Source organism: Antechinus flavipes, chromosome 5 (assembly GCF_016432865.1).
Source record: "Antechinus flavipes isolate AdamAnt ecotype Samford, QLD, Australia chromosome 5, AdamAnt_v2, whole genome shotgun sequence".
NCBI classification, from domain to species: Eukaryota; Metazoa; Chordata; class Mammalia; order Dasyuromorphia; family Dasyuridae; genus Antechinus; species Antechinus flavipes.
In genome coordinates, this window is record NC_067402.1 from 276,984,645 (window position 1) to 277,056,733 (window position 72,089).

Below are 72,089 nucleotides of genomic sequence, written 5' to 3' on the forward strand. Positions count from 1 at the left end.
TATGAGGGCATCCAGAGAAAAGGCCTGGGGCTGGGAATGAGATGATAAGGTTAAAAAAAGAAATCTTGAAAAACCAAAGCATTAAGCTTTAAGATGAAATTAAAATTTCAATAGGAATAAATATAAAGTCATACAATTGGGTTCAAAATATAAACTTCACAAATACAGGTACAGTTAGATAGTAGTTCATTTGAAATGTGTACATTGATAGATACATCCACATATAGATATGCAAATAATATATCTATGATGACATAAAAATATAAACACAATCAGAACAAAATGATATAATCAGAACACCTGACTGAAATGGAGAAGTTTTCTGTATTAGGACACATTCTCCAAGCAATTCCTTGTTGTTTGCCCTTCATTTTGAAGAAGACTAATGATATCACAATATTAGAGATGAACAATTGTGACTGATCAGTCCCATATGAGTTTGGAAGGCACATACTCCTATATTGAGGGAAGGTACTATTAGGACATTTAAATGGAAGTGGTTCTGGATTTGCACAGCTCACATTTCTCTTATGCTTCTACAGTTTTGCTTTGTTCGTTGAGTCCAGTGCCTTCTTTGTTGCTGGATGGCCTTTTGCCAACCTTTTTCATGTTTCATCATCAATATTTCACTTCTTCAGAGAGACATTAAGAGTATTCTTAAATCACATCTTCTGACCACCTTGGAGCACAAACCTTATGAGTAGGCAAACATTTGACATTCGAACTTAGTGGCTAACCCATCGGAGTTAAGTTCTCTGCAGTAGAGTTTGAAAGCTTGGCAGTTCAGCTCTAGAGGTCTTCCATGTCTGGTACTTTATCTTGACAGATAATCTTTAAGATCTTGCTGAGACTGAAATTCAAGCAGAAGAAGTTCAATATTTTGGCAGGGCTCTAATAGGCGATCCAGGTTTCATAGGCATACAACAGTGGAGTCAGCATAACAGTTCTGTAGAAATTTAGTTTGCATGTAGCCTGATAAAGTCTGACTCATCTCATTGTTGAAGAGAGCCCCTGATGCACAACTTTTTGTTTGAGATGATTGTGTACAAAATACAGCTTCTGAGGCTGAGATGCAAGAGAGTACAGATTGATTCACTGCCACCTGTGCTAATTTTGTTCTGACAATCAACACTAAGAAAACAGAGGTTCTCCACCTGCCAGGATTGCACCATCCATACATGAAATCTTTGGTCATAATAAATGGAGAAAGTTTCAATGTTATGGATAAGTTCACTTCCCTTGGCAGTACACTTTCCAGGAAGGTGCACATAGATGTTATGGGTGACACATGCGTAGCCAGAGCTATCTCAGCATTTGGGGGACTCCCAAGGCTGTGTAGAAATCACACCATGATCTTCCTCAGGCTCTCATGACTGACAGTATCAAATCTGTGATCAGGTTCACAAACATTGTATATAGACCTCTGTTTCTCTTGGAGTTGTTGGGCAGCAAATATTATGTTGACTGTTCTACAACTCTTTCTATACCCACATTGACTCTCACGCTGATGATTAATCAGCCAATTAAGGAGGACTCTGACAGGGATCTTGCTAGCAGTGAGTAGGAGAAAGATTCCTGTATGGTTGTCATAGGAAAACCTATTTCTTTTTTTCTTCATATAGATTGACAATGGAGGCATCCTTACGCTCTTGGGGGATGACTTCCTCTTCCCATATAATATGGAAGATTTCAGTCAACTTCTATATATACAATGCAATGCCTTGTAGATCTCTGCTGGGACAGAATCAGCACTAGGTACTTTGTCACTTTAGAGGAGCTTGAACCATCACTAGCTCTTCCAATGGAGGTTCACTTAGAGAGGAACTGATTACAATCTGAGGCATATGATTAGTGGCTTTAGGATTGGTTGGTGATGGTTGATTAAGAACACTATGAAAGTAGTCAGCTCATCTTTCTAGGAAAGCTCATCTCTCATGTCCTTGTCTTGATTGGTGTGGTTTCATCAGTGATGAGTAGCTGAAATGCACCAGAAGTCTTTAGCCCATAAATAGTATTTAGGGCATCACAGAAGGGTTGGGATTATTGCTGTCATTGTAGAATTAAATCTCATTAGTCTTTTTGCTGAGCCAAGGATCCTGCATCTCTAAACTTCATTTGCATTTTGTATAATGTATAATTTTGATTACATCTAATTAAAAAGAGTTTGCACAAACAAAACCAATGCAGCCAAGATTAGAACGGACCAAGATACTGAGATGAAAATTTAAAACAAGTTGCTCCAATAGAGATGCCATTTCTCAACTACATAGAAAACTGATTGAAATTTATAAAAAGATGTCATTTCTCAATTGATAAATGGTAAAAAGGATATGAATTGACAGTTATCAGAAGAAGAAATCAAAGCTATCTACAATCATATAAAATGTTTTAAATCACTATTGGTTATAGAAATGCAAAGTAAAACAACTCTGAGGTCTCATACCTACCAAATCAACCAATATGACAGAAAAGGAAATTATAAATGTTGCAAGAAATGTAGAAAATAGGGGCACTAACACACTGTTGATGTTGTGAACCAATCCAACAACTCTTGAGAGCAACTTGAAACTATGTCCAAAGAGTGCATAGCCTTTGACCCAGAAATGCTGCTATTAAGCAAGTATCCTAAAGAGATACAAAAAAAGGAAAAGTTTATACAAAATAAAACAAAACTATTAATAGCAGCTCTTTTTTGAGGAAGCAAAGAATTGAAAACTGAGGAGATACCCATCAAATGGGGAATGGCTGAGTAAGTTCTGGTATATGATTGTGATGAAATTCTATTGTGTTTTAGTTACCTTTCATAAAATCACATACTCTGAAAAAGGTCATTTGGTCCATTTTCATTTTATTAAGAAAGAAACTGATACCCAGGAAGATGAAATGATTTGCCCAAGTTACTACAGACTTTCACATTGAAGGTAGGATTTGAATATATTCTCTCTGACTCCAAAGTCACAGTACAAAAATCTATACTTAGTATGTCACATCAAGACTGTTACATGGTGTTCCATGGATTATAATGAACTCATTTGGCCAATTGTCCACTACTCCTGAGCTCAAAAAGCAGTCCATGACATAATAATTTAAGAAAACTGAGACACTGCTGTTGATCCTATTTTCTCCTGCCCCCATTGACAGAAAGGGTACACGTGTCAAAGGATTTATGAAACTCACCAATTGACTCCACCTATGAGAGCCTATTGATAGTAAGTTTAATCTTTGCCATGAGGCTGTGAAAGATTTGATTCTATTAACAATGCTTCTCATCTTGGGTATCATAAATCTTCAGGGAAGGGATGCATATGTTGAGAATAATGCATAAAAAGTTGTCCCTTTTATCCTGGGTAACTCAGCATTGTGCAGTTCCTGGGCTGATCAGCTTCTCCATTATCTGAATAAATATCTGATGTCTTGTTTTCTTTCAAGGAGGCAGGTGCAGGATGGAGTAGGAAGCCTGCCAAGAAAGATGATAAATTACCACTTGGTGCTGGCCGCCAGGCACCTCCTCCTGAATGTGGGGCTGTCGGGAATTAAGAGAGAAAGTAATAAGAAACTGGGGGAGGGGGATGATGACTTCTGACTGCAACTTTAGAAGTACAGACTTTGTGCCCAATCGTCCCTGTGGCCTTGGAGGTGTGGACTTTACTCTTGTTTCCAATAGAGGCACTGACTCATCCGGGACTAACTCAAATGATTTCATCCACATTGAGAGGTCAACTGGGAAAATTAAAATTGATCAAAATCAAATCCCATGGAAAAAATGTAGTACCTGGGAGGAAAAGAAGTGTTGGTGAGTGGTAAAGAAAAGACAGGACCTGCCCATGACTCTGGAGTAGACATCTATGATTTCTAGGGTCATAGAATTATAGAAATTGAGGCAGGCTCAATGATTAATCGATGAATATTTTTAAAAGTTTCTACTCTATGCCAGGCACTGGGGTTACAAAGATAAATATTTTTTAAATTGTGCTCTTAGGATGGTTACATTTTTTTAAGGTAGATAAGCGTAATTAAGTAAATATATTCCAAATTTAGACAAATTAATACAGGGTTTTAGATTTTTTGGGGGGACCTCAAAGAGAAAAAGGAATGGACATGAAGTAGTAAAAGGCATGGAATTTGGGAAAAGGGGAGTGCACATGGGTAGTACTATCTGTAGCACAGACAGTTTGATTATCACTGAGCCCTGGAGAATCTATATGTTATTCATTCAATGAGCATTTATTAAATGCCTGCTATGTGTCAGGAACCATACTAAATGTTGGAGATAGAAAGAAAGGTAAAATTAATTCTTGCTCACAGTCTAAAAGGGGACATAACATGCAAACAATTATCTTCAAAAAAGATAGGTTTGGGATAAATTGAGAGAATCTATATATCTGCTAGCATTAACAAGGAGCCTGTGGAAAGGCTTCCTGTAGAAGGTGGATATTTTTTCCTAAGACTTAAAAGAAGCTAGGCAATCCAGGAGATAGAAATGAGGGTAGCAACAATTCCAAACATGAGAGAAAATTGAAAAAAATGTACCAAGTGCAGAGATCGAGGAAATCAATGCCGTTAAACTGATGAATATACAAGCTTGATTAAAATATAATACTGGAAAAGTAGAAAGGGGTCAGACTATGAAGGGCTTTGAATGCCAAACAGAAGATTTTATAATTGATACTAGGGGATGGAACTTTTGTTGTTTATTGAATAAGGGGATGATATGATCAGAACTACACTTTAAGAAAATCAATGGGCAGCTGAGTGAAGGATGGTAATGGTAGGGAAAGACTGGTGACAGAAAGTACAACCAACAAATTATTGTAATAACCCAAGAGTGAGATGATGAGGACCTGCAATATGGCAGTTTCAGGAGAAATAAGAATTTATGAGAAAGGTTAATAAAGTTAAAATCTACAGGACGTTGTAAAATTGAATGTGGGGAATAAGAATGAAAGAGAGTGACAAATAGAGGATGACATTTAGGTAGCAAGCCTGGCAGTATAGTAGTACCTTCAATTATGATTGGAAAATTTGGAAAAAAGGAGAGTTGGGGGGGGCGGAATAATAAGTTTAGTTTTATATACACAGAATTTAAGATGTCTATGGGAATATCCAGCTTGAGATTATAGTGGTACCCTCAATTGTGGTAGAGAAATTTGAAAGAGAGGAAGGCTTGGGGTAAAATAATAAGTTTAGTTTTATATGTGCAGAATTTAAGTTGTTTCTGAGATATCCAATTTGAGATGTCCAGTAGGTAGTTGGACAAGAGGTTAGTTTAGCATAGTATCTAAAATATAGTAGATATTTAATAAAGGTTTATTGAACTGAATTAAATAGAAGAGAAATTAGGGTTGGATAAATAGAATTGAAAATCATTGGCATAGAAATTATAATCGAATCCATGGGAATTGATGAGAATATGGAGTGAAGCAGGATAGAGGAGATAAGAAAAGAACCCAGGACAGAGCCCTGAGTGAAAATCATCAATAGCAGGAGTGAGCTGGGAGGAGGTCCAGCAAAGAAAACTGAAAAGGAGGCATCCAAGACAAAGTAGTGCCTTGGAAACTTAGAAGAGAAAATCAAAGAGAAGATGATAATCAGCAGTTTCAAAGGCTGAAGAAAGATCAAGAAGAATGAAGACTGAGAACAATCCATTACATATTCTGCAGAGATCACTAATAACTTTAGAAAGAGAAGTTTGGGTTTAATGATGAGAAGCCAAATTTTAGAAAGTTAAGAAGAGGATAGAAGGAAAGGAAGTGGAGACTTTGGTTGTAACTAGCCTTCTCGAGGATTTAGGAAAGAGAGATATGGGGCAATAGCTAGAAAGGATGGATGGATCAAGTAAGGATATTTTTATTTTGTTAAATGAGGATATTTTTGAGGATGGGAGTACATAGACACAGCTCTAATCCCTTGGGAAGTAGCAGAGTGGAGAGACTGCAGATAAGTGAGAGAGTTGGGATGATTTGTGACTTGGGTGGGGAGAGGGGGAAATCTTCCAGAAAAGAAGATAGACTATAATGGTATCACTTACACATGAAGAGTAGCTTACTTTGGTAAGGGAAGGGATCATCTCTTCATGCAAGATCAGAGAGAAGCAAAAGATAATGGCGGGAGGCATCTAACCAGCTAAGTAGTATGGAATGAGGAGGAGGAGACAAGAAGGATCTCTCAGAAAATGGCCTTGATTTTTCAGTAAAATATTCGACAAGATCCTCAGCCAAGAAGGTGGGGAAAAGGAAGCTATGACCTAAGGAGGTATAACAGATAAAAAGGGTGGAGTTCATCAGGCCAAAGTGTGAACCCTTTTCCCTAACTCTATTCTTCCTGATCTTCCCCCTGATCCCAACTTTAGGATATGGAGCTAATTAGTAGTGAGGGAGCTGTTTTCCAATACCCATTCATAGCTCCTGCTCATATCCTACTAAAATCTTCCCTTCATTAGTTTGGTCTTTCCTGAGCAAGGAATGACCAACTATACTCCTGGCAAGAAGAAGAACCATTCCTATTAAGCTCTAACGATCTTAATAGCCTTAGCATCTGTTTCATATCTGAATTCTCCACTGTGTTAGTTTTAACATTTAGAATGTGAGCTCCTTGAACTCAAGGTCTGCCTCAATTGTCTGTATCATCAAGATTTAGTGCAGTGCTTTTTCATCCTATTTATTACCCTTCAAGGGGCTTTAGGACTTAAGCTTAGGAATAACTGCCCCAAAAATCTCTGTCCTTGACATTACAAAGGCTGTGTGAGGAAGGATCTAAGATGAACAAACAAGACTCAGGGGAGGAGAGACCTTTTGATCTTTCTAGGTAATGAGGAGAATAGTAGTGTTGAAATCAGAAGAGCTTGATATACTGAAATCTGTCACTGCCAATGGAGCTGAAGTGAATGCCATCAGACATTGTTGCTACCTAAATTCAGGCAGAGTCCCAGTGACTACTAGTTATTATAGTGTAGATTAAGATTGTTGGGGAGACCACTGTAGACTTCTTCCTCTGTGCTTTTCTGGGGGATGAGTTCCCTTCTTCAATTATCCCTGTCATTTATTCTCTTTATCTATTCTATAATGGAGAGGTGGATAGGAGGGAAGCCATTCGCTCTTCTCTTGCTTACTCTTTCCAGTCCTGGATGAGCAAACTATGGTCACTTTTAACACCTCTATACTTACAAATGGTATTGTTTTAAGTATTTCTCAGTATCTATATTAAAATCCAGATGACCATGTGAATCTGTGCCATCTTCTTGAATATTGGTAAGGCAATTGGGAGTAGAGGCAGGAATGCATAAAAGGAACAGATTGAAAGTATTGAGGTTTTATAAATCTAATTTGGATGTCACTAGTGCAAACTGGCTGGGGGCTGGAGCATAATGTATTTGAGAAGGAGTCCATAAGAAAACTCAAACTTCAAAGAATAAAGTATGGATCACTTTGAATCTCCTGGCCATCATTACTTGAAAGTAGAAAGTAGAAAGTAGAAAGTAGAAAGCTAAAATGAAGCTTTACCTTCAAAGAAAAAATTTAAAAAGTCACATTTCTTCATGAAGGGAGAAGCAAGGGGCAGGGAGAGTCCTTTCTCTATTCCCTCCCCGTAAGTAGCAAGTCATCCTTCTTTGTTTGTCATGCCACCTGGTGGTTGTAATAGAGTTCATCTACTCCAAACCACTCATTTTACAGATGAGTAAACTGAGTTCTAGAGAAGTTAGAGTGACTAAAGATCATTGATCTAGAGACAGAAAGGAATTCAGAAGCCATCTGATCCCTCATTTGTCTATGAGTAAACTAAGGTTCAGAAAAGTGAAGTCATATTTCCAAATACATAGGTAGGAAGCAAGAGAAGCAGAATTGGAACCCAAGCCCTCTGATTCCAAAGTCAGCAGTTTTCCTATGGCATAATGATGTGTCTTCTTTCCATGGGAAAACGGCATTCCAAGTAGTATTTATTGCATAGAGCTTTAAGGAATTCCATTTGGTTCTACCCGAACTACTCCAAAGGGTCAGTCACAAACTTAAAGAAGTAGAGCTGGAAAGAACCTCTGAGATTTACTTGTACAAATATTATATTTTAGAGAGAAAGAAAATCAATTCCATAAATAGGCAACAGGAGCCATTGGGAGGGAGTGTGATACATATATAGTTCAGGATTCAAACAACTTGGACTCAAATTCTGCTATTTAAGTACCTGTTTAGTCCCGGACTAATAATTTATTTAACATCAGATTTCTTACCTGTGAAATTATTTAAGGCCTTTGAGATTCTTTTTAATTTGAAATTATTGATCCTAAGATTCTATGACATGTTCCTCCTTAAGTCCTTATGGGTTGGACTAAATATCTTCTGCGGTCCCTTTCAGCTCTAAATCTATGATCTTAGGAGGTTTAGTCATGTTCTCTCCCAGGAGTTTAGTTTCTTCATCTATAAAATGAATACAGTTGGACTAGATGGTCCTTAAGATCCATTTCTGCTCCAGATTAATGATCATATATTTCTATGTGGATTTCACTCCCCCTTTATTTTCCCCTTTCAGAATCCCACTCTTCTTTCCAAATTCAATTTAGGCATCCTCCTCCATGAAGCCTTCTGCAATCTCAAATATTCCCAGAGCTCTCTCACCTTTCTTTGGCCTTTTAATTCCCTGCCTTGTATTAAAAAATAGTTAGAGTTTTCTGTGTTAATAATCCCAAATAGCAGGAAAAGACAGGACTCAGTGCCTGTAAGAAATCAATCTTTGAATCAAGGTAAGCTTTTCCCTAAAAGAAAGGCCAACCACATTATTCTGCTAGTGATGTTGTAAGGACCAAAAGTCATAAAATAACAAGGTCTCAGAGGAATTAAAATAGAAGGTCACCCTCAGGGTAATGAAGAGGGGGACAGTGGGACTGAGTAGACTTCAAATCCATTATAAAGCAAGATTTGCACAATAGAAGCAGCAGAAAGGATGTCAGAAGAGAAATGAATGAATGACCAGAGCAGAAAAATGGGACTAGTCACGTGGTGATGAGGAATCGCTGATGGATAGCCCCTGTGCTTTTATTGTAGCTGTTGCCCAGTCATTTTCAATCATGTCTGACTCTTCCTGACCCCATTTGGGTAAAGATCCTGGAGCAGTTTGTTATTTCCTTCTCCAACTCATTTTACAAATGAGGCAACTGAGGCAAACAGGGTTATGTGACTCACCCAGGATCACACAGCTAGTAAGTGTCTCAAGTCAGATTTGAACTCGGGAAGTTGAGTCTTCTTGACCACGGTCCTAACACTCTGCACACTATGGCGCCACCTAGCTGCCCTCCAAAGAACATCAAGATTGGCTGGACAGAATGAACATGTTTGACTGAGGTTTGGGGTATATCCATATAGATGAGATCAGGTCCATTGACATATTGAGATACTAGACTCTTCATATTGTATCTTATCAGAACAATGTAAATTCTCTGAGAACAAGGACTTTTCTTTTGTCCTTGTATCCCTTATCTAGTGTCTAGTATAGTGTCTGGAACACAGGTGCTGCATTGAATTAAACTGATGTTATTTGAATTGGATTGAATTGAATTGTGAGACACTGTACCAGGAAATGGAAAATATACAAATAAATAAAATCTGACTAGTTTCTGTTACTGTAGAGCATACCGTTTAGAAAGAAATACAAAATAATTTTTCCACAGAAAAATTAGGTTATAAAAAGTGTTTTTCTTAAAACAATCTTATGACTTTCTGCTTTAGAATTTATTTTAAAAAATAAGTAAATTTTGCACACACATACCCTTTATGGAACAGTAATGGAAAAAAGCCTAAAAAATTAGAATTCTTTAATATTATTCTGATTCCCAACCCCTGAATGGAAATAAAATTTGAGATCAGCATCCATTTTTAACCTTCTCCTTTATTATATATGTATATGTATTCTGTATGTATATTCATGTGTGTAAATATATATTCATATATATGTATATATAGGTGTGTGTATATATGTATGTATTGCATGTTATCTACTCCATTAAAATGTGAACCTTTTAAGGGTAGGGACCCTACTTTTATATACCCAGCACATAACACAATACTTGGCACATAACAGATGCTTTTTAAAAAACAGTCTTTTGAGATAATGCAAATATTATTTTCACCATTCTATAGATGAAAGAACTGAGATATTCAAAGTTAAAGTGATTTTTCCATTGGACTGTTAATTTTAGAGTAAGAATTAAATCCAGATCCTGTGGCTTTCCATTACACAAAAGATAACTAGAAAGTGCTTTGTGAGGATTGAAGAAAAAAAAACATATTTTTCAAATGAGGGGTTCTTAATTAGACAGAGAAGATAAATGGTTTTCCCAATGTCACAAAACTAATAGAACTAATAGAACACTAAAAGGTTCTCTACAAAATAAAAGTGTAACAAGCCTAAATACACATTACCTAATCATTCTACAGCAAAATTCATAAAGGAAACCCTCATGGCCTTGAAAGAGAAAAAAAAGATTAAAAGATAGCAAATGTTATTTATTTATTAATTGTTATTTATTTATTAATATGATATTATTTTTTAAGTTTAAAAATAATAAAAAAACTTATAGTGCTAAAGGTAATATTAATAAGATCTAGAACCAAATGATACACCTTTTTAAACTACAGAACTTACGCAAATGTTTGGTCACAAGGATGACAAGAAAGTCTATAAAGTCATACTTATAAACTATAGTGCCACAGTAATAAATGGTGGTATAATGAGTAGAAGGTGAGGGCTCCTATGGACAATTAAAAATGGCACTCAGTGGAGACTGGGGGAGAGAGAAAACTTTTTTAAATAAAAGATTATATCAGAGATAATGACAATACAGATAACATGGAAAAATCTAGGGGATTTTCTTGGGAGAGATACTGGACTGGTTTGCCATTTCCTTCTCCAGCTCATTTTACAGATGAGATTGACTTACCCAAGATCACACAGCTAGTAAGTGTATGAGGCCAGATTTAAACTCAGGCCTTCCTAACTCCAGGGCCAGCACTTTATTCATTGAGCAACCTAGCTTAATAAATGCCTATTTACTGACTGCTGATAGACTCAGGAGAAGGAAGGAACTTAGAGATATGTACAATTTAACTTATTTTTTTGATAAGGAATTTAAGGCCCAGAGAGGAGAAAACATTTGTTTAGTGATCCAAAAGAAATTAGTGGTTAACCTAGAGCTCATACCTTCTGTTTCTGAGGCCAGGATTCTCTTCCCTTACTTCTCTCTCTCTCTCTCTCTCTCTCTCTCTCTCTCTCTCTCTCTCTCTCTCTCTCTCTCTCTCTCTCTCTGTTTCTCTGTCTGTCTCTGACTATTTCTGTTTCTCTCTGTCTCTATCTCTGTCTCATCTCCCTGTCTCTCTGTTTCTGTCTCTGTGTCTATATCTCTATGTGTCTATCTCTTTTTCTCTTTGTCTCTCTGTCTTTATCTCTCTGTGTGTGTCTCTATCTATCCTTCGATGTTTGCCTCTGTGAATCTGTCTCTGTCTCTCTGATTCTCTGTCTCTATCTTTCTACTTCTCCATTTCTCAGTTTCTCTGTCTCTCTCTGAATGTCTCTGTGTCTCTTCATCTATCTGTCTTTCTGTCTGTCTCTGTCTCTGTCTCCCTATTTCTCTGTGACTCTCTGACTTTTTCATCTCTCTCTCTCTTTCTTTCTCTCTCTCTCTACTGCTTTCTCTCTCTTTCTGCTACCAGAAAATCCACCCATTCAGCATAATTAAACACAATGTTCCAAGTTCATAGAAAATCAAGCTCAGTAATTGACCACCATTTTTATGCCCTTCATTTGTTAACCAGAGGACACTAAAAGAAAGAACTGTTTCCAAATAGATTTCCTCCCTCCTTCCTTTCTGTGTATTCACATCTTAAACACCTGTTGCTACTTAACCTTTAGAAAAACATTTATTCTCTCTAAAGGGCAATCAATATGAGTCAGCAAAAGCAGTGCAGCCTGGAACTTCGAATTGGCTTTTCCAGCCGAGATTCAACATCGACTTAACTGAATGACCTTTTAGCAAACAGCGGATTTTCTTGAGCCGCCGTCTCTCCAGTGTGCAGTCCTCATTTTGTCACTCAGTGACAATCAAAAATGAGCCTGTTGTTAAGTTTTCTTCCTTACATTGGAGTCGGGGAGCATCACGTCATCATAGAACGCAAGAAGTTCTGGGTTGAGAGTCAGAACAGCTGTGATTTCTAGGTCCAGCTCTACTGGCCATAACATTGGGTGAATCATTTCCTCTTCAGTAAAATAAGAACGCTAAGCTACGGAATCGAGAAATAGATGTCTTCCAGCTCTGATTTAATTATTTGATTGCTATAAAGTTTTACGAATGGGTAAAATCCACAGATCCCTAAGCCCAAGAGACCAAAGTTTGGAGGTGACTATTGTTACAATCAGAGTCAAGAAGTCAGAGTGGAAAAGGTTAACTCTATAGAGGTTGGCTAAGTTTCTTCATCTCCTACCTCTATGTCTTTGCCCAAGTGGTCTTCCATAGGATCCAGAGTTGGAAGAGACTTCAGTTGATCTAATTTGGGGCCCTCAATCCAAAATACTTGAACTTGCTTTTAAAAACTATTTTGGTCATTGTAGTTCAACATAATTGGGTTTCCTTGTGATCCTTTGTATTTTCTGGGGAAGCTTTAACCAGACTACTACAAGAGTCTTTGATACAAAAATATGTTAAGAATCATATTTTTAATTTAGTCCAATCTCTTCAATTTGCTCATCAAGAAACTTAGACTTAGAGAAAAGAAATGACTGGCTCAAAGGCAAACAAGTAAGAAGGAGAAGAGCAAAGATTGGAGCCATGGTTCTTTCTCTTCACAGAAAGAGCCTAGAACTCAGAACTTGTTTCTGAGGCCAGGATTCTCTTCCCTTACTTCTTTCTCTGTCTCTCTCTCTTTCTCTCTGACATTTGCCCCTATTCCTTACCCTCACCTCTTCTTTATAAATTACCTACCTTCCTCCAAAATATGGTTCAGTTACAAGTTCCTTTATGAAGTTTTCTTCCTAGTAATCATCATTCTCTATGTGGACATTTTTAATATTAGCTAAGGTGGCCTAGTGGGTAGAGTGCTGGATTTCAAGTCAGGGAGCTGAGTTCAAATTCAGCCTCAGACATTTACCAGTTCTCAGTTTGTTTTCCTCATCTATAAGATGGAAGGAAAAAAGAAAGAGAGAGGGGAGAGAGGAAAAGAGGAAGGAAGGAAGAGAGGGAGGGAAGAAAGGAGGGAGGGAGGGAAGGAAGGAGGGAGAGAGGGAAAGAGGGAGGAAGAAAGGAAGGAAGAGAGGGAGGGAAGGAAGGAGGGAGGGACGGAGGATTAAGGAAGGAGGAAGGAAAAGAAGAAGGGAGGAAGGGAGGGAGGGAAAAAGAAGAAGAGAGGGAGGCAAGGGAAAGGAGAATTTATTAAGCACCTATTAACAACTCTGAGATGTAGATGCTGAGAGAGAGAGAGAGAGGGGGGGTGGGGAGAAAGATGTCTTTCCCATTTGGATTTTCCTTTCATTTCCTTTTTCTGGATATCTGCCAAAAAATTTGGTCTCTCAATAATGTAGGCTAAAATACATTGAATTACATTGAAAATGAATGTAAAATATAACAGCAAGAATTAAAATAATGGTAACATGGAATTTTCAACCCTCCCACCCTATCTTTTGTCTCCTGACCCTCACTTGTCATGGATACAAATAATGTTCTTTTCAAAGCAGAATTCTTGATCTCAGAGTCAAAAGTGATCACAGTCTCACCATACTTCAGTTCATCCCGTTTCCCTGCTATTGCAGAGACTGCTTTCAACTCCTACCTCACTCCTCATTTGGTTACTTTCATAACCTGGTCCCAAGAACATCCCTGATTTCAGAGGCAGCTAGGTAGCACAGTGGATGGAGCACCAGCCCTGAACTCAGAATCTGGCTAGACATTTAACACGTCCTAGCTGTGTGACCCTGGGCAAGTCACTTAGCCCCAATTGTGTCAACAACAACAACAATAAAATTAATGAATAAATAAATAAACAAATAAATGAAATAAAATAAATCCCTGATTCCCATCCTCCCTCATGATCAGATACCTCCTCTGCATTTTCTAATGGCGAATGAACTCCATCCTGGGAGTATGAATTGGAAACAATTCTGATTACCAGAAAGTTTTTTCTGATATTGCCCAGAAACTGGTCTTTCTGTGAATTATTCCCACTGTTCCCCATTCTGCCTTCTGGGGCTAAACATAATAAATGTTTTTTTTCTATCACTAGAGTTCTTAATTTTTTTCTTAAAAGAAAAAGAAAAAGTTGCAAATCCCAAGAGCTATCCTTTAAAAGCACCCACTAGGAAGAGTAACAGCCATTCTTTACTTTTATGCACCAAAGGCTCTGCAGGTCCACATTTCTGTCACTTTTTTCATCCTGAAAACATGCAGAGGAAAACGGGTACCCACTTGTCCAAAGGAGACTGGTTCTCAAAAATCAAACTTCACCATTAAACTTCACCATTCACCCAAAGGGCAATTGTGAAGTAAACAAAGTCATAGAGAGGTTTCAGGTTATGATCAAAAAATGACAAATATACTTAAGAAGTTATATTCATAGAATGTTAAAATTATTAGAGTTTTTCTGGAGTATGTGGACTTTAAAAACAAACGTTTTAATGACTATTTCAATGCAATTGATTTCCTTTATAAACTTATGTGTTTTATTTTAAGCATTTATATATTATTTTGAGGAAAAATCCTTAGAAATTGAAACACTAACACATTGTTGGTGGAGTTGTGAACTGATCCAACTGTTCTGGAGAGCAATTTGCAACTATGTGCAAAGGGCTATATATAAAGCCATCCTTTCACCCAGCAATACTGGGTATTGCTAAGTCTGAGGAAGGAAGGAAGGAAGGAAGGAAGGAAGGAAGGAAGGAAGGAAGGAAGGAAGGAAGGAAGGAAGGAAGGAAGGAAGGAAGGAAGGAAGGAAGGAAGAAAACATTTGTACAAAAATATTTATAGCAGCTTTGTTTGTGGTAGCAAAGAATTGGATATTAAGGGAATATCCATCAATTGGAAGATGGCTATATAATTGTGATATATGATAGTGATGGAATATTATTGTGCTATAAGAAATGACTTGTGGGGTACTTTCAGAAGAACCTAGAAAGATTTACGTGCACTAAAGCAAAATAAAGTGAACAGAACCAGGACACTGTACACTGTAACAGTGATACTGTACAATGATCAAAAGAGCATTTAACTATCCCAGCAAGACAATGATCTAATACAATTCCAAAGGTCTTATGGTGAAAAAATGCCATCCCCCTCCAAAGAAAGAACTAATGAAGTCTGAATACAGATTAAAGTATAGCTTTTTTTCCCCTTTATTTATTTTTCTTGAGTTATTTTTCTTGGAGTTTGTTTTTTTTTTTTTTGATCTGTGTTTTGCTTCACAATGTGACAAATATGCAAATATGTTGTGCATGATTATACCATATAACCTATTTCAAATTGTTTACCTTCTCAATGAGGGGGGAAAAAGGGAATAAGAGAGTTTGGAACTCAAGAAAAATTAAATAAATGTTAAATATTGTTTTACGTGTAATTGGAAACAATAAAATATCGAGAGACAAATACAGAGGAGGGCAGAAAGAGAGGGAAAGAGGGAGGGAAGGAGAGAGGAAGGAAGAGAGGGAGGGAAAAAGTCCTTAATTATCACCAAATTGTCAGAGAGATTCACAATTGAAAAAAAAAACAATTAAGAATCCCTGCATCAGAAGAAGACCTCTGAATGGAATCTCCTCAGGGGACTAATAAGAGGAGACAGGTAAAATCTCATCACATAAGATGAGAAAGCACATAGAATGAGAAAGGTAGCTATCCATATCAACTGAGAGAGTGTTCATATTGATGATTTTTAAAAATCTATTGAAGAATCAAAGTAAAGATTTCATTTCTCTAAATCACAACTGCTTCATCTGAAAAATGATGAGATTCAGCTAGATAATTTTAAGATCCATTCTGATTTGGGCATTTTGTGATTATGATTCAAGTTTTGCTAATCTTCCCTGATCTTTTATATTTATCATTAAAGGAAAAAATTAATATTTCCTCTACTAGGCGTCAGTCTTCTTCCATCCCACAAATATCTCAAAACAGTAAATTATATTAATCATAGGATTTGGATTAGGAGATCAGTTTCATAGTATTGTAGATTTCGAGTTGTATGAAATTACAGATGAGGAAAGTGAAATCTAGAGAAAAGACTTAGATATTACAGTGGAAAGCCTTTGAGAGTATTTATTTCATTTTTGTACTTATATTTCCAGCATTAAATGCAGTGCTTTATTAAGTACACAGTAAGTGCTTAATAAATGCTTAGTGATTGATCATTTTAAAAAGCAATCATTAAAAAAAATTCACTTCTGGAAACTTTATGCATTTCCTACCTGGAAAGAGGTAGGGAGATAACTTTGTTAATTTTGTGAGCCAGAATTTTAAGAATTTCTCCCCTTTACTATAGAGTTGAAATAAGGGATTCCCTTTTGCCTTTGATATTAGAAATTTATTTAGTGATCAAAGCAGCATAAAGATATTATTCTGTCCTTTTATCAGAGAATTACTTAGGTGAGAAAGAAATAAGAAATTACATCGAGCAGTGCCTTAGATTGGTATGTTGTGGATGGCTAATCCTTGCTCACACTCTCCAGTTGTCCTTCTTGATGTATCATGCAGCCTAGGCTGGAGGTAGCTGCCTAATCTCCCTTTGGCCTTCTGCTGATATGAAACCCTGGACAAGAATGGCAGGGAATGGGTAGCTTTGTTCTCTCACCCTGTTGGGTGGAGCAAGGATGACATTTCACAGAGGCACCAGAAACCCACTCTGTTTTCAGAATTGCTCCCCACAATGAACTCAATGGATTTGCTCAGTCCCCCAAGGATGAGTGAGTCTGACAGCCTGGCTTCAAGAAGTAGACAAATAACATTTGGAAGGACTGTCTGGCAGATAGGAAAATAGCTAATGCAATGAGCTCTGTGAGAACTCACCTTCCACCCACTGTCCTTAAGTGTTCCCTGCAGAATGCCTTAGAAGAGAAAAACAAATTTCACAATAGAAGAAGGACGGATTTCTAAAATGTCAAATGAGACGGTATGGGATCTATTTTGCAAACTTGCAAGTTCTACATCAACCTCAGGTATTAATAAACATAATAATGACAATTATTATTATTTACAAATAAATACTCCATGGAATTGACAAACAAGCTTTAAAATATAAATTTGTTTATTTTTATAAAATTTATTAACTGTATTTCCTTCTGCTCCCTTTGTCAACAGACATTTATCAAGTACTTACTATATGCCAGATATTATGCTTAGCCCCTTCCCCAATTGAGCAACATAAAAAGAAAAGAAAAAGGAAATGCTCTTAACAAATATGCATAGGACAATGAAACAAATTCCCACACTGGCCATGTCTCATTCTGCATGGTGAGTACATCTTCCCTCTGGTAAGAGGTGGGAATAATGTTTTTCATCTTCAGTTATCTGGATTCGTAATTTGTTTTTTAGTATTCATCAGAATTCTAAAGTCTTTCAAAGCAACAAACATTTATCAAGCCTCTGCTCTGTGTCAGACAGGGAATGGGGTATATAAAAATAGTCTTTGTCCTCAAAGAGTTTATATTCCACAAATTATTGAGTGAATTTTCTGTTTGTTTTAAGTAAATACTTTTTTTTGTTATTGAGTCTTTTTAGTAGTATCCAATTATCCATGTGCCAAAATTATGTGGCTAATTTGTGGGGTTACAAATATGAAGATTTAGTCAGTTTAAGGTGTTTACATGCTAATAAAATGTCACATATTGGGAAGCGGTGACTAATGATAGATGTTTTAATCAGAGAAGTCTCATGGATGGTGAAAATGCTCATAAATCAATTGGTTTGAAATGTCCTTTCCAGAAATGGCCATGTTGGTTTAATTACTGTACCCAGAGCTGGAGGTAGAAGTAAAGATGGCATGAGGCTATTAAAATGGTTCTAAACATCAGTATGCTTTACTAATGGTTATGGTGAATGCTCATCAATGGCTCACTAAGGTCTGAAGGTGGGGATTAGAGTACTGGGGCAGAGGTGGAGACAAGGGGGGGAAAACAGTTTAGGGGAAAAGAAAAAGATTCTAATTACAGTAGATGTGATTATACAAAGTTGTACAAATACAATTGAATTTGCACCAGGATGTTGTGTCTGTGATTTTCACAACCCCATAAAACTCTCTATCTCCTAGTAGAAACACCTAGACGAGCTAGGTTCTTTGGTCAATGGAATGCTAGATCTGGAATCAGAAATATTTGAGTTTAATTTTATATATATCCTTCCTATATATATATTAGTTATGTCTTTTAGAGGAAGTCACTTAACCTCTCTGCCTCAGTTTTCTCATCTGTAGCATGGGAATAATCATAGCACCTATTTCCCAGGGTTGTCATGAAGATAATGTGAGATAAAATTTATAATGTACTTTGTAAACCTTAAAGTGCTACGTAAATCTTGTTCTTGCTTTTATCAAAAGAGAGGATTGTAGTCAAATGAGTTGCCCACGTTGACAAAATGAGAAAAGTTTCAAGGTAGTCAACAGACCATGTTGCTTCTAACTTCATTCATTTATTACTTTAAAGACATCATTTGTGTGCAGGCTGAGATTTGCAAGTTCTGAATTAGCAATTTGATCTTGACCAAGACACTTGTCCATTCCCATTCTCCAGGGAATTTTCTAGGATCAGGCTAGAGATAATATTAGTTCTGTTTTGGCTCTAATATCCCATAGTTCTGTGATCTATTTTGGACAAAATTGTGTATCAATTAAAGAGGGCGGTCAGTGTTAATAAACTATTAATGGAGTTCTAAATTAATCATTTAGAATTGTGCCCCCCTCAAAAAATAAAGAGACAAAAAACCATGTCCTTTTATCTTGAATTTCCACTATTGGAATATCCCACGAAGGTCAAAGATAGAAAGTTCCCATATACACCCGAGTATTCCTTATAACAATTTTCGTTGTAGCAAAGAACTGGAAATAAATGAGGTACAATTGAATAGACCAAGGTAAAAAAATATATATTATATAGATGTCATGGAAAATGACTATGCTATGAAAATAATGAAGATGAATAATTGCAAAAATAATGAGAAATGTATATGAACTGATGCAGTAAAGCTGAATCAGGAAAACAAGAGCTACAACAATCCAGACTGCAAGAACAAAAGAGAAAAATCAATACTGCATATTTACAATCAACAAACTTGATCCCAAAGACATGAAAGGTTGCATCTTCCAGCCTTCAATGAATGTATCACAATCCCAATAGATTTCTGGAGCCTTAAACAACTGGCATTTGAAGTCCAACTTGAGCTGATACTTTCTCCCAACTAATATTGTGTCTTTTCCTTAACATCCCTTCTCTGTTCACGGTATTACCATTGCTAGAGGCACCCAGGCTCATAACCTTGGAATCAATTTTTTTTTAATTTCCTATCTTTTCTTTCCTACACTCATATACTTGCCAAATCTTTGTGTTTTCATCTCTCTCAAATTTGCTCTCTTTACTCCCGTGGTAAATACCCTCATTCAGCTTCTTGCTTCTTTTCATCTACATTATTAAAATAGCCTTTTATTTAATCTATCTCTTCTCTAAGATATCTTTTAAACTGATGCCTAATCAATTTTCCTATGAATACTGCTATGATTATGTAACTTCTCCTCACAATTTTTTGAGTAGAAAGATTACATTTCCTGTGGAATTGATTTCTGATACTTCATTCAAAACCTCAAGAATCTCACTCTAATTTGCCTATGTAGTACATTATGATTTGATAGAATACAAAAATTGTTATTCTTTTAATTTTTTTATTAAAGCTGGTTATTTTAAAAACATATACACAGATAATTTTCAATATTCATCCTTGCAAAATTTTGTGCTCCAAATTCTTTTTCCTTCTCTTCCCCCCACCCCTTTCCCTAGATGGCAAGCAATCCAATATGTTAAAATATGTGCAATATGTTAATTATCTTCTATACATATTTCCATAATTAACATAGTGCACAAGAAAAACCAGCTTGAAAAGGAAAAAAATGAGAAAGCATTGCTTTAATAAAAAAAGCAATTAAAAAGGTGAAAATACTGTGTTGTGATCCACATTCAATCCCCACAGTTTTCTCTTTTCTGCATATGGCTCTCTCCATCACAAGTCTGTTGGAATTGACCTGAATCATCTCATTGTTGAAAAGAGCCACATCTGTCAGGATTGATCATCATATAATCTTGCTGTTGTTGTGTACGATGTTCTCTTGGTTCTGCTCGTTTCACTTAGCCTCAGTTCATGTAAGTCTCTCCAAACCTCTCTGAAATCATCCAGCTGATCGTTTCTTATAGAACAATAATATCCCATAGTATTCATATACCACAATTTATTCAGCCATTCTCCAATTGATGGGCTCTCAATTTAGATTTCCTTGCCCCACAAAAACATTCTTGCACACATGGGTCCTTTTTCCTTTTTTATGATCTCTTTGAGATGCAGACTCAGTAGAAACACTGCTGGATCAAAGAATATGCAGAGCAAGAATGTTTGTGGCAGCCCTCTTTGTAGTGGCTAGAAACTGGAAACTGAGTGGATGCCCATCAATTGGAGAATGGCTGAATAAATTGTGGTATATGAATATTATGGAATATTATTGTTCGGTAAGAAATGATCAACAGGATGGTTTCAGAAAAGCCTGGAGAGGCTCATGCTGAGTGAAATGAGCAAGACCAGGAGATCATTATATACTTCAACAATACTATATGATAATCATTTCTGATGGACCTGACCATCTTCAGCAATGAGATGAACCAAATCAGTTCCAATGGAGCAGTAAGGAACTGAACCAGCTATGCCTAGCGAAAGAACTCTGGGAGATGACTAAGAACCATTACACTGAAATCCCAATCCCTCTATTTTTGCCTGCCTGCATTTTTGATTTTCTTCACAGGTTAATTGTACACTATTTCAGAGTCCAATTCTTTTTACACAGCAAAATAATGGTTTGGACATGTAAACTTATTTTGTATTTAATTTATACTTTAATATATTTAACATGTACTGGTCATCCTGCCAGGGGAGGGGGTGGGGAAAAGGAGGGGAAAAATTGGAACAAAAGTTTTTACAATCAACAAACTTGATCCCAAAGACATGAATCAGAGACTCATAATAATATAGATTCAGGACTTCAGGGGACCTCAGAGGGTATGTAGTCCAACTCTCTCATTTTACAGATGGAGAGAGGGAGCTCACAGAAGTCACATAGATAACAAACATCAGAAACAGAATTTGAACCCAAGTTCTCTGATTCTAGAGCTTTCCAGTTAAAACAGGATAAAATTAATCAAATTCATCAATTCAAACTGAATTGAACTGAATCAAATTAATTGAAATTAAATTACATGAACAATGTCACTCTCCAAGAAGCAAAACTTCACCTGGAAAGTTTTAATCAATTTCCCACTTGAGTTATGCTTTTAATTTAATTTTGTTTTTTATCTTAGACCCTGGGGCTCCTGAGATGTAAGGTATCCAGGTTCCTTTGGGATTTGATAAGTGGCCACTCAAACCTTCTGCTCCCCTATGACCATTCACTGAAAATAATTTTCTTTTAAAGGACTTTGTCCAACCTAATTTGTGAGTAAAATTTTCCAAGGGCAACCATTAAAGGCCAAGATAATGAGGAAGTCTCTGAATTCAGAAGAGCTGGGTGAGATTTGCTCTTTAACTTACCATAAACCATTAATCAATTGCTACTAGGCAGAACCAGAGAACATGGCTGAGGGTCAGAGAATCACATGACCCACATTTCTGGAAACTGGGAACATGCTTGGTGTTTAAGAATGCCGAAGCCTTATGATTTAGGGTATTTCCTAATATTTATAATTCACAGCCAGAGTAGATTTTTGTTGATGTTTGTTTGTTTTTAATATCAGACCACAGCAAGGTATTGAATAGCTAGATTGATTTTGCCAGAAATTTAGCAAAGAAGAGGTCAAATTAAGGAGGAAGAGAAAGAAAAGGGGAAGGAGGAAAAGGAGGAAGGAAAGAAGGAAAGAAAGAAAAAGAAAGGAAGGAAGGAAAAACAAAAGAAAAGTCTATTAATATTTGAAGAAAGTAGAATATTAAAGTTGGAAAGAATGTCAACTATTTTCTAGACAAACTTTATTTTAGATAAATAAATTGAAGAAGAGAGAGAAAAAAATGAAAGGGGAAGGTAAATCAAGAGAGGGAGAAAGGAAGAGAAAAAGAGAGGTCAGACAGAAGTTAATATATTTTGAACTATTTTCTCTGAAAATATTTTTTGTTTTGTCTTATTATGTTTCCTTCCAGAAAAGTACATCTTCTTAGTATCTTCATATACTAGTTTTTAATCCATATGGATAGAGAGACAGATAGATAGGGAGATATATATATACTCAATCCTTATATATGTATTTTAGATGTACTTATGTGTGTATATATGTGTGTGTCCTATAAATATGTACATACTTTTTTCTATAACAACCACAGGGTGTGTGTGTAGGGGGGAGGAAGGGACATGGCTAAAGATTATCTAAACATATTCAAATACATGTATATGTATACACGTATGCAGGCTACATATATACATATGTTTATAAATACACATATATCAGTGGGTCTATATTGTATGTATGTATATATTCATAGATATAGATATATATAAAATTTACTAATTTGTATATATACAGTCATGTATTTTGGGGTGGTGTCTCTGCAAATTTAAATTATATTTTACCTTGATCCCTCATCCCCATCTCAGGATCTCTGATTAATATAGAAAATTCTCTGTCGTGGGAAAAAAACCAATTCAAAACAATAAACATTTAGTGGTTATCTGGTATGTGCCAAGCGCTGTGCTAAGTACTAGGTATACAATTAATTTTTTTAAAAGGCATTCCCTGCCCTCCAGTTGTTTATAATCTAATGAGATGAGCACCTGAGGCACCACACAAAAGGAAGGAAGAAAGATTCGTGTGAGGAGAGATCAAAGGGTATGCAACATAGAGAGTTCAAAACCAAGCAGAGAAGCAAATGCAGAAAGAAGTGAATTAGCAGCTTGGTGAATAGATTAGAGGTGATGAGTTTAAGGTAGGAGGGGAATCTTGTTCAGTGAAGCTGAAATCGGGCAGAGCAGAAGACACAAAGTAGGGGAGGGAATTCCTTTTTTGTTTTTTTTTTCCTTTCTTTTTCTTTTTTTCTTTTTCCTTCCTTCCTTCCTTCTCTTTCCTTCCCTCCTCCTCTTTCTCCTCTTGCTCCTCTTTTTCCTTCTCTCTCTTCTTCCCTCCTTCTCTCTGTCTCTGTCTCTCTCTGTGTATCCATTTGTCTCTCTCTTTTTCTCTTCCCTTTTTCTTTCTGCCTCTGTCTCACATTTATCCTTCTATCTAATGCACATCAGCTATTCACTAATCAATCAATAAGCATTTATGAATTGCCTAGCACTTGTACTGGACACTGGAGATACAACTTCACATTCCACTTAGAACCTTAGAGAATCATTTGAGGCATTTAAGAGTCAAATGACTTGCTAAGGTCACTTACACAATAAGAACTTCAGAAAAAGGATCTACACCTTCCAAAATTGTCCCTCTCTCCACTGAACCTTGACACTTCTCCTGCTCTTCCAAGGCAGCTTCATTTAACCTGGAAATGCTTACTCTGGTCATGAAAACTTTTACCAACAACCTCCGGTATGTCTTTTGATCATCTTTTAATTAAATTTTATTTGTTTTAATCCTCCCCTTTCACAATATGACCCACAGATACTATAATTACATTGTTTCTCTCACAGAGCAAAATGATTCTGAATAAGCCAAATGCTCTCTCAACCAGATGCATTATAATATAGCCAATTCATGATAAAGATTTCCCTTTCTCTACAGGCTTTCATTAAATTTTTTTTGTATACATCTATATAGCATATATATGTATGTATGTGTATATGTTTATACATATAATCACTCAGTCTTATTTCTGTCATGATCAGGTAGATGGACACAGAATAGATCTGGAGCTGATTTGGAAACTGATTTTCAAAAATTCAACAATTGTCCTTGTGGGTATTCTAACTATGTTTCTAGGAAAAAAATTTTAGGTCCAACATATATATATATATATATATATATATACATATATATATATATATATATATATATATATATATATATATATATATATATAGCTTATTACATACATACACACATATGTGTGTACACACACACACACACACACACATATATATATATTCCAAATCATTGAAGATAAGCTACTTTCCACTCATAAAAATCACAGGAGGTATGTTGACATCCACTAATAAAAGTTCTTTAAATAATAAAATATTTGCCTCTCAAATTTTGTTTCAACAATTTTTTACATTAGCAAAACTCCACAACTGGCCCATCGGTTTCCTCTTAGAGCTCTTGAGAAATGACCTCCAAGGGAATAGAACAGAGGTTTTAAAGATTTTAATATTTTTTCTAGAAAATAGGGATTAATGTTAAATTAACTTAGGAAGACCTGAGAACTTCTCCCTTAACATTTGGAGAATGATGAATACTAACAAAGTTAGTATTCATAGGAAACACAATGTTGAGTGAGAAAGAATTGGACAAATAGGATGAATGAGGTCAGCAATCACAAATGATGCAAAGGATTTTGATTTTCAAATTTAAAAATGTTTTCTTTTCTCTTGTTTCATTATATCCTCTTGAGCCGTATACTCAAAAGACAATGTTGGACCTAAGAAGAATTTGTAATAACATAGAGACAGAACACCCACAAGGACAATTGTTGAATTTTTGAATATCAGTTTCCAGATCTCTTCTGGGTCCGTCTAGCTGATCATGACAGAGATAAGGCTGCAGTGATCATTAGACATGGTTCCTCTTGTTTCTTGACACATAGTAAACCCTTAATAAATGCTCTTCATGTTTGCCTACTTCCTTTCCTCTCTCTCTTTCTTTTCTTTTTTTCTTTCATCCTTCCTTTTATACCCTTTCTTTATCTTTTTCTCTTTCTCTCTTTCTATCTTTCATCAGTCACCCATTCTTTGTGCTTGTCGGAATAATTCTTTCTCATCCCACAAATTTCTCCTGCACTCTAACCATCCAATACTCCTGTCCAAAGGTTAGGGGAGAAGTAATCAGTCCCGCTGCTTGTCTTCCCATCTGGGTTAGTGACATGTATGCAAAGAGAGCTGGAAGGCTTCACCACACTAAATGAAAACCCCAGCGATATGCATATCAAAATCCTAAGGAGATGTACCACTCTGCTGGGAAAAACCTAGACAAAAGAATTATCTGACACGACAGTTCAAAGCATATTGCACCTGTCAAAATGTCTGTCATCTTCTATAGAACTGCCCCATTCTAAGAGAGAAAAGGCAAAGTGGAGCAAAGTCACTCAGGGACAACAGCCCACTTTGTCTTCTTCCTCTAGCCAACTCCTCCAACTGAAAGCCATTTAGCTCCATGCTAAAGATTGCCTGGAAGGATCAGACAATAGGAAGGTCTCTTTCATTGTCAAGGACAGTTACACTTTGAAGATGACGCTCAAAGGAGGTTAGAATGGGTCAGCAAGCAATTGTCGGTCCCCGGCAAGGACATGTGAACAGGCCATTGTTAGAGTCGCACACACACAAAACCCAACGTCCCGGCAAAGAATGCAACTTTCAGCTCGAGGAGGTGTGGGAAGGAAGAAATGAACACGCAATGCTGATTCCATTACAAAGAAAAATGGAGAGCAAAAAAATGAGGAGCCCAGGAGATGGCAGACGGGGCCATTTCTATGCCATTTCATTCTATGCATCGCTCAGGCCATCAGAAAGGTGAGAAGAAGCAAGGTCAAAGAGGAGAAAATAGAAAGAAACGGGAATTTAGAGACCCTCCTTTTACTTACATGGCATAGGAAGGCCAGCTTCGAAATGAGGAAAAATAGACCAAAAAGGGAAGTGGCACAGGGCCAGGCACGTTTTCCAGCAGTAATTCGTGCTTTGAAGTTTGAATTAGTAAAGGATTTTCTTGTTCGGGCATTTCCTATTTCAGTGATTCTACCAGACCAGTTCCTAGCTCTATCTCAATTTTTATAGAAACGAGTCAGCATTGTGTAGTGGACACAGCACAGAATGGGGAGTCAGGAAGACCTTGTTCCAAAATCTGCCTCAGACACTGATTAGTTGGGCTTATATGTCACTTAACTTCTTTAGGCCTCAGTTTCCCCATTTTTTAAATGAGAAAACTGGACTAGATGGCCTTTAAGTTCCCTTTTAGTTCTGGGTGTATGATCTTACAATTCTTTGAGGGACACTGTGATGAAATGGATAACCTGGCTTCAGAGTACAGAAGATCTGTGTTCAAGTCCCACTTCTGACATATAATGAATGTATGACCCACTATGACATATAATGAATATATATATATATATATATATATATATATATATAATATAACCTCTCAGCACTCCAAGACAATTCTCTAAACCCTGAATTTAAAGAATGAAATTGTGCAAAATTGATAAAAGGACAAATTCTTTAAGCTCTTTAAAAGTTTCCTATGTCAATGAAATCCTCTGTCTGGTATTACTTAACTCCATCTCTACTCATATTCTGAGCTTCTCCCCCACCTCATCAGCAGTCTTCCCACCCTGGAAATGTCATCCACCCCCTTCCAGTTCCCCTTTAAGTGTCATCTTCCTCCATTAGAATGTAAGCTCCTTAAGGACAAAGATTGACTATCTTATTGACTTGCATGTATGTCCCAATACATGGGACTTAGCACAGTATCTGATAGTGAGTTCTCTGTCTCTGTCTCTGTCAGACTATCTGTCTGTCTCTGTCTCTGTCTCTGTCTTTCTCTGTCTCTCTCTGTCTCTCTGTCTCTCTGTCTTTGTTTCTCTCTCTATCTTTGTTTCTCTCTCTCTCTCTCTCTCTCTCTCTCTCTCTCTCTCTCTCTCTCTCTCTCTCTCTCCCCCCTTCCTCTCCTGGTCCCTTTCCCTCTCCCTCCCTGCCTCTCTTCCTCTCTTTCTCCCTCTCTCGTTCTCTCCCTTCTTTTCTCCCCTCCCTTTCTTCCTTTTTTTCTGTTCTATTTATCTATCTATTCATCTATCTATGTATCTATCTATCTGATCAACTGACTGTCTGACCATCTTTTCCCATATATATTAGGTATAATTATATAGTAAGTGCAATATTAATTTAATGGTATGGTAAGTATAGTATTAATTTAATTCAATTTATTGCTCACTACTAAATTCGCCTGTGCATATATACAAATAGATATATACATGTAAATGATTCTATACATATTTCTAATCATCAGTTCTTTCTCTGGATGCAGATAGCTTCTTTCTTCATATGTTGTTCATAATTAATTTGGGTATTTATGATAGTCAAAATAATTTATTTGCTCAAAGTGGTTCTTAATACACATTTTTTTATGAACTATGTTGACAGAAAAATCAGAACAAAAGGGAAAAATCATGGAAGAGAAAAAAGACAGAAAAAAAATGCTGATTTGCATTCATTCTCCACAGGTTTTTTCTGGATGCAGATGGCTTTTTCTGTCTAACTTCCGTTAGATCACTGAACTACTGAGTAGAATCAAGACTTTCATGATGATCATCCACATTCTTGCTATTATTGTATATGATATATTCCTAATTCTGCTTGTTTTGCTCAGCATCAGTTTGTGTAAATCTTTCCAGGCCTTTCTAAACTCAGCTTGTTCATCATTTTTATAGAACAATAATATTTTATTACCTCCATATATTACAATTTATTCAGCCTTTCCCCAATTGATGACCATCTACTTATTTTCCAGTTCTTTGCTACCACAAAAAGAACTGCTACAAACATTTTTGCACATGGGGGTCCTCCTTTATGATTCCCTTGGGATACAGATCCAGTAATGGCACTGTTGGGTCAAAGGATATACAATTTGAGAGCCCTTTGGGCATAGTTCCAGATTATTCTCCAGAATGGTTAGATCAGTTCACAACTCCACCAACAATGCATTAGTGTCCCAGTTTTCCCACATTCCCTCCAACATTTATCATTATCTTTTGCTATCATCTTAGACAATCTGAGAAGCATGGGGGAGTACCTCATAGTTGTTTTAATTTGCATTTCTCTAATCAATAGTGATTTGGAGCATTTTTTCATATGACTATAGATGGCATTAATTCCATCTTCTGAAAATTGTTCAAATCCTTTGATCATTTATGAATTGGGGAATGGATTTAGGAAATTCTTAACTGACTTTTCCAACTTTTCCATCTTAACCCAATTAGGAAAATAGAGTCCTTCTTTAAAGATATTATTCATAGTATCCTTTTTCCTTGAGATCTAAAATTTGTCTTTCCTTAAAGCTAACTGATAAAACATAATTAGGCTCCCTTGCAAGTCATAGTAACCCACCTTGGGAAGACTCAGCTTCAGTCCTGCCTCTGACCCATATTAGTGGTATTGGAATGATGCTCCAGAGAAGGAATGTTTGGATTTATTGAGGACATTCAGTCACCCTGGAAATTTAATATAAAATGGCAATCAGTCTAGATTCCACTATGGCCAGTGAGTGGTCCAGCCAAGTCCCTAGTGGTTATGGGGAAGGAAGAGAGATGAGGAGAAGGGCCCCATTTTTGGCCACGAGATAATATGTGAACTTTAGAGTAAAAGGATTTAGGCTTCTCAATGGCATCAAAGAACTGGCTTCATTGGCCTATGAAGCCAAGGACTAATCATACCCAATGAAAAAAGACAGCTTTAAGACTCTATAAGTAGCCCAACAGAAAAGCTGCACCTTAAAAACTGTAAGATGTTATGGTTTTTTACTAGTTTAGTTACTTTAAATAGTGAAGCAGTTGATTAAAATAAATTTAATTGGACAGAAGATTTGATTTCTAAGAGAATTCACTACTACTGGGAAAACTGACATTAGTAGATGACTTGAATTCAGGAGTTCTGAACTGTAATAGGACTAAAGCTAACCAGATATTTTCATAAAACTGTATAAGGAAGGGCAAACAAAACCTGATCAGAAATGGAGCAGGTCAAAACTTCCATGGAGATCATCACTGGGGCCAACTTGTGAGGAGTGTCTGTTTTTCTAGCATGAGTGAGACCAAGAAACCAAGTAACTATCTGTGGTGTTGTTGGAAAGACAGGACAACCATGTTCTCAAGAAGCAAAAGGTTTATGTCATAATCACTTCTTAGTCAAACAAAATATCTATATAACTAGACACCATCTCTCCACCAAACAAACACCATTTGTTTCCATTTGCTGGATCTCTTGCTGATCTTGACTTTGACCCATGAACTAATTTCACCTTCACACTTTAGACAAGTCTACTCATCTTACCTACCCTATTGGAATGATTTCTCTCAGTTTCCAAAATCCTAGTTTGTCTCTGGCCTCTTGGTACTATCCTTGGTGCTGACTGAGACTGAGAGGTGGCTGATTTTCAGAATAATTGCCTGGCTGATTTTCAGAATAATCTCTGGATAAATAGAAAATTCTATTCCATTCCAATGCATACAATTCAATAAACATTTATTGTTTGTTGGACACTGAACTAATGCTGGGCATACAAAGTGGGGAAAATGGAAGTTTCTGTCCCTTCCTAGCTGTGTGATCCTGTACAAGTCACTTAGTTCCAGCCTCAGTTTCCTCATCATGGGGATCATAATTGCACTTCCTTCATAAGTTTGTAGTGAGAATCAAATGAAGTAATTTAGTATGCAAAGTTATTTCCTTACCTTAAAAAGCTATATAAATTATTTAGAAGAATTGCAGATGTTTAACCTTTATTGGATTACTTCCTGTCTAGGGGAAGATGATAAAGGGGAGGTAGGGAGAAAAGTTTGGAACACAAGGTTTTGCAAGGGTGAATATTGAAAATTATCTTTGCATGTATTTTGGGAATAAAAAGCTATTATTTCAAAAAAGCTAGATAATTACAGGCAAAATGACTTCTGTAATCTCTTCTAGTTCTAAATCTGTGAATATATGAATCTCTGTATATTTCTTACTGTCTCTCTTTGTCTTTCTCTCTTTCACTTCCTTTCTCCAAAAAATGCAACAAGAGCAATTCTGTCCCCAATCTAATAAGTTTATCCTTTAGATTATCTTTAAAATATGTTGCAATTAATCAGCATCCAATAGATTAGTTGTTTTTATATACAAAATAGAATCATGAATCCTTAAATAATATAGCTTGCTTTTCCTTTAAGTAGAAAATAAATTCAACATGGAAAATGAAAACTGTCTTTCCTGTCTATGTTTCTTTCTGACCTTTCTTCTGTTCTCTACTCTGCTTTAAAAAAAATGCTTCAATGACAGGTTTTTCTTTTTCTTTTTGGGGTGAGGAGCAATCTGATCTCCAGCCCTACCTTCACTCCTTTGTTAAAAAGGAAAAAGAATAAAAATACCTTTGTAACATATATTCATAATAAAATAAAACAAATTCCCACATCGGCTTGTATGTATGCACAATATATGTTTATAATTCATGTGTGTTTTGTGCGTGTACATACATATATAGTCATATGTGCCCATAAATATATGCATGCACACATGTATGTTTGTGTATTTTGTATTTATAAATTCTGCCCTCAGGAAGTGATCTCATATTTCATCTTGAGTCTCCTAGAGTTGTGATTGGTTATTGTGTTGATCTGTATTCTAGGTTAAGTCTTAATGATCACATTGAAGCCATGGAGTAGAGGGGAACATGGATCCCAGACACAGGCTATTGCATTCATCTTTCTACATACAATTTCTAACACTAGAAATAACTCACATTCTAATACCACTTTATGATTTATTGTTCAGTTTATGAAGCAAGTGTTTATCAAGTGCTGGAATGGGCCCTTCAGTGGATCAGGGGACTGGAGACCCGGCCTTAGGGTCAGGAAAACCTGGATTACAGTTATGTCTTGCACATATGGATGTGTAAACTTGACCAAGTAACTAGGCAAGCATCTACTCTCCCATGTAATTCTCTAAACCTACAAGTTGCAAAGTAGATGCCGAGATCTGCATCAGCAAAGTGGCTTCCTTCACAGAGAGTTTCCTCTTCTATTGAAATGATATGTCCACTGATTGTGCTGGACACTTGAGACAGGAAAGCAAAAAAAGAAATCAGTCCCTATGCCAAAAGAGCTTAAAGAGAAAAGGGATAAATTATATACAGAGAAACAAGTATAAAATAATTAGGGGAAGAAACAAGAAAGAGTTAAACACTGGAAGAATCAGGAAAAAAATCTCCTAACATTTAAGCTGAGTGGAGTCCAAAAGAGAACAATGATTATTGATATTTATATAACCTTTGGGGAGCAGCTAGATGGTGCAAGTTGATAAACTACTGGCCCTAGGGGAAGGAGGACCTGAGTTCAAATACTGTCTCAGACCTTGCTGGCTGTGTGACCCCAAGCAAGTCACTTCACTCTGTTTGCCTCAGTTTCCTCATCTGTAAAATGAACTGGAGAAGGAAATGGCAAACCGCTCCAGTATCTTTGCCAAGAAAACCTTAAATGGAATTATGAAGAATCAGACACAACTATAGAACAATGAATCCTTCTGAGAAAGGCACTACAGAGAATTAATATACCCATTTTAGAGAAAAAGAAACTTAGTCTCAGAAATGTGATGCAGCCTGCCCATGGTGGGATTTGAAACCAGGACTTCTTGATTCTAAATATAGCACTCTGTCTTATTATCTGTGTTATCTTATTATCTATAACTTACAGACTTAGAATGTTGCCTGGGACCTGTGACACTAAAAATTTAATGTGCCCAGGGTCACACAGCTGGACAAGTTTCTCTCTCTCTGACTCTTGCCTTCTATCCACTGAACCAGAGCTGCCTCTTGACTTGCATATAGACAGGAATGAATATACCTGGTGAATTGAATCAAATTGTACTAAATGGCTACAGTGTCCTAGTTTACCCTTACTATCCAAGTGGATGGGAATTTATCATTCATATCAGTTGCCAATTGCACTTGAATTCAGTCAGCCAATTGCACTAAAATGGAGGAGGATGGATGGATGCATTTATTAAGTACCTACTAAGCACTTTCCAAAAATTATCTAATTTGTTTCTTATAATAACCTCAGCCAGAAGGGGGCTATCATCCTCATCTTCAAGTTGAGAAAACTGAAACAGAAAGTTCAGGATCATATAGCTAATTAGTATCTAAGGAGGGATTTGCATTCAGGTCTTCCAAACCTCACACCCAATTCTTTACTCACGGTGCCACCTATTTTGATCTAGGAGAACCAAGAAATAAATCCAAGAAATAAAAACATTAGGTAAGCTAGATCCGTGCATTCTAGTGTGGGCTTGTAGCATGCTCATGCAGGATAGACAAGCTACATCCTCAAAAATAAGCCTATTGTCAAAAAAGAACAAGCCGAAGAAAGGACCCCAATTTGCTCTGATATCTACTATTTCAAACCATGAAATTCCCTGGCTCCTGATTTCCTTGTACTTAAATGGCTTCATCATCACTTTATGTTCTGGGAGTTCCCATAGAGGGGGCCTTTATTTATAAAATCTTATGTGCATTCTTACTAAATTATTCATGTGAAAAAGCATCCAAAGAAAAGAGTAGTGGAATACAGCAATATTTTTATCTACTTAGTTTCTTTTTGTTTTTTTTTTATGGTAACAAAGCTTTCTGCCTTAGTGGGGCTGGCCCTAGAGTAAGACCTGTGTTCAATTCAGTATTAATATTATGTTCAGTATTTGTAGTATGACTCAAGGCAAGGCAAAATCTCTCTGAGATATTCAAACATCTGTCTTCCTTACAAAGGTGAGTTGTAGAATTCATAGGAATGCTAATGGACATAAATTTACAACTAGTTTGAAAGTGTGACACAATGGAGGAAAAAAATCTACTGGATATAGACTCTAAGGACTTTGACAAAAATCCTGCCTCTGATATTTAGTCCTTCAGGGAAGCAACTTCATCTCTCTGAGACTCAGTTTTCTCATCTGTAAAATGGAAGTGGGTCAGAGAAGACAGCCTATCAGGTCCCTTTCAGTTCTATATCTATGACCCTCTTTTATTTATTTGTAGGTGATATGTTTTAAGGAAGGACATTTTTATCATCAAAGGCCAGAGGTGTTAGAGGACATGCAGAACATCTGGTCTCCTGTTTATTTTACAGTTAAGAAAACTGAGAGTCCCAAAAGTGAGACGATTTACTCAAAATTACACAAACCTGACAATTAAATCCAATTCCTCATATAACAGGGTAAAATTTGAGTTATTTTTAATTCTAAATAGTTAAGATGGCTCCAGGAATTTCAGCTAATTGAAGGTTTTTTTTTATTTCAAATGATTGAATCATGAAAAGAATACAGAAGAAACTAAATTCCATCTAAGACCATGATTACAGTCCTCTATTTTTCAGCTTCAAAGGGATTTTCAGATAGAGATGAGCTTCTTTCAGAGACCCGGTCACTTTGCTTACCAAAGAGAAAACAGTCACCTGCTGATAAAAGGCATCACTTAAACACATGGTATATTGGATTTGGGCTAAGAAAATCTGAATTCAAATCCTGGATCTACCACTTGCTACCTTAACCACTTATTTGTCCCCACTTGACCTCAATTATCTCATTTATAAAATGAAGGGAGGGATGAATGACTTCTAAAGTCTCTTCCAATTATAGATGATAATCCAGTAAACTTTGCAAGATTGCTCATAGACAAATTCTATCTTGATCATAAATCTGTCCTTAGATACCTTCAGGTGTACTGGATTTTTCAGGATGGCCATCTCTTGCAAATGTGACTAAAAAAGCATCATAAAGAGTGAGAGAAAAAAATCAGGGTGCAGCAATAAGAGTACAGAATTGACGTCATGGAATCTAAATTCTAATCCAGTCTCATTACTTGACAAGCTATTTAATGTCTCTGGGTCTCATTTTCCTCATCTTTAAAAAGAAGAGTGTGAATCAGATGACCCTTCAGTTGCTTTTCACCTTTAAAATAATAATTTGGACAATCGGATTCAAATATGTCCAGTAAAAAGATGTTAAAATCCTGCAATAACAAGGAATAGGTGATAATTTCAGGGTCTGACTCATCAAAGGGCCAACTAGCCTACCTGAGGAAGGTAGGTTCGGGAAATCTTCCTCCTGAGCCCTGCCAGAGCATCATAGTCTGGCGGCACGCGATAGGCCAGATCCCCATTGTGCAGCAGAGATTCTTCACAACACTGGGAGACATTGCCGAACAAAAATGCTATTAGAAATCTTTCAAAAGGAACATTTTTGGCGATGAGAGAGACTTTTGACATTATTTATTAGGTTCCAAAATGCTTCACAAAGGCAGCACAATAGGCCTGTGGAAACCAGTGCATCTGAGCCCTTTCTGTTGTCTCGCCCGTCCATTGAAGGGAAGATGGCCAGCATTCTGGGAACAATCCCCTCACAGCAGTCAATGGAAGTGAGCATTCACACGCACACAAGCGAGGGCCTGTGAACAAACCATATGGAAACGGGGGGGAAAGAACGTAAACACGTTTTAGCCTCTTTGTGGGGAGATGTGGATAAGCCTAGGCAAATGGCCACAGCAGAGGGGCTGGTCATGCCATATTTCTCTAAAGTAAGGTGTTTCCTTGAGGGTTTTTTTTTCTCCTATCCTTTTTACACAGAAGTGAAGGGGAGCCCAGAGAACATGGCCATCCCCAATACCATAGTAACTGGAATACAGGCTGCTGATGCCAGCCCACCAAGGGAGAGTTTTTTATAAGCTGATTTTGTCAGAGATGCTATTGTTTAAGGGGCGGGGAGGCCCTATATTGGCATCTGCTCTAAGTTCCCAATAGGACAAAGTCATCTTAGATATGGCAAAGAAGGAAGGAAGGGAAGAGGATACACATATTCCTCCTCAGGGGCTAGCAAGCACGAAGGTTGGTTATTATTAAGGCAAAGGAGCAATTATCCAGGATTTCCTCTGAGGGAGAATTATATATGATTTGTTCCTTCCACATGGCAACCCATTTCTACATTTGGTACCTTTTCAGAGGCTGTCCTCCCTGGCTGGAATGTTCTTCCTCCTTAACCTCTACCTCCTGCTTTCCCCAACTTACTCCAGTTCTCAAATCCCTCCTATAGAAGACTTGCCCCTATCTTTCTCTCCCACATCCCTTATGATAGTGCCTTTCCTTTGACATAAAACTCCTTCTAATCTAGATGCAATTTTATATTCACAATTGTTTACATTTGCTTCCCTTTAGAATGTAAGCTCCACGAGGGCAGGGACTATATTTTTGTCCTTCTTGATATCCACAGCACATGGTAAATAAAAGCACATAAGTGCTTGTTGACTAATTCAGAAAAGTCATAAAAAGTTGTCAGGGAATCAGAAAGAAGTAGTTGGTCAGCAATGATAGGCAGGAGTCTACTGGGGGAAAAAATGTGAATAAAGCATGCTTTTATGTTTAATCTGCATTGAGTTTCTTAAGTCTAGACAAACACCACCACAAAACTGGAGGGTTTTTTTTTAGCATTTATAGATTTCCAAGGTATAAAAACTCACTCTGAAAATATATCCATTCTGAAGCAGGATAGGACTTTCTCCAGCATACCCCACCCCATCCCCGATGCCAACACAGACATTAAGTCAAGAGATTATGAGATTCTAATGTGGAACAGGAAGACACCTTTAAAGATCCAACCTTATCATACAGTAGAGGAAACTGAGACCAAGAGAGATTAATTGATTTATCTAAGAATCATACAACTAAGATCATAGATTTAAAGTTAGAAGTAATTTAAGATGCCAGTTAGACCAATATTCTTATTTTATATAAGAAGATATTGAAGTCCATGAATTCTGAAGGACTTATGATGAAAAACACTATCTACCTCAAGAGAAAGAATAGATGGAGTCTAAATGCAGAACAAAGCAGACTTTTTTTTTCCATTTTCTTTACTATTCTTGGTTTTTATCTGTATTTTTTTTTTTGCAAAATGACTAATATGGAAATGTTTTGTACAACTGCACATATATATGACCTATATCAAATTTAACCCCTTTGAAAGGGACCTGCATGTGCTAAAATGTTTGTGGCAGCCCTGTTTGTAGTGGCTAGAAACTGGAAATTGAATGGATGCCCATCAATCGGAGAATGGCTGGGTAAATTGTGGTATATGAATATTATGGAATATTATTGTTCTGTAAGAAATGACCAGCAGGATGAATACAGAGAGGCTTGGAGAGACTTACATGAACTGATGCTAAGTGAAATGAGCAGAACCAGGAGATCACTTTACACTGCGACATCGATATTGTATGAGGATGTATTCTGATGGAAGTGGATTTCTTTGACAAAGACTCAATTTCAATTGATAAATGATGGACAGAAGCAGCTACACCCAAAGAAAGAACACTGGGAAACGAATGTGAACTATTTGCATTTTTGTTTTTCTTTCCGAGTTGTTTTTTACCTTCTGAATCCAATTCTCCCTGCTCGGTTCTGCACACATATATTGTATCTAGGATATACTGCAACATATTTAACATATATAGGACTGCTTGCCATCTAGGGGAGGGGGTGGAGGGAGAGAGGGGAAAAATCGGAACAGAAGCGAGTGCAAGGGATAATACTGTAAAAAAATTTACCCTGGCATGGATTCTGTCAAAGTTATTATAAAATAAAATATTAAAAAAAAATTTAACCCCTTTAGGTCAATAGGATTTCAGTTACTGCCGTAGGGTTTAAAAGCATTTATAGACACTTAGTAGTCCCTTGGGATCCTTTAAAAACAAAAGTACTTAAATAGTTCCTGGTTTCCTTACAACTCAAGAACTACCTCCTCCAGTGAGCCTTTCTTATGTTTTTCTTGTGAACTCCTCCCCACAATTACTCTTGCCAGTCCCTCTAAAATTACCCTCCATTTACTCTATATTTATCTTATATGCAAGGATTTATATACAGTCTCTTTGTTAAAATGGAAGTCCTGCACTAATACATTATTGGTGGAGTTGTGAAGTGGTCCAACCATTCTGGAGAGCAATCTGGAACTATGCCCAAAGGGCTGTCAAAATGTGCATATCCTTTGATTCAGTATTATCTCTACTGAATCTGTATCCCAAAGAGATTTTAAAGGAGGAAAAGGGACTCATCTGTGCAAAAATGTTTGTGGCAGCTCTTTTTGTAGTGGCAAGAAACTGGAAACTGAGTAGATGCTCATCAGTTGGAGAATGACTGAATAAATTATGGTATATGAATGTTATGGAATATTATTGTTTTATAAGAAACAATCAGCAGGATGATTTTAGAGAAGCCTGGAGGGACTCACATGAACTGAGCTAAGTGAAATGAGCACAACCAGGAGATCATTATACATAGCAACAAGATCATATGATGATCAGTTCTGACAGAGGTGATTCAGGCCAGTTTCAATGATCTTGTGATGAAGAGAGCCATGTACACTCAGAGAAAGAACTGAGGAAACTGAGTGTGGATCACAATATAGCATTCTCATTCTTTTTGTTGTTGTTTGCTTGAATTTTGTTTTCTCTCTCATTTTTTTCCTTTTTGATCTGATTTTTCTTGTGCAGCAACATATATTGGATTTAACATATATTTTAACATGTTTAGCATATATTGGATTACTTGCTATCTAGGGGAGGGGATGGGGAGGAGGAGGAAGACAAGGTTTTGCAGGGGTCAATGTTGAAAAATTATCTATGCATATGTTTTGGAAATAAAAACCTTTAATTAAAAAAAAAAGAAAGAAAAGAAAGGGTTCTTGGAGGATGGTCTTACCAAAAAGCATTTATTCAATACTTCCATTGTGCCAGACAGCTAAGTGCAGCCCTGGGTCTGAAGTAAGAAAAACCTGAATTTAAATCCCACCTCAAGCACTGATTAGCTGTGTGACTCTGGGCAAGTCACTTATCCTGTTTGTCTCCAATTCCTCATTTTAAAACAAGCTAGAGAAGGGAACAGCAAAGTATTCTGCAATTTTTTCTGAGAAAAGCCCAAATGAAGAATCAGACATGACTGAACAATCATGTTTCAAGCACTGTGCCGAGTACTGGGAATGCAAAGAAAGGTAAGATAGGCTGCCCTCAAGGAGCTTACATTTTAATTCAAAAAATTATATATAATTATCCAAAATTATATATAACTACATACATGATATATCCCGAACAAATATAAAGTTGTCTCTGAGGGAAAGCATTGGAGTAGGGGCTTTGAGGACTGGAAAAACCTCTTGCAGAAGGAAGGATTTGAGCTAAATCTTCAGAAAAGTCAGGGAAGGCAGAAGGCAGAAGTGAAGAAGGAGAATATTCCACGAATGGGGAATACAGTGAAAAGACAGAATTGAAAGATGGACTGTCATGTATAACTAATAGCAAGGAGTCTTGTGTGGAAGACCAGAGAATATGGGGAAGAAAGAGTAAAATACAAGATGGTGATAAAAGCTGGAAGGGGCCACCTGTGAAGGACTTTAAAAGCTAAATTTCATATTCAATCCTTGACGTCATAGGGAACATTTGAAATTTATCAAGTAGGCAAATGATATAGTCATTTTATATAGGCTTTAGGAAGATCAAATTGACAGCCAAGATAGACTGCAATAGGGCAAGACTCATGGCAGAGAGACCATGGACTATTGTAACAATCCAGGCATGAGGTATTAAAGTCTATATCAGTGTGTCTCTGGGTGAATGGAGAGAATGGATTTATAACAGGGAAATTGAGGCACAGAAAGAATAAGCAATTGCCTGGGGTCTTCCAGTTAATAAGTATCAGAGAAAAAAAAAAAAAGAACCAGGTCTTGTGGATCACTCCAATGGTCTCATTTCCTAATTAGCTCATCTTTGTTGTTGTTGTTTATATATTTCTACTGGCATTCTTTATGCCTCTTCTCATTACTAATCCTTGGTTGTTAATGTGCTGTTTGGTCATAAAGATCAAAGCTTTTCAAATCACCCTTAAGAAGGAAAAAAGCCCAAGGCCAAGTATAAGGCTTTTCAGATGTTAGACACTCCCTAAGTGTTTATTGCTTGGATTTGCTTTTTGAGACCCCCAGAAACAACCTACTTATTATGATCAATATTGAATATAAGACTGTTCCATTAAGAAGAAGGTCTAGTCCTTTTGAATTTGTTGAAACAGTTCAGCTATTTAGGAAGGGGTTTTAATTCCTTCAAGATGCCAGGATATCATTGAATAAATCATGATTTGGGGGACTAGGGAGGATTTAGAGGAGGCAGAAGGAATGATTTTCTTTGCCAGATTTTGCAGGGGCTAATTTAATTAGGAGTTTAAATATCCCAGTATCTTCCTGGAAGGTACATAATAATAACTCACATTTCTGTGCCATTTTAACATTTACAAAGTTCATTTTGGACAGACATTGTTAAATCCTCCTAATTCATAATACCTAACTCATAAATTATAATTCCTGTTTCTGGGAAGATTGAGTTTGGTGGAGCACTTTAACTCCAAAATTCTGAGTTGCATAGAGTGGGCCAAGCTGATTTGTTTGGTTCAGCATCACCATGATAAGATCCCAAGAGCTGAAGTTCACCTGGATTCCTAAGGAGAAGCAAACTATTGATCAGCAATTGGACAGGGCCTAAGGTCATTACACTTCCAATACATTCAAGATAAGGAGATCTAAACACACAAAAACCAAAATTAATTCCCTAATAACACCCTTAGGAGGTACACGGTGAAGAGTTTCGCATGTAGCCATTTGCCTGGAAACAAATAACTTCACCTCTCTCATCCTCAGTTCTTCACCTTTAAAATGGGCCTAAATAATTTACAGGATTGTTATGAGAATCAAATGTGATTAAATGTGGAAATTGATGAAATATAGAAAGCATTTTTGCAAATTTTTAAGCACTATATAAATGTTAACTAGCTATTATTATATGGATAGGGTTCAAGTGACTTATTTGCGGGTGATTCAACTAATGTTACAACTCCGGTCTTGAGCTCAAAGTATCTGTCTTATTAATTTTGTCTTTATATTGCCTGTATCCAACACAAAGCCTTACACAAATCAGATTTTTAATAATACTAATTGATTCAGTATTCCCTTCTTATTAAACCATTTTTCCAAGCAGGTAAAAAGTCAGCCTTCAGAGAAAGGGGAGTTGTAAAGCATTAAATTTGCTATCAAAACATCAAATATATCACCAAACTTTTTCCAATACGTTAATTGGCTTTGATCAATGCTATTTCTGCCCTCTCCCCTTTTTTATTTTTTAGTATCTGTGGGTTCTGTAAGTGGGGTGAGGGATAGAAACATTGGGAAATATAGGCAATAAAAATTTATCAATAATATGTATTTTAAAAGAGTATTTGTACTCTCTGTCTTGTAGGGTTTTTCTATATAAATCTAAGAGACTACTAACATATGAGCTGTTGTTACAAATGCTCAGTACATCAATCATTCTGTTAGAGAAGCTATTGACTTACAATTCCTATCTTCTAGAATGGGGTTTATCCTTAGCAGTGTCTTTCGTATTTAGATCCCAAAAAGAAATATCGAGGACTTTAGAATAGAAGGGACTTTTGAGGCTATCTTATCCAAAATTTTCATTTGATAAATGAGGAAATTCAGACTCAGGAGAGGTTTAGTGACTTGCCACACTCACAGTTTCAGAGGTGACCTAGGTTCCATAACTCCAAACCTAGAGATCTCCCCACTGAGGTACATTGCCTTTCTTAGGGAGTAAGGGGGGAGTAATGAGAATCATGACATAAAACAGAATGAACTAGTTTGATCAGACTGTTTTATTCTTAGCACCTAGTTGAGCTAATCAATCTTGAGAGAACAGGTGTTTTTAATGAAGGGAAGAGGTAAGAGAAGAAAGTAATTTAGAAGTTGAAAGCCCTCCCAAATAGATCAAAATTTGGTTGGCAGAGCTCTAACTAGTAATTCTATTCCCTAGGATAAGGGAAATAAGAAGCAACCAAAACCATAACTGAAATCAACTTCTTAAAGCAAATTTAATTGAACTGAGAGACCCCCTCACCCCAGGACACAAAGTCCCTGGGCAGGAGAGCTCTTGGAACATAAAATATTTGGAGGAGGATAAAGAAATGCTACAACATCTGACCCCACAGGGAACGCCTACAAGAGACCTCTGACATGGGAAAGCATAGTGTGACCAAGCCTGGAAGGACCTCTTTTGAGGGAGATAGCAAGATGATAAGAAAATATCCTGGATTTAAATTGAGAACTGGTTCGAAATCTGGGCTCCACTATTTTAAGTCTGTGAGACCTTGGACAAGGTAATTAATCTCCCTAATCCATAAATTGAGAATGGACTAGTTTGCTTCTTTGTTTCTATAACATGTGATTCTATCAAGTTGGAATGGCAGGTAAGAAAATATACCAATAGTTTACCATTTTTATTATTTATTCTGGCTAACTAGGTGCAATTCATAATTGTTTCTATATCACAAAAGGAAAGCAAAACCAGAATGATTTATATTTTGACACCGAGGGCAAAGCCTTAGTCTCAGAAGCCTGATTCAAATTTTGCTGTGGCTAATGGTGCTCACAAGTAAATCAGGGTACTTGTGTATAGTTCCAAGAGAGAAAAACTTTACACTGCTGAAGTGAGGCTTCTTGAGTGAAACTTTTCATGTCTAGTTTATCCCATCCCCATCATTGTTTGGAGTCTACTATCCATTCATTTTCTCAAATTCACTTAAATTTCAATTGATAGCTTTTATTGTTATATCACCTTAATTTCCAAAATATGTTCCTTTTCTCTCCCCTACTCACAGTCAGATTATAAGAATAAAAAAGAAAGGAAAAGAAAGAGTTCTTTAAAATACAATGAACATTCATGCTATATTCAGCATGCCATGCTCCAAATCCCCCACATCAATAAAGAAAGGAAGGAGTCACGCTTTCATATCTCTTCTTGGGAGTCAGATTTGGTTTTATTCACTCTTTTTTGTGGTGGTTGCTATTAGTTTTTTTTTTTCTAGTGGCAGTAGGACTTCTTCCTTTCCTTCTAAGGAGAATGGTGATTAAAAATATTTTAAATGGAGAGAGGGGAGGGAGGAGAGAAAGAAGGGGAGAGGGAAAAGGAGAGGGAAGGAGGGAGGGTGGAGAGAGAGAGAGAGAGAGAGAGAGAGAGAGAGAGAGAGAGAGAGGAGAGAGAGAGAGGAGAGAGAGAGAGAGAGAGAAGAGAGAGGAGAGAGAGAAAAGAGAGAGAAAAGAGAGGAGGAGGAGAGAGAGAGAATAGAGAGAGAGAGGAGGAGAGAGAGAAGAGAGAGAGAGATGGGAGGGGGAAAGAGAGATGAGAAGGGTAAAGAGAGAGATGGGAGGGGGAAAGAGAGAGATGGGAGGGAGGGAGAGAGAGATGGAAGGGAGGGAGAGAGGGAAGGAGACAGAGAGAGAGATGAGAGATTCAGAGAAATGAGGAAGAGGGAGATGAGAGGGAGAGGGAGATAGGAGGGGGAGAGGGAGATGGGAGGGGGAGAGAGAGATGGGAGGGGGAGAGAGAGAGAAATGGGAGGGAGAGAGAGATAGGAGGGAGGGAGGGAAAGCTGAGAGGGAAGGAGGGAGAGAGAGCTGAGAGGGAAGGAGAGAAAGATGGAAGAGAGGAGGGGGAAGGCAGAGGGAGGGAGGCAGAGAGACAAACAGAGACAGAAAGACAGACACAGAAAGAGTACATGCTTTGCAGGCTTAAAATGCTATATAAATGTTATCTATTACTATTATTAATAATAATTAAGAGAAGCAAAAGTTGGAGAAAGAGGACTTCCAAAGGGAGTGAAATAGCCTGTAACTTGGTGCCACCTGTTTCTGATCTCTTCTTGAATATTCTATAGACTAAGGGAAAAAAAATGAGTTTCAAAGCACTTGCCTCAAAGACTGTCCACCAATTGAGAGTCAGGACAAAATCAGGTGCCATATGGACTTTTGTTCCCTTCCTACCATTCTGAGCAAATAGCAACAGTCATTCTTATTGATGATGTGGGTTTATAATGAGGATCCCAGTCATAGGACTTGACAGACTTTGGTTATATAAAAAGGAAAAAAAAATCCGAGAAAAATTCAGGTTCCCATTTGGAGACTGTTTACTTTTGAAGGCAAACAATTCTGTGATGGTGATGGAGAATTCTAGAGCTAACAACTAAGAGGTGAGAGTAACATAACCCATATGATTTGCATTTGGAAAATGACTTACAAGCTAAATAAATTCCCATAAATTATCAACTCTCATCCCAATACTGGAATCTCTAGGAAAAAATTAATATGAGATATTATTATGGCTTTTATAAGACCCTGGTATATAATGGCATCCAAGGTTCACAAATCTAGAATGGTCCAACCCCATTATTTTATAGGAGAGAGAATTAAGGTTCTGAAAGGTGGGATTTGAATCTCTTCCTGCCTCTGAGTCCAACATTCTGTTCACTGGAGGGGAATGTTGGTTACCTATTTATTTAACCTTATGAATTGGGGGATCTTTTTTAATTCCATAGAAAAATTCCATTCTTATATACCTTGGACATTTTTATTAGTTGAAGAAACTAAATTTATGATTTTATTGGTACAGAGATCTCTTCAGGATGCTTCTACTTCCAATGCAAATCAGCACCTGTTCTGCAACTTAAAGAATTAGCTCAGACATTAAGAAAGTGACTTTCCTATGATCACACAGTTGGTACGGTATCAGTATGGACATACTGCATAGGTGGGGTTTGAAGTAAGTCTTTAAGGAAATCAGAGAACTCTGAGTTAGAGAGGAAGGGGCAGAGCATTAGAGACATAAGGAACAGTCAATGCAGAGGTGTAAAGTGTTCTGCCTAAGGGAGGACAAATAGACTAATGAAGGTGAGATGATGAGAGTGTGAGAGGAGTAAAGAATAAAAAGAATGGCAACATAATTTAGCACATGTTCTGAGGTGATTGGCTCAACTCTGACAGCTTGGATCCCAAGAGTGCAGACCTATTATCCCTCACAATTCTAGAGGTAACCTTAAAAGGTCCCAGTTTGTCTTTCTTATGCTATAGGCACAAACTCCCATTCAGATGTGCTTTCTTCATGATTATCTAAATGAGTCAGCTAAACATAAGTAACTTTTAGAAAGTAGAATTTATTAAGATGTTGCAGTAAGAACAGTTGGTAGAAATCATTCCCCTTATGTATATGGTTGAGGGTCCCATGAAGATGGCCAGGGTTTCAAAGAAAGCGGGCTCAAACTTAGAGCTCATTTGTGTCAAAATTCACAACTGCTGGTTGCTGCCAGTCCTTTTGGGGGTGCTCCTGTTTAAGGGCTGTCCCTTTATGCTTGATGTGGATTTTTTAACTGGACTCCTAGTGGAGCCATGACTCTGCCTTAGCATACCAGGGGATGATGCTAAGGTGCCTGATGGGAAGTCCAAAAAAAGCTCTCATACTGCCTCATAGAATCAAGGACTGGGATGAGGGATAGGAAACGGGGATGAGGGAAGATGAAATTGAGGTACCCTCTGCCCTCCATCTCCCAAAAAGGTTCATCCTAAGGGTTTTTACTAGAATATCCTCCAAACTCTCAAGCATCTTCAATTCTGAACTAGTTTCACATTTTATAGTTGATCTCTGGAGTATGACTGAGTTTCTTCAGCCAATGAAAATATTTTTTCCTGTGTAGCACAATTCCATTCATTCAGGGACTCATCAGAGGCATCAAAATTGATCAAAGCCATTTCTCATTTAGTTGAAATACCTTTGATTGGATTCAATCAAGACCCATTCCTCCATGGCCATCACTTATTTTAGGGGGGATGCGGTAATTAAATTGGTTTCCTAATTCAGTCCTCCTCATAAAATGGGAAGGAGACAAACAAAGGACTTGTAACTTAGATCCTGGAAATAATCAGGAGTTACTAAAGTTTACTGAGCAAAAGAGTGACATGAGCAGATTTGAAGTTTAGGAAAATCTCTTTGGTACCTGAGTAGAGAAGATAATATTGATATTATAGAGTGCTTTCTGTGTGCCTGATGGTACCCCTAAGTGCTTTACAAATACTACCTCATTTGATCCTCACAGCAACCTGGGATATAGATGATATTATTACCCCCATTTAGAGATGAGAAGAGTAAAAAAAGCAAAGGTTAAGGAACTTACCCAGACTAGTAAGTGTCTGAGCCTGGATTTGACTAGAGTGGGGAGAAACGATGATGCAGAGAATCCAATCAGAAGGTTATCACAGTGAGGACTTGGGAGAGTCTGAACAAAAGTATGGGCTCTGTCAGTGGGGCAAGTTCAAGGTGGATAGATGGACAAATGGGTGATGGAACATTTACTTAATTCTTCCTGAATTCCAGACTCTATGCTAAGTTCTGGGGACACAAACACAAGCCAACAAGGTAGCCCCTGTTCTCCAGGACCATACTTCTACGGCCAAGAGGTAGCATACCAACCCTGGATCATGAGCCTGGAACCATTCCTGCCTCCTCTGTTACAGTAGGTGTTGAGTTTATCTCACCTATTAACTATTCGATAATGTTGTGTTCACCCCATAGGGCATGTGGGAACAAATAACTCCCATCTAGCAGCTTCTGCATGGAAGGCTAAAAAGGTTTTGGTATTTTTTTTTCCCTCAGTGTTCTCATTTTGCAAATTCTGTTATTGCGTGGGCAATTCTATCTCTGGATTTGAGTCACAGGACATCTGTTAACTAATTTTTAAAAATGTAACAAGCAGGAGGTTTAAGGTAGACTCAGAAATAAACATCAGGGCTGTATTTATTTTTTTAAATTTGTCTATTTTTCATTTAGAAATATCTGCTGTACATGTAAACTATAGTTGAATCTAGAGTCAAAGAACTTAGGCTCAAATCCCAGCTTTGGTAACGAGCTAGCAGTGTGACCTTGACAGTCATAGATTTAGAATTGGAAAGTCTGTAGAGACTATCTAGTCCAAACTCTCATTTTACAGATAGGGAAACTGAGACCAAGAAAGCTGGAGATGAGATGATTGACCCAAAATCACACAGGTAACAAATCATTGAAGTTTTCTGGGGTTCATCACAAGATGATTTCTGAGGTTTCTTCCACCTCCTAATATTTGACAAAAGCAAATTTGAATTCATGTCTTCCTCCTGACTATGTCTGGCATTCTATCCACTGTACCACCTAGCTGTACATGTATATGTGTGTGTATGTGTAATATGTGTATGTATATGTGTGTGTGTGTATGTGTGTGTGTGTAGAGAGAGAGTGAGAGAGATTTGGATATAGATATATACATATATATATATATATAGTGTGTATACATGAATATATGCATGTATATATATTGTTCATTAAACACATGCATACATATGTGTTATACTCACATATATTATACATGTATAATACACACTATATATATACATGTATGTGCATGTATATAAAACAAATATATACATGGATTGAAGGTACAGAAATATATATGTGTATATGTGTGTAATAAAACTCAGTATCCCAAAAAAGTTTTTTCTTTGTTTCTTTAAGCAGCAGAAAGGCTTCCTTTGAAAAAATTTATCAGGTTGGCATTACTTCTTTTTTTAAAATTTATCCCTCTACCCTTCCCTATTCAACAAAACATCCCTTTTAACAAAGAACAGAAAAGGATAAAAACAGTTTGAGGGAAAATGAATCCACACTTTAAATAAGTTTCACAGTCTAGCCGTGATCAATCAATTAGCAACCATTTATTTAAAACTTTTCCATTCTTATACTAAACTCAGGGAAATTGAAGCATAAAGCAAAACTAGCCCTCCATTCAAAAATCTTCCACTGTAATGGCGGACACAATCATGCATCTCTGAAAGCAAAGAGGAGATATTCTATAATCTCTCCTTGTGATAACAAAGATCAGCATTCTAATCACGCTGCTTTCACTTCCTTTGTGGGTGACTGTTTACAAAGGTGTCCATTGTTTTCCTCCTCTGTGCTTCTTTCTGCATCAGTTCATGTGGGTCTCCCTAGGCTTTTCTGACTTAGTCTTTCTTCATTTCTTACACTCCAGTAATTATATTAAATTATTTTTATCACATTATATTCATGTCTCACAGTTTGCTTAGCCATTCCTGAATTAAAGGGTACCTTCTTGGTTTCCAGTTTCTTGATACCACAAGAAAGTGCTGGAGTATTTTGATGTATTTAGCACCTTTTTGTAGTATACACTCATTTAATTTGATTACTTTTAAACTCACCACCAAAACTTTCACCAACTATTCTTATTTCATTAATTAATCACAAGTACTTTTTGAGCTCTTGTTGTATGGCAATATCCTAAACAGTAAAGGCAAAAGCAGTTCCTGTCTTAAAGGAGTTTACATTCAAAATATGCCTTTTAAAACTACACATTTAAGCTGTTCTATCTTCCCCGGAATGGCTTCCCAAAATATTTGATGATAGTGATTTACATGCTATTTAGCATGTTCCTTTTACAAGTGAAATATCTCTAATATTATCAGTCCTTTTGTGTCATGAGTTCTAACAATTCTATCTATTTTTCTCTAGTTTCCCCATTTACAATTCCTGTTACATGAGAGGATTCTTAGCCTGGCAGATAGAGAAGTGACCTTGGAGTTAAGAAGAATGGGATTCAAGTCCCATTTCTTACAATACACACACACAAGCCCTAGGCAAGTCACTTTCATTTAACCCCTCAGTGCCTGAAGACAACTCCCTAATTCTCAGAAAGAATATAGATTTACCAGACAGAACTGAATTCCATTTGCAATAAAAATCACAAATCTAATCCCCAAAAGTCCTCTGATATTATGCTGCCAAATATCAAACCTAATATTCTAGATATTTAAAATGATAGTGTTTCAGTTCAATATATTCATAATGATAATTCGTATGAACTTAATTCACTCTAAAAAATAATCTAATCTATCATATTCCTTCAGACTGAATAAATCTCACTGAGGATAATTAACTTGCAGGGTAAAAAAAATCTGGAAAAATACAATTAAGGAAAAATAAATATTTTTACTTGGGAATAATTGAAAAGATGTCTCATGAAAGGTAATTAGTTGAGTTCAGGATATGGATTTTGGGGGGATTTGTTGGGCTTTTTTTTTTGCTTTTGTTTCCAGAATCCCCAAAGATCTATGGAAATACCGTTTTGAAATTTCAAGCTTTAGCTTGTATGAACATGAATCCCCATGCTGAGCTTCAGGCATGCCTCTGTGAAACAGCAGAAAGAGCCTGACAGGCCCCCATTCTTGCCCTGAAGCAAGCATGGGGGGAAGCCTGAAAATCCCCCATCTATGCTTGATTAATTAGGTTTGTAAGTATTGTTTCAGAACCCGAAAATATTTCTAAAGATTTGAATAGTTCAAAGATTGCCCTATGGCCATCTGGCCAATACATCTTCCAACACACCCAGTTTACTTGCATTTTTCTTCCCAATATGTTGTCTTTGGTTGGTGCGACATTGTTTGACTGCAGGTCTGTTTGGGTCACGGGGGTTTTCTCCTCGGCACAGCAGTGGTGCTGAGCGCGGCACTTGGACCATACATCTTCCGTGTCATTTTCATCAAAGGCACATGACACGTCCTGGTGACCAATCAGGAAGGGCTCCGGAGCCTAACCGAGGGGCATATTGGCAAAGGGGGTTCCCTTAATGACAAGCATTGTTCCAGACCAACAAAAGGCAGGGCCTGCATATTAACACGTGGCCTCGTGTAAGGGTCGTCGGTGTGGCGTATCCATCATATTTCACTGTGGCCAAAGAGAACTTTCTAAGTTCTGTCAGAACCCACTGCTAGGAGCACAAAGGTGTAAGGCGGATGGCTGACCCAAAGGTGGACGACCGTTGTGAGGGAGAATTGTTCCTCCAGACAAATTCCTTTTCAACTCCTAGAACCCACAGTGACCATGCTGGGGATGGGCTCCTATTTCATGGACATGGCCCATGTCAAGGGGGGATTCACAGACCCAGGCAGCCCAATTAAAAAATTAATTTACTCATATGCAGTCATTAGACTGTATAGATCTCCTAACCGATTTAATTATCTCCCCAAAGAGGAAAACTAACAAACAAAAAAAGAAATCCCACTTTTTAAAATGTCATAGTCCCTGGAATGGTCAAGATGAGCTACATTAGTGAAATTTTGCTGTGAATGATTTGATGGCATACATGAGGAAAAGGACTTTGGTTTGCAATTTATGTATAGACAAATTATGCCTTTGTACATTGCTGGATATAGATATATGCAAATTTGAATCCCAATATATGGCCCCAAATCCCAATTTTGGGATCTCTTATTTATATTTATATACTTATATATACTTATATTTATATATAATATATAAATATGCATATATATAAATATACTTATATGTATACATACTTATACATGTCTATAAATTTTTAGAATAAAAATATGTGCATACATGTATGTATATATACCTGCACATAGAGTGTGACTTCTTGAAAGGGTCATTAAAAATCAGCCCCTCTATTCTCTTCTTTTTATAGATGATGAAATGAATGATCAGAGAAACTAATGAGCTCCCTTAAATTCACACAGACAAATAGGTAGCTAATCTGGATAGGAAGCATTCATAGCACTATATTTATAGCCAGGAAGATCTGTATTCAAATTATGACCTCAGACACCTGCCAGCTATATGACCTTAGGCAAGCCATTTAGCCTCTGCCTGCCTCGGTTTCTTTATCTATAAAATGGAAATAAAAATAGCAGGATTGATGTAAGGATAAAAATGAGACAATATTTGTAAAGTACCTTTCACATAAAATAGGCACCGTGTAAATACTGGCTAGTGTTATTATTCTTGTTAGAATTCTCATTCTAAGCTCAATGAAATCTCTCTTTGTATCTCTATCTTTCTATCAAAAGTTTATTTATATATATTTAATGCATATAATAAAATTTTGTATATATAATCTATAAATAGATTTTATGTCTATAATATACTTTATCTCTCTATCAAATATATTTTATACCTATGAATAGTACATAATCTTTTATGTATTATTTATTATGAATAACATGCAATACATGTGTATACATATATATATATATATATATATATATATATATATATATAATATGTAATGCATTCTATTACTGAGAGTTGCCTTCAAAGTTTGGAGTCATTTCTTGTCCCTTACCCACAACTGGCTGTGTGATGCTGGACAGGGCCCTTAACCTGTCAGAAATACAGGAAATTCTCTTACAGTTCTCAGGTAGGAATATGGTGTCAATCTTCATTCAGAGAGTTTCCTTACCTGGGAGTTTCTAATATTAATGAAATCCTTGAAATGAAATTAATGAAACAAGTTCAATCCTTATCCTTATAATATATAATACATGGATAACATATAAATAGATAGATAGATGGATGGATGGATAGTGGATAGTGAATAGATAGTTAACTAGATGTAGGATAGATAAATAAACAGTCTGTTATTTTTGTTTGTCCTTCCTTCTCCAAGAGGACCAATGACATCAGGAGAGGGATATCTTGACTTGAAAGTGAATTGGATTTAAGTGAGGCAGAGCTGTGCAAAGGCATCAGTCTCACTCTCCCCTCCAATGACAAGATGTAAGTCAAGATGACTGGAGATGCCGATGGTAGATAGGTGAATAAGTAAGTAGATAGATGGATAATGCATTTATTAAGTGCTATTGCCAAGCAATTGTGTTAAGACCTAGAGATAGAAAAACAAGATAATCTTCACTCTCAAGGAGCATACATTATAATAGAAGACAAAATATAAAGAAAAACCAGAAAGAACAAAGAAGGCTACTACTGAAGTGTTGGGGATAATCCTAAAAGTGAGTTTAGTATATATATTTAGCAAATATAAACCTACATACATATATAGCACATATAATATAGAGATATACTATATAACTAAATCATATGATAGATTACAAAGTCATCTCATACACCACATCCCATTTGTCTTTAGAATAAAATACATACATGGCTGTTTGTCATTTCTACACAGTACAACTCCCATTTATTTTTCCAGATCAAAGACAGACATATTACTCTGCCTCATGCTTTCTCCAGTCTAGTCAAATACCTGTACTTGCCATTCCCCTGCATATAGCATTTGTCCAGACCATCTGCCCCGAATACCTGGATGTTCTCCCTCCTGATCTCCACTGTCTGGAAGTCCCAGCTCCTGTAAAGGCTCAGATCAAGAACCATCTTATTCCAAAAAGGCACAGGAGGTGTTTATATGCCAGCTTCCACACCAAGGACTCCCTGTGCTAATAAAATCACAAATCTAGTAAACATCATTAATCTTTCTACCATATTACCTGGGGCAGTGTGACATATTGCATGCATTTCTCTCTTTGGAATCAGGGAGACATGGGTTCTGAATATACCTCTCACAAGTAGTAGTTGAGTGACAATTAGAAGGTGACCTAATCTCTCTGATCCTCAGGCAATTCCCTAGCACCAAAAGTCATGGCCACGTTGTAATTTGCATTATTCAAAGATGTTCTCACACAGATAAATTCATGGGACAGTGAGTATAAATTGATTTCAGTCCATAAAATAAACCTCCAACACAACTCAAAAGGTCTCATTAACAGCCTCCTTATCCAATAACTCCGGAATCCATTATTCAAAGTGCTTTAAATTCTGAAATTGACAGCAAGGCAAACCATTCATTTCTCATTTTCCCCACCAGGGACTCCTCTGCTTTTAAACCTTTTAGGGTTGATATTGTTATTAGGCACTGTCTTCCTTAAATTATACAATATTAAGCCTTGTTTTTAGTTAGCTTCTTCAAAGAATAGAAGTGACAGACAGATTTAGGGAATGAGATTCAAAGAAATGACTTGGGACTGCTTTTCATAATGAAATGAAATTTTAGCCTCTCTCACCAAGCAGCACCTCTTGGCTTATTCTGAGTTCCCATATAAACCAAAGAAATTCTGTTCCTGAGAAACAATAGTTTCAGCTTTAAACTCCATCCTTCTTTACTGTATAGTAGAAAGGATCCAGTTTAACCTTAGCCTACTAAAACTTCATTCACTCATATACGGTCAATAAAGTGACTGCAGTCATTGCTGGGGTATTATATTTTAACTTTTGAATTATGTTTGGGTAAAGGGATTGCTCAAGAGATTAATAGTGCAAATGTTATAGAACCCTCGACTTCAGAATTAGAAGGGAACATAGGAATAAACACCTTTGTACCCATTGAGACTGAGCTTAAAGCAGAGATTTTCAGAACTGTGAGGAAACTTAGAGCAGGGAATTTCAGAGCTGGGAAGGGCTCTGGAACAGGGAACATCAAAATAAGAAGGAACTTAGAATAGAGAAATACCAATATGTTTCATTTAAGACAGTTGATATGAATTATGTAGATAAAACTACCAGCATGCAGAATGACTGATGTGTTAGTGTGAGTAATATCCACACTTAGGGAATACTGCCCTTACAGAGGAATCTTTCCTCTGCTCTCTTTAAGTTCAAGGGGTTGAACAATTCACCATTAGCAGGATTTTGAAATCCTGAATAACAGCCAGAAGTTGGCCACCAAGGTCATGTAGGACCTTGCCATTAGGCTAAATGAGGCCCGGTTGAAAAGTTGGGGACACATATCCCACAGAAGAGAAGACTAAGAGATGGGGGTGAATAGGAGCTCTTCTCACATCTAGGAAGGAAGGAAGGAAGGAAGGAAGGAAGGAAGGAAGGAAGGAAGGAAGGAAGGAAGGAAGGAAGGAAGGAAGGAAGGAAGGAAGGAAGGAAAGAAGGAAAGAAGGAACGGAGGGAGGGAGGAGGGAGGGAGGGAAGGAGGAGGAGTACCAATCAGAAAAAGGAACTTACTTGTTTTGGGCCCTAGAGCTAAGCTGTAGGAGAACTGGATACAAAGGGATTGAGGCAGCCTGGAAATAAGGGAAAACTCCCTAAAAATTAGATCTCTCAATAGATATAATGAGCTGCCTCCTCTCATCATAGGTTTCCAAGCAAAAACCTGGCTGGCTATATCATGTGATAAAGGGGAATCAGAATTGGTTCAGATAATGCTGAAGTCCGTTTCAGCTTGGAAGTTCTGTGGTTCTTGTACCAAAATTGTCTCTACCATTGGCGTATAGTAGTGACAGCTTTTTGAGTCAACAGAATTAGATTCAAATTTTCACTCAAACAATTACATAGTGAGATATGTAGAATGAGGAGGAGTGAGGAGGGAGGGAGGGAGAAGACGGAAGGGAGAAGGGAGAGGGGGGAGGGGGGGGAAGAGGGAAAAAGGAAGACGAGAGAGGATGAGAGGGGATGAGAGGAAAAGATGGAAAGGGAGGGGATTAGAAAGGAAAAAAGAAGAAAAAGGGGAAGAAAAGGGGAAGAGTTGATATTATTATTAGGCCATATCTAGTTGGATGACATATAGATAACAATTAAATTGGCATAGTATTCCAATATGCCTGAATGAATAACTAAAAGAGTTTAATTCTTAGGAAACTTCCTCCCCTCTTCTCTCCTCTTTTCTCCCCTTCCTTTCTCTCCCGTCTTCTTCTCTCTCTTCTCCTCCTCTCCCCTCCCTTTCTCTCCTTTCCTCTCCTCTCTATAAGTATGATGACCTCTACAATTTTTCCTTTGTGCCTCAAAATCCCCTGATCATGAATCCTATTTGCTTCCTTGAGCTTCTCTGTTCTCTGGCCCAAGGCTAGGCTTCAGTCTCTTAAAAATCCTGTGTGTTTATACTGCTACAGACTGAGCCTCTAATCTGATTCTTACCTGTACTCATTTATGATGTCCTTATTAGAACACATGGAAGAACACACATACTTTAAGACTAGCCAAGTATATTAGAATTCATCTGGACCAGAGGTAACTGCATCCAGCTCCCTTCACTCAAGATGGCACATCTCCCCCTGCCTCTTAAGGGACGGGCTTTGCCTTTGCATATTTACCATGAAAGGAAAACAAAGTATTTAAATAGTGTCACTTTTCAACATGGAAAAAAGAATTATAAACAAAGCTGACGATCATCTAAGAGGGAATGACTATTTAGTCATTGTGGTATAATAATATCATGGAATGTGGCTGTGTTTTAAGAAATGATGAGGATGGAGAATTCAGGGTAGAATTGGAAAACTGATATGAATGGATATGAAGCAAAAAAAAAATAACCAATAAAAATATATATATGGATTCTAACAACGAGAATAGGGAGGAGAGAAATAATAACCTCCAATCTCTACCTACCAATGTTGTAGGTGACTCCTTTCTTCCTTGCTTGCTTCCTTTGTTGCTTCCTTCTTTCCTTCTCTACTTCCTTCCTTTTTTCTTTCTTCCTTCCTTCCTTCTTCCTTCCTTCCTTCTTCATTGTTAAAAGGGGTAGCAATAAAGAAAAAAATGAGGGTAGCTGAGAAAGTGAAGAAGGGAGGAAAATAGTTGAAAATGGAAGCAACATATAAACAAAAGATATCAATAATTTAAATAGCTCATATTAACAGAATGTTCTTCACAAACTTCCCATAAGAGCATAATTTAGAAGAAAACCCCTCACCCAAATGATGAAGGAGTTCAAGAGGGCTAAGGTCAGAGTAAATCGTTGTCATAGCAAGTCCAAGGATACAAAGTCTGATAATGTACCTGGTAGTTTAATAAATCATAGATCATGGATCAAAAGCTGGAAGGGGATGTGAAAGGCCATCTAGTGCAACTTCATTGTTTTACAGATAGGGAAACTGAGGCTTAGGGAGAGAAGTGACTTGCCCAAAGTTGCACAGGCAGTTAGTAACAGAGGTAAGATTTGGACCCAGATCCCTCTAACTCTGGAAACTGCTCTTTCATCTATACCAGACTGCTTCTAACAATTTGAGGACTCGCTTTCCCTTAGTTCCCTGACCCTTGTTGGGTAGATGTGATCACATTCTAAGAACTGAAGACTGGTTGTCTGGGTTGGATGTGGGAAGGGAGGAGGGGGAAAGAGGATAATGAGAAAGAATTATGGCTACTGCCAAAGCAAAGGGCAACAGGACCTAGACATGAACCCGAGGATGAGCAGCTTCAGCATAAAATGAACTTTTGCCCAGAGACAGGGGCAGGGGCAGGGGCTATGCCCATGCATATTAATGACTGTATAATGAAAGGCAATCACAATTAAAAGAAGGATCGTCCAGGATGGGTGATTGAGTGATACATTGGGAAGAACATGGGAGGGGTGAGCCCTGTGAGCTTTCACGGGGTTGGGAAGAGAGTGGAATGTGACATAATGAATCTAGTGCCCCATGCTCACACACCAAGAGGAGCCTGGAACTATGCATACAGAGCCAACTCATTCCCCTTTGATTTTAAACCAGAACTATGGAGACTTGGTGAAGGTCATAAAGGAATACAAGTTTGCTCTGTTGTAGGTGATGGTAAGAGCAGGAGGAAGGAAGGAAGGAAGAGAGGGAGAAAGGAAGGAAGGAAAGAAAGAAAGAAGGAAGGAAGAGAGGGAGAAAGGAAGAAAGGAAGGAAGGAAGGAAGGAAGGAAGGAAGGAAGGAAGGAAGGAAGGAAGGAAGGAAGGAAGGAAGGAAGGAGGTGCGTTTTGTTCAGTCATTTCAATCACATCTGACTCTTTATGAACCTGTTTAGGGTCTTCTTGGCAAATATACTGGAATGGTTACCTTCTCCAGCTCATTTTTATAGATGAGGGTTAAGTGATTTGTGCAGGGTAGCATAGCTAATAAGTATCTGAGGCCACATTTAAATTTGGTCAAATGAGTCTTCCTGATTCTAAGTCCAGTGTTCTATCACTGCAGCATCCCCTACCTGTTCCTGAGGTGCATCTATATTTATTGAAATTCCTTTCTTCCTTCAAGGTTCATATCCTCCATCAAACTTTCCTTGATGCTCTAAGATGGAAACAGTTCCTTCAGTCTCAAATTATTTTTTATCACATTCTATTTTTGGAGCTTACTGATTGTCTCAGCAAGATGACAGGATCATAGACTTAGAGCAGTTTGAGACCTTAAAAGTCACACAGTCCAACTGTTCCATTACACAGATGAGGAAAGTAGAACCTAAGAAGAGATTAAATGACTTCCTCAAAGTCAAACAGGCAGTAAGTATTAAAGTCCGCTGTGGACTAATTCTGCTTCCATTTTCTTTCTCCTATATCATGCTAACTGTAAACACCTTAGGGGAAGAGGCTGCCTCATTTTTTACCTTTGTATCACCATGACTTAGTTCAGTGTCTTGCACATAAAGGGGATGGGGATTGGAGCCTTTCCTTCATTGGTATAGAGAACTCCTAGATGAGGATGCTCCCTCAACAGAAGCAGTTCCACACCTTTTTGGCAACTTTTAGTCTTGGAGAATTTCCCAAAGAGCTGAGCTGGGTCACCCAGTTAGTATATATCAGATGTGGGACTTGAACCCCAGCTTTCCTTGCTTCAGTCAGCTCTCTATCCACTACATCAAGCTGCATATTAAAAGCTTGGAATATCCAAGTAAATCTCTTCCTTTTAACAAGACCTGTGCATAGAAATTCAGATGTGATTCTCCAACATGGTTTAGTATGTCTCGATATGACCTAATATTTGGACAATTTCAAAAATGCATCCTTGTCACAAAAAGAAATAGGTTTTGGGGCTTGTGCAAAGACTTGGAGATATCCAGAGAATGTAATGATAAGAACTTTACAAGTTCCCTCGAATCTCTTTCAGTGTCATCTCAAGAAATTGAAAATCCTTTCAAAAATGTGTGTTTTTGTCAGCTCTTAACTGTGACAGCTGTTTACCAGCCTTTGACAGGCACATCAAGCACCCTTTAAAGCCATATCCTTTTAACTGTAGCATGTCAATTGCAGATTCTTATATTTTGCAAGGCTTCTTGTGATGTACAAGGCACAATTGTGTACAATTTAGATGATTCTGTCCTGAGGGAGAAAGAATTGGGAGTGAGAGGAAGACGGGGAGAGAAAAGTAAAGGGAGAGGGAGAAAAAAAAAGCAAGAAAAAAAATAGAGAGAGAAAGATAGTGAGACAGAGGGAAAGAAGTAGAAAACAGAAAAACCCAGAGAAATAGAGCAAGAGAGAAAATACAGCAAAGAAAGAAAAAAGAAAAAGCAAGCAAGAAAGAGAGGGGATGTTTCCATATCTGTAAAATGGGGATAATAATAGCACCAACTTCCTAGGATTGTCACAGGGATCAAATGAGAAGATGTTTGTAAACCATTTAGCTATTGTAGGTGCTATATAAATGGTCAAGCAACTTGGGGGCACAGTAGATAGAGTTCCAGGACTGAAGTCAGGAAGATTTATTTTCCCTAGTTCAAATCCAACCTCAGACACTTAATAGCTTTGTGAGCCATTCTGCCTCGGTTTCCTCATCTGTAAAATGAGCTGGAGAAGGAAATGGCACATTCCTCCAGTATTTTTGCTGATAATGCCAAATGGGGTCACAAAGACTCAGATGTGATTGAAAACAATTGAACAACATATATAAATGCAAATTATTATCATTAAAGAAAGAGAGAAGGGAGGAAAGAGGGAAGGATAAAAAAGGGAAAGCCCAGAGATGAAAACCAAGTCACAGAAAGAAAAAGTAAAAGGCAAAGAGAAGGGAGAAAAAAGAGAGAGACTGAGAGAAAAAGAGGAAAATAGTTTCAAATCCTACTACCTGACTTTGGAAAACTCATCCAATCTTTCAGCCTCAGTTTCTCATCTGTAAATTGAGAGTTGAATTAAATTACCTCTAAAGTCCTTTCTAATTCTAGTGCTATGATGCCAAGAGAGAGGAGGAGGAGAGGGAAAAGGAGGGGAGAGGAAAGAAGAGAGAAAAAGAGGAGAGGAGAGGGGAAAGGAGAGAAGGGGAAAAGAGAGGAGGGGGGAAAGGAGGGGAAGAGAAAGGAAGAGATGAGAGGGGAGAGGAGGAGAGAATTAGAAAGAAGAGGAGAGGAGAAAAGAGACAAAAAAGGGAGGAGGAAGAGACAAAAGGGAAAGGGAGAAGGACAAGGTCAGGGAGAGGAGAAATCATAACAACTTATGAGCAACTTATTGAATCATCGTAAATGAAATACTAGAAATTAGAATCACTGAATGTGATTAATAATTCATTAATTCAATTCACTGACTATTAGTCTGTGCCTCTGAAAGCATCCTCCAAGCAGAGGAAGCGACCATTGAGAAGAGCCTCTGCTGGAATGAGAGCCCTTGTCTGTTACCTTGATCACCCAGAGCTGCTGTGACCATATGGAGCATTGTAAAGACCTTCTATTTAAAAACAACACTGCTCATATTTTATACTTTTCCATATGGCTCTTCCTTACTTGAGAACTCCCATTCACTTCCATAAAATAAGATCTTTGTTTCTCAAGAATTTTCCCTGTCTTATTGTTTATTCATTCTTTCCTCTCCATCACCCCCCCCCTTCCAATGATTAAAGCAGCCACAGATCTCTATTTGTGATATAGAATTGACTTTAGAGTCAGCTAATTGTAATTAAATGAATAGAGAATTATGTGGAAGAAGAACTCAGCAGTAGCAGATGACCCTTAAGATTCAGGATCCTGGTTTTCTTCACTTCACCCAGTGGATGGCATATGAAACCCAAAAGTACATAGCATGTTGCTTGAAAATGCACAAAACATTTTTCAAAGGCTTAGCCAAGGGATTAAACACACTGTGATTTTATTTTCAATGTATGCCTGGGGCATAATATTTCAAGTCAACAAAAAGTGGTTCTTAGAAAGCACTACTGCCTTTTGGAGAGGTGGGGGCTATGGGGATAGAATATTGCTTAAACTAATGCCAGATGCTGGTTCATGTTTCAGATAAAGTTTGTTAAATTTTTTAAGATAAATTTTATTGGTATCTTTTGTTTTTACAGCACATAGATAATTTACTGAAGGTTCACTGGGAAGTATTCATAATGTAAAAGTAAAAAGGATGTCTTTTTTTCTAAATGGAATTTCCACTAAATGCAGCTTTTTGTCATCAGGAGTCAAGTTAAAGAGATAATCCAAACAACTAGCTTCTGCTGCTATGTATATAGAAGAAGTTTTCTCCTTCAGCCATCATTTTGATTCGAAACTTATGATACTAAGTGGATGCAATTGTACTTTGTTGAACAAACTCCATCTATGGTCCTGACTCTGCCATTCTATATTTTAATCTATGGTCTAGAAATCCAAGTCCAGTGCTCAATTGATAGCTTAGCTGTTCATTCTCCAAATATTTTTTCCTCTTTTTGACAATGAAGACTTATTAAAGGAGAAAACAAATCTGCCTGAAAATAAAATTGAGGACTAAGGGCCTTCCCTCGAAGAAGCACAGGAGAGCTGCTGGTAAGCTCTCATTTGTAATGACCACATACTGACCTACTCACTATTCCTCACACATCATTCTCTACCTCCCATGTCTCCTTTCTCGCTAATTTTTTGTTTCCATGGCTTCCTTCGATACTATACTTAAATGCTATTTTGACAGAAGGCCTTTCTCATTCTCCTCCAGCTGCTGATACCTTCCCTCCTAAAAATACCTTCCATCCACCGGTATGTATCTTATATGTACATATATCGCCCTTATTAGAATATAAGTATCTTAAAAACAAGTATAGTATTTTGGGTTTTTTTTTTAATTTGCATCCCCAGTTCCTATCTCAATATTTTACATTACAAGTGCTTAATTAATGTTTGTTGAACTAAAATAATATCTGATGCTTTCAGAGGTACATAATAGATGCTTAATAAATGCTTATTGAATAACTATGAAAGATAAATCGTTGGCTCCTGAATCAGGCAGAACTTGTTACAAGCTCTACCTCTGATACCTAATGGCTCTATGGACTGAGGCAAGTCACTTAACTTTGTGAGGTCTCAGTTTCCCTACACATAAAATGAGTGGGTTGGACAAGAGTCATGTTAAAATGACCTTTAAGGTATTTTTTATCTGTGAACCTGTGACCCTGACCTTGAATAGTGAGTTCCATTTATAATAGTGTATAAATGCTTATTAATTTAATCACTATTAATTATGAAGAGTTCTTCAAAAGTTGAGTCTTGCTGATAGCCATCTGTAGATAATAAGGGATGAATTTGGGATATATTGAGTTAGAGGCAATACTTCACCTGGGAGTTCATCCTTGCTTTTTTAAAACTCTCTTTTACTTCTGTGGGATACCTAAAAGATCTTTTGGGACTGAAAAAAATTCCAGATCCTTAGCCCCTTTTTTTCATTGGAAAACTAACTCTAATAAAATTATTTTGAAGGGCCATAGATTAGCAAGCAAGATTTTACAAAAATTAAAGTAGGCTTTTTAAATTTCCATTTCATTTAGAGACTTGAGACAAAAACCACTGCTCCTGGTGACTAGGAAAGAGTAGGGTCAAAGATCAGCTAAATGTTTGGGCGATCTACTTAAGTGGATAGTTTGTGGTCCCAAAGAGTTTGACATCTAGAAATAATGACTTTGTAAAAGGAAACCCTCACAAGGCTAAGACTCAGAAAACTAAATGGTTCCTTTCCGAAGCAGCTAAGCTCTTTGTCCTTGTCTGATGACTGAGTGAAGAAAGAGTCTATCTCAAGAAAGGAGCTAAAGCTTAAGCCTTTAAGCCAAAAGAGAAATGGGAAATTCTACTTCTCTTTTAGGAAAGAAGGAGATTCTCAATCGTAGATTCCAAGTCTCTAACCAAAGGAAAGACTCTTGAACCATGTGCCCAATGGATTTGCCTAGTAGCTGTCATGACACAAATCCATAAATGGCCAATAGAATCATAAGAACAACAGAGAAAATTGCCCACCATAGAATCCACATCGTGCCCAAGGCAGAGAAGGTCTAACAGAAAACAATGCCTAATAGGAGCAATGCAATCATATTAGCAGAAAATATCAGTGATCCAACAAAATTACAAGTATGAATTGCCCTTCCATGTATGAACTTGGGCCATATCTATTATCTTTTATGCCTGTGCTCTGGCTACATGTTTTCACTGTATGTGAATGCCACACATGTTCCCTAGGTAATTCTACTTTTCCCTCAGTAGTGTTTAATGATGGGAGATTATGTAGATTTATTAGAGGAACTTTCTGTTAACTTTTTGTTCTATTATGTTATTTCACTAATTCTAATAACTTTTTGTTATTTTGTTATTATGTTTCTTATTATATTTGTTATTATGTTATTTCACTAAATACTTATATTTTGAATTAATTGTAGCTTGTGCCTGACAGACCAAAGTTAACATATTAGTTGAGGCTCACAATTCATGCCTTTGAGGGAATAAGAATGCAAAGAGTGCCTTGAACTCAGAATAATTCGCCTGGAGGTCCTGGAGGACCTCCAATGGAGAACACAGTGTGTCCCCAGGGCTTACACATTATATGTATCTAGTTATTCTTGTCCGATTATACTTGCTTATATTAGGTATCTAATAAATGTTTGTTGAATTGAATTGATTCTGATTTTAATATTTAAGAAGAAACAGACTTTATTTTGCCAAGAGAATAGTGAAGTGTTATTTGAATAAATGGGTCAAGAGAAGTGATCCCAGGGGCAAAGGGAGAAATTTAATTAGATTTATCCCATTAGTGTCAAGCACAGGTCCCTTGGTATCAAGCAAGATCTAGATAACCTTAAACCAAAATGGCTCAGTTTTTAACATAGAGCATCATGTCACTATCTGGGTCTGAGGTTGAGATTGAGCTGAGACAAGGATAATTCCATGGGGAAAGAGGAAGCCTATTTGTTGATTAAGATTGTTATTTTCTAGATGGCTCATCTTTAGCTCCCTTGTTTCAATCTCCCTTCCTTTCCTACCCCTCTGGTCCTACCCCCCAATGGGACTGAGTTATGAGTACAAAGAGCTAATTTAGGGAATATTGTCAAAGACACTCTCTGAGGATAGTTACCAGGAGCGTTTCTATGGCATTCATTTAGGCCCAACTCCTATAGGCTCTCAGAAGCTTCCTTTTCTTAAGGAAGCAAATTTACTGTTCAGGGGCTTAATTATCTAAGAAGCTTTCTTGCCATTTCACCTAATCCTTCCCCACATCCTGCCCCACTGAGCTCAAACCTATTCTGAATTCCCCCCTATACCTACCCACTGGTGTTCTGCTAAGTTTAACAACTGGCTTTCCATCTAAAAGAAAACAGTCTACAAGATACACATTTAAGGTCAATTTACCTTTTCTCCATTTTTCTTAAGTCTAGAAAATAAATCTAGACAATTTCTTTCTGGGATGTAAATGCTCGCACTGAAAAGTTGACACTTGCCTCTGTCTTTAAGACCAAATTTTAATGAATATCTCAATGTCATAAATCTAGCAAGTGGCGGAGCCAAGATTGACCTATGTACATATGCTACAGGCCCTCATTTACATGGAGTACATGAAATACATCAGAATAGAGGAGGTACTTGACTGCCAGAAACTCTGAAATTCCTATATTGCTGAATTCAAGACTTAGAGGAATTAGCCTTGTAGAAATGACTCCAGCACATCTCTGACCCTATCCTGCTTAAAGCATCCCTATTCCTCACTAGTAGAAGCAAGTCCCAAGTGAGGTATATTTTGGAGATCTCTTTATCTACCTGGCCCTCCACCTTTTACAGACAACTGGTGATTTTTGACAGATGAATGCTAGATTTGGACTTAAGAAGATCTGAGTTTGAATTATGCCTCAGACACCTACTAGCTATGTGCCACTCTGCAGGTCACTAGATCTCTCTCAGGCTGAGATTTCCCTTTCTTAAAATAGGAATAATAATAGCATAAAGTTCACAAAGCTATATGAGAATCAAGTAAGATAAAGCACAAAAAGCATTTTGTGAACTTGAAGGTACTATATGAATGCTAGCTGTTTTTAAAATTATTTTTATTTATATTTTATTTTATATTTATATTATATGTATTTACATTATTTATATTTTATTTATTAAAAAATAGATTGCTTTAAATTTTGCCTAAGATTCTTATCTCTATTCCAGGGATTCTTAATTTTATTCCCAAAGCAGGTGTCTTGACCCCCTTTGACAGACTGCTGAAACCTATAGATACCTTTTTAGAATTGTTTTTAGATGCATAAAATAAAATCCAAAGGATTATAAAGGAAATCACTTATATTTAGTGGAGTTATCAAAATATGTATTTTTAAAACCACACAGGTTCACAGATCTTGGGTTAAGAACTTCAGAATATTAACATAGATTGGGTTTAGTCTTGGAAACTTCTCCATAAAACCTCTGTGCCCCAACTCAAGATTTAACTTATAACTCTCTAAGAAACTTTTGTTTTCATATAACCACTCAGGATAACACAACTTATCCATTATGTATAAAATACAAAGGACTCCCATCCCAGTCCATTAATGGTTTCCTTTCCTTTATAGTGGATATTTCCTTTTCTCCAGAGAGCTAATAGTCTTCCCTACTTGTAGTATGATTATTCTCAGTTTCCCTCGTCCTAGACCCCAAACAAGGAAAGAATTTGGTATTTATTAATAGAGTTTCAAGCAGCTTAGGTGGCTGATGAGTGAGCTTCACCTTCCTCAAGGATTGGAGTTCTACAACTGTAGGTACCATTTCCCCTCACCTTAACATGACAAGGTGACAAAAAAAAAAAAAACCTCTCATGGTTTCTAAGGAGTCAAGTACCCTCCTCTATTCTCACATGTTTCATTCTCTCTTAGAATCTACTGCCTGTAAATGAAGGCCTATTACATATGATCTTGGCTCAATCCTAGCCTTGCCACTTACTAGGAATATGACGTCAAGGAATTTATTTGATCTCCTGGATCACATTTTCTCGTCCACAAAATGAAAGTCTTGGACCAGGTGATCCCTAAAGTCTCTTCCAATTCAGATTTTCTCTGCTTCCATCACTCATAGAACCAGCAAAAGAATGATTCTGGATTGCTCTAGCTCCTTATCACACCTATCCTTCTTCTCCTTCATGTCTTAGGTCTGGCAATGGCTTCTTTTCTTTCTTTGACCTCTCCTCGAGTACCTCCCTGGAACCTCTGGTGTTCTTTCTTCTATAACCTCCTATCTTTTTCCATCTCTAGCTGGAACTGATCCTTCCATAATTATGGTCTAGATGCTTTGGATACCCAAATTTCTTTCAAAGGAGTCATGTTCATTACCATAGCCTCTCTATGCTTCTTCCCTCTCCCCATCTAATTCAAGGGATAAGATCAAAGGTGAAGATCATGCATATTAACTGGACAAATTCAAACTGAGGCCAGAGCAAATACCTCATCAGTGGTACAACAAGGACTCGGAATAAGGGGAATTCACCTCTAGTCAAGGTCATAAAATTGAGAGAGAAAAGAGATATTTCCTCTAGGGCAGAACTGAACTTATCTTACATTTTTTTAAAAGAAATAATATGACAAAATATTTAATCATCTTGTACTTTTGAAGTCTCTATCAAGGGGATGGTCAGCATCAAGTTATTACCCAACATGGTCAAGATCGTGGACTGAAAATCATAGGATGTTTGTCCTATTTGCAGTTTTTCCAGGATGATTAGTTACGGGAGTGACAGTGGACAGCTGTCCCTAGAAACCCTGCCTATTACCCTGGCATTGGAGGAATTTCTTTGCCCTAATATATGGAGGTCATCCAACAGGGTCTTGCTATTGAAAGCACTCTGAGCACCAAGTTTTGCAAGTTTTGTGTTCCTTTTTATTTCCCCTAGATCTATGCAATTGGTGAACAAAGAGATTTTGTATGATTTAATGAAGGTGGAAGAATCAATAGTTCAGTTCCCAGCCAACATCATCTAAGACCACCACATAAAGGGAAACTGATTTTATCATTTGCATAAAGTATGTGATAACTAACCTGAATTGTAAATCACTTTAGCTCAACTTTTAGTACAAGAAGCACTTCAACCTAGCAACAGAGCAAAGAATCTGTAACCTCCAGCCAATGGCCCCCAAGTTCTATGCACCATGATTTAGGAGGTCTAGACATGTAAGCAAACTTTGGATTCAGGTCTGAGCACAGCAATGACTGGGACAATCTGTTTCCACAATTTCAATTAGGAGGGTGTCGTGTTTGTAATCAGTTAGTAGCTACTTCCCTTGGCACTCCCTTCAGAAATGCCAAAATGCTTGAGCAGCAGAAAGAGCCTTGAACTTGGACTTACAAGAACTGTTTATGAATCCTTCTTGTCACCTGTGTGACCTTGGGCCACTAATTTTACTTCTATAGGTCTCAGTTTTCTCCTCTAAAAATAAAAGGGCTAAACTGAATAATTTGCAGGGTTCTTTCTTACCACCACCCCTATCCTCTGGCTTTCTTCAAGACTCAACTGCAGTTCTAGCCAAACCCAGATTAAAATGAATTGATTATAAATTTAGAGCTGGAAGGGACCGTATGGGTAAACTAGTTTAACTCTTTCATTTTACAGGTTTAAAAAATTTGAGATCCCTGGAGGTTAAGCGACTTGTTCATTTCATGGGAGTGAGCACCAGAAGAGTCCAGAAGAAGGATTTGAACCCAGGCCTTGCTGACTCTAAAGTCCTATTTCCTATATACTCCATCACAGAGTATACTTTAGTAACTTGAACAGATCACTTAACTCCTTAATTTCAATTTCCTCATCTAAAAATGATTTGGACCAATGGACTTTGAGAAACCTTCTAAATTCAAACTTTTAATCTCCCACATCAACCCATTTGGTTTTTGGACAATTTTTGTTAGGCATTTTTTTTCCTTATGTGAAGTCTTGATCTGCTTTTTTAGAATTCCTGTCAAAGGTTCTTGGTCCTGTCCTGGGACCAGAAGACCTGGGATGGGCTTCCTGCTTTGGGAATCATTACCTGAATATTTTATGAAAGACACTGATAAACTTGAAAGCATCTAGAGAGCAGTTGAGCAGGATAGTGACAGACTTGGAGGATCTGCCAAATAAAAATCAGTGAAGATACTAAGTGATTAGACTTGGACTTGGGTGATTACTAGAGCATCTGAAGGACTGCTTTGTGGAAGAGGGATCAGTTAGACTTATTCTGCTTTATCTGACTTGTTATTTCTTATTAGACTTAGTTAATATTTATTATTAGACTGAGATATGATTTCTTATTATCCCAGTGATAGAACTTGAAGTGATGGATAAAAAGTAAAAGAGGCAAATTTGGGCTGAAATAAGGAAAAATGATTAGATGTGTCCAAAAGTGGAATTAGTTGACTCAGAAGCTAGTGGACTCCATGTTGCTGAAGGTCTTCTAAATGCACCCCTCACTAGGTGATTTCTTGGTCAGACACAGGTTAAAAGAAGCTCCATTCCCATTCCAAGATTCTGGAATTCTGGGAATCTGTTCCAACCAGAACCTTTAAAAATGGAGTTTTGAAATCTAAAAGAAGAATTCCTTCATAGAGGCCCATCTTAAATTCACCCAAATATCTCCTCTTAACCCAGAACTTTCATTTTAAATGGGAATGTTTTGAGGGGATGTGGTTCAGGACAAAGAAGACTTGACTTGGGATTATAGGCTCTGTCCCTACCTGTGGGCCTATAGATAAATCATTAACTTCTCTGGTACTCAATTTCCTCATCTGTGAAATGATGGCTTGGACCAAAACAAAGCCTTAAACTATGAGTGGTGAGCCCATATAGGGTCACATAACTGAATGTGAGGATCATTAAAAATTTGGCAACAGTAAAAGTATCAAATAATCTACTAAGATTTAATTCTTTATGTAAAAATAAACAAGCACATCCATCTCGTGAATATACCAAGTTTTTTCATCTTTAATAAATGGTATAATTTTACCAAAGAATTCTTTTAAAATAAATTTCTTTATAATTTGTCATCATTAAATGTTTTATTTGTATACCTATTTTATATACCCTGTATCACAGAAAAATTTCTGGGGCAAAAAGGGGTCGTGAATGGAAAAAGTTTAAGAAGCCCTGGACTTGATGATTTTAGCAAGCTTTTTAACTACAGATCTATGAGTTTATGATCTTATGAATTTACTACTTGTGTAATATTGGACAAGCTTCTTAACCTTATTGGGTCTCAGTTTCCTCATCTGAAAAATAAGAGGGCTGAGCTAAATGATTTCTACAGTCCCTTTCAACTCTTTAATAATCAAAATAAAAAAAAATTTAAAGTGAGGAGGAATGTAAGGGCTACAATTAAAAAGAACTAGAGTTGTCAGCCTCAAAACTAAGTATGTTCCATTTCCAGGCTGCAATAGGTAACTTAATTAAAATTTAAGTTGCTTCCTGGGAATAACCCTAACTAAGCTGAGTTTTGTGCATGTAAAAGACCAGATAATCTCTAGTGGATAACTTTCACCTCCTACCAATTTTTGTTTCTTGGGAAACAATATGAGATCCAGAAAGCACACAAGTTTTAAGTATGGTCTGTTCAAATTAATGTCCCCTTACTTTCCACTAGATCCCCTTGAGAGGAGCTAGGGGACCCTCCTAACACAAATTCATCTCAGATTTGAGTATTCAGAATCAAAAATCTTCCTTATCTTAACTTGCCTATATGAGGTTGACCCAGAGGAGAACAAATGAAGAATAATTTAAATTTTAATTTAGGAAAAAAAATACCCTCTGTTTTCTTATCCCTTATCAAATGGGACAGCATTTTTCATTCTAACAATGAGTTAAGTGTCACTGGCATCACACAGCCTCAGCCCTCCACCACCACCCCCCAACCTCATCCAAGTAATCTCTTTCATCTAAAGCCCTGATCCCTTTAATAAACAAAATTCGAAAAGGCAGTCGAAAAATTACGCAGGGGCTTTATGAAAGAGGCAGGGAAACAGTCCAAGGGACAATCCCCTCCTTGTTAGTTTCCCAGCCCACGTGACCCAAAGTCATTCTGCTGGATAAAGAAGCCCGGCTGCCACCAGATCTCTGCCATGATGTGCCTCCGTTCCCAGCCTCAGCCCATCTGTTATGCACTGGCCCTGTGAATGACATGTGTCAGCAGAGTCATTGCTGTGTAAACTGCCCAAAGAAATCAGCCGGCCAACTTCCCTTTGCTTCTCGGGCTTTCCCAATTGTTGCAGGGCTAGCCACCATATGGTGAATAATTAGTTTTTCACCCCCTCTCCAGAAAAAAATGTTCACTCCATTGCTAAATGGCAGCAATATGGGTGTTAATGAACAGCAGGAGATGAATGCCTATACATTAACAAAAGTGGGGATTTTTTTCCCCTTGCTTTCCTGATCCAAGCTCTCTCCATTTTTGAGTGAGGGATGTTCTGGAGGCCAAAATGGGAGGGGGGGAAAGGTAGGAGGAGGTTACTCAGCACAATCAGATCCATCCAGTTTGCATGGCCAGACTATATTCCTTTTAATAAAATGCTTAGATCTTCAGACAATGAATAGATCTCTTCCATCTAGAATGTAAGCTCCTTGAAGGCAGGAACAGTTTCTCTTTTGTTTTTCTGTCCCCAATGCCTGGCCTATAAGGATAGGGACTAGAATGTGATTCTATTAGCATGAGAAACTTGAAAGTGATCAAGCTCTCTGCTAATGTAAGAGACAACCATGTTTGAAAGGTATAGTCTTTTAAAAACTGCCCTAGAACACTGGCGGGGTTCCATGACTTACTTGCTTGACGTCACACATTCAGGCTATATCAGAAGCAGGACTTGAACCCAGATCCAATTTGATTTCAAGACCAGTTCTCTAACTACTATAGCAGAGCTGCCTCAATATTAAAATCCTAGGATACTAAATAAATGAAATCTTCTCTTTTTGAGAAGAGTTGTTGCTGAGTCACATCAGCCTTGTCTGACTTTGTGATCCCTCTTGGGATTTTCTTGGCAAAGACACTGGACTAGTTTGCCATTTCCTTCTTCAGCTCATTTTATAGATGGGAAACTGAGGCAAAGGGTCACACAGCTAGTGTCTAAGGCTGGATTTGAACTCAGGAGGATGAGTCTTCTTGACTCCAGGCCCAGCCTTCTGTGCCCTATGGCATCATCACCTAACTACCCCTCAAAAAGAGTAAAACAGACATTCAAATGTGATGGACCCACATGACTTACCATGCCTGGATATGGCTTCATGTGGGAACAATTGAAGGAAAGCTTCATGACCAAGAGAAAAATAGGTTGCCCTAAGATCACTCAGCCAACATGTTTCAGACTCAGGATTTTAATCAAGTCTTCCTGGCTCAGGAGACAACTTTTGTCCTTTAAATCATGCGTTATATCATCTATATATAGAGATATATTTATCTATTTATGAGCCTGGTACATCATTGATACTTAAGAAATGTGTGTTAATTGAGTGAGGTGATGAATTTGGTGTTGAGAAAAGGTCTGGTACTTCAGAATTCTGAAAGGGTCCATAGGAGGCTGGTAGAAGCCTTAGAATCCATCTTATCCAGTTTACAGATGAAGAAACTGAGACCTAGAGATGTTAAATGGCCAAAGTTAAGTTGACCAAAGTCCAGCCAAGAGTACATTCCTAGGTCATAGATTTAGAGGTGGGAGGGATCTCAGAAGCAATTTCCTTTAAGCAAAAATATTTGTGGCAGCTGTTTTTGTAGTGGCAAGAAACTGGAAACTGAGTAGATGCCCATTAGTGGGAGAATGGATGAATAAGTTATAGTATATGAGTATTATGGAATATTATTGATAAGAAACAACCAGCAGGGTGAGTTTAGAGAGGTCTGGAGAGATTTATGTGAACTGATGCTGAGTGAAGTAAGCAGAATCAGTAGATCATTATACATGGCAACAAGAAAATTATACAATGATCAATTCTGATGGATGTGGCTCTTTTCAACAATGAGATGATTCAGGCCTGTTCCAAAGATCTTGTGATGAAGAGAGCCATCTGCACACAGAAAGAGAACTGTGGAAATTGAGTGTGGTTCACAACATAGCATTCTCTTTGTGTTGTTGTTTGTTTGCATTTTATTTTCTTTCTCACTTTTTCCCATTTGATTTTATTTTTCTTATGCAGCAAGATAATTGTATAAATATGTATGCATATATTGGATAGTACATATATTTCTACCATGTTTAACATATTAGATTACTTGCCATCTAGGGGAAGACTAATCCCATTAGTCAAAATATCAGGTAACTGTTTCTAAGATCTAGAACCTTAAAGTGTTAGACCTGGCCCTTAAGGACCATCAAATCCTAAGACTATTTTCAGCATAAGCAGCCTAGAAACCTAGAGTGATTAATTACCTCCCCCAGACCACTCATAAAAGAGCTAGGATGAAACCTAAGTTTCCTAAGATTGATCTAGATTTCTTGCTGCTTTTGCTTTCCATTAAACATTAACTCATTCAACAAGCATTCAGAGAACAGGTGTCTTACTGTGTACAAGGCAATATATTAGATTAGGTCCTGTTAGAGATACTATGAAAATTAAGATGCATGTCAACTTCACAAAGCTGTCAGTTTTCTGGAGAGATTCCAAAAGGTCCACTTACTTAAAGGAAAAAAAAATACTTTCCCATCAGAGAGGCATCTGAAGTACCTATTATTCAATATACATTTATTAAGTCTCTACTTGCACTTGTACTTGTACTATGCACAGGTACTGGAGGTACAAAAGACAACAAAGATGACTCATAAACCTACATGTGGAAGGAATGCCAAGGAGCACTCTGGTCCAGGTTAACAAAATGCTAAGAATGAGATCCAGAGAGAGACATGGTACACTGGCAAAAAGAAAAAAGAAAGAAAGAAAGAAAGAAAAAAGAGAAAAGAAAAAAAGGAAAGAAAAGAAAAGAAAAAAGAGAAAAGAAAAGAAAATTGATCTGAGAACCACAGGAACTGAATTGAAATCATTGGCTCTGTGACTTATGATTTTATAGCCTTGGAAAAGTCATTTTATTTCTCTCAGTCATCTCTCTAAAATAAAGGATTTGGACTTCTCTAAAATAAAGGAAAGGACTTCTATGTCACTTCTAACTGTTGCTGTAAACTATTTTATTAGAATATTCTAGGCTGCTCCCCATATACGGTGTAAGCATCTTCATGGACTCATGTGGGACTAGATTCTGGCATTGATGGCGTTTCCTTGATTCTATGTGAACTCACCTGATCTATGCAATTTAATTCAACACAACAAATACTTTATAGGCAACTACTGTGTGCCATGTTCTATAATAAGCACTAGCAATGCAAAGACCCTCCCCCAAAAAAGGGAATCTTTCTTGCTTTCAGAGAACTTGCTTTCTACTGAATGTTATTGAGTTAGCTTATCACCCAGCACCTCATTGTTGATCAGCTTAATACCTGAGCTGTACCATTGAGGACCAAGAGAAAACAGTACCTGATACAGCCAGAGAGAAATGGTTGGAACAAAACCAACTCCAGTACTCTGTAGGGAAGCCTTTGTAAATACACAATCCCAAACCTGCTGCAAACAATCCCGTGCATCAAAAAACAAGAAGATTATGGAGGTATAGGAAAGAGTTTCTGGAACAGGAAGGAAATAAGCACTTATTAAATACCTACTAAATGCCAGGCACTATGCTATGCTCTTTACAAATATCATCTCATTTAATCCTAGCAACAACCCAGAAAAGAAGGCACTCATTTATGCCCATTTTATAGATGAAGAAACTGAGGCAAACTTAGGTTAAATGACTTGCCCAACATCATACACTTATATGTACCATAATTTCATGGTCTTCCTGATTCTAAGCCCAATGCTATGTCAACTGCTCTACCTAACTACCTCAATAGTTTCATGAATAAAATGCATGGACTTGGAAGAATGGAGATCTGAGTGCAAATCCTACCTCGGAGACTTATTAGCTGTGTGACAGCTGGGCAAATCGTGATCTCTCTGTGCTATAGTTTTCTCCCTGTAAAATGAGAGACTTGGACGTAATGACCTTTAAGGTGTCGCCAATTCTAAATCTCCCATCCTGTGAAGCTGGGAGGTGAAAGAATCCAAACCAGTAGAAGCAGATCTAGAGTGGAGAAGTGATGGAGAAACTCTTGGACAAGATCAGAACATTCTAAACCAAACCTCCTAGACAAGGGGTGAGCTCTTGGACTGTTCAAAGTTCTATTTCCAAACACAAGGGGCAACAAGGAGTAGCAATGGATAAAGTATCCTATGAAGGAGCAATCATAG